General features: G+C 35.2%; 1 protein-coding gene, 1 long non-coding RNA gene and 4 other non-coding genes across 7 annotated transcripts; 2 read left to right on the plus strand and 4 right to left on the minus strand.

Annotated features, from left to right (window-relative positions):
• The first annotated feature begins 1226 nt into the window (after positions 1-1226).
• On the plus strand, positions 1227-1334 carry LOC112798531 (small nucleolar RNA R71). The gene has a single exon (XR_003200140.1). It is a non-coding gene; the product is annotated as a small nucleolar RNA R71 (small nucleolar RNA).
• Positions 1335-27825: 26491 nt separating this feature from the next.
• Positions 27826-29545, plus strand: LOC112796880 (L-type lectin-domain containing receptor kinase VIII.2). The gene has a single exon (XM_025839540.3). It carries the CDS (start codon positions 28205-28207, stop codon positions 29258-29260), a length of 1056 nt encoding a protein of 351 aa, XP_025695325.1. The 5' UTR covers positions 27826-28204; the 3' UTR covers positions 29261-29545.
• A 2014-nt stretch (positions 29546-31559) lies between these two features.
• LOC112796881 (uncharacterized) lies at positions 31560-33364 on the minus strand. Of its 2 annotated transcripts, none has more exons than XR_003199452.2 (2): positions 32295-33364; positions 31560-32174 (listed from the first exon to the last, which is right to left on the minus strand). It is a non-coding gene; the product is annotated as an uncharacterized lncRNA (long non-coding RNA). The 2 variants fall into 2 exon arrangements; XR_011881196.1 differs by having other exon boundaries at positions 32945-33362.
• LOC112799100 (small nucleolar RNA snoR109) lies at positions 32009-32115 on the minus strand. The gene has a single exon (XR_003200685.1). It is a non-coding gene; the product is annotated as a small nucleolar RNA snoR109 (small nucleolar RNA).
• LOC112799104 (small nucleolar RNA snoR27) lies at positions 32764-32853 on the minus strand. Its single transcript, XR_003200689.1, has one exon. It is a non-coding gene; the product is annotated as a small nucleolar RNA snoR27 (small nucleolar RNA).
• Positions 32939-33029, minus strand: LOC112799103 (small nucleolar RNA snoR26). The gene has a single exon (XR_003200688.1). It is a non-coding gene; the product is annotated as a small nucleolar RNA snoR26 (small nucleolar RNA).
• Positions 33365-72089: the final 38725 nt, after the last annotated feature.

Genomic DNA, 72089 nt, shown 5'->3' on the forward strand with positions numbered 1-72089 from the left:
AGTTTCTCTATTATAGAGAGTGGCATAAGATTTATACCAGACCCCAGGTCACACAGAGCCTTCTCAAAGGTCATGGTGCCTATGGTACAGGGTATTAAGAATTTAGCAGGATCCTGTTTCTTTTAAGGTAAAGTTTGCTGAACCCATGTATTTAGTTCAGTAATGAGCAAGGGAGGTTCATCTTCCCAAGTCTCATTACCAAACAACTTGGCATTCAGCTTCATGATGGCTCCTAGATATTGAGCAACTTGCTCTTCAGTTACATCTTCATCTTTTTCAGAGGAAGAATAGTTCTCAGAGCTCATGAATGGCAGAAGAAGGTTTAATGGAATCTCTATGGTCTCTATATGAGCCTCAGATTCCTTTAGGTCCTCAATAGGGAACTTTTTCTTGTCTGGGAAACGTCCCATGAGGTCTTCCCCATTGGGATTCACGTCCTCCCCTTCCTCTTTGGATTTGGCCATTTTTATTATATCAATAGCCTTGCATTCTCTCTTTGGATTCTCTTCTGTATTGCTTTGAAGAGTACTAGGAGAAGTTTCAGTAATGTTCTTACTCAGCTGGCCCACTTGTGCCTCCAAATTTTGAATGGAGGATATTGTTTCACTCATGAAACTTAAAGTGGCCTTAGATAGATCAGAGACTATGTTTGCTAAGCTAGAGGAGCTCTACTCAGAATGCTCTGTATGTTGCTGAGAAGATGATGGAAAAGGGTTGTTATTGCTAAGCCTGTTTCTTCCACCATTATTAAAGCCTTGTTGAGGCTTTTGTTGATCCTTCCATGAGAACTTTGGATGATTTCTCTATGAAGAATTATAGGTGTTCCCATAGGATTCACCCATGTAATTCACCTCTGTCATTGCAGGGTTCTCAGGATCATAAGCTTCTTCTTCAAAAGATGCCTCTTTAGTACTGTTGGACGCATTTTGCCATCCATTCAGACTTTGAGAAATCATGTTGACATGCTGAGTCAACATTTTGTTATGAGCCAATATGGCATTCAGAGCATCAATTTCAAAAACTTCCTTCCTCTGAGGCGTCCCATTACTCATAGAATTCCTCTCAGAAGTGTACATGAATTGGTTATTTGCAACCATGTTAATGAGTTCTTGTGCTTCTGAAGGCGTTTTCTTTAGGTGAATGGATCCACCTGCAGAATGGTCCAGTGACATCTTAGAGAACTCAGATAGACCATAATAGAATATATCTAAAATGGTCCACTCTGAAAGCATGTCAGAAGGACACCTTTTGGTCATCTGCTTGTATCTTTCCCAAGCTTCATAGAGGTATTCACCATCTTTTTGTTTGAAGGTCTAAACATTAACTCTAAGCTTGCTCAGCTTTTGAGGAGGAAAGAACTTAGCCAAGAAGGCCGTGACCAGCTTATCCCAAGAGTCCAGGCTATCTTTAGGTTGTGAGTCCAACCATGTTCTAACTCTGTCTCTTACAGCAAAAGGGAAAAGTATGAGCCTGTAGACTTCAGGATCTACTCCATTAGTCTTAACAGTCTCACAGATCTGCAAGAACTCAGTTAAAAACTGATAGGGATCTTCTGATGGAAGTCCATGAAATTTGCAGTTCTGTTGCATTAGAGCAACTAGTTGAGGTTTCAGCTCAAAATTGTTTGCTCCAATGGCAGGGATTGAGATGCTTCTTCCATCAAATTTGGAAGTAGGTGTAGTATAATCACCAAGCATCCTCCTTGCATTATTATTTTCGGCTGCCATCTCCTCTTCCTTTTCGAAAATTTCTGTAAGGTTGTCTCTGGATTGTTGTAATTTAGCTTCTCTTAGTTTCCTCTTCAGAGTCCTTTCAGGTTCAAGATCTGCTTCAACAAGAATATTCTTGTCCTTGCTCCTGCTCATATGAAAAAGAAGGGAACAGAAAATAATAATAGGGATCCTCTTTACCACAGTAGAGAGATTCATTTATGTTAGTGGAAGAAAAAAAGAATAGAAGAAGGAAAAGAAGAAAATTCGAACTCAGAGAGGAAGAGGGGGTTCAAATTTTAAGATGAAGAGAAGTGTTAGTAAATGAATAAATAAATAGAACGAGATGAGAGAGAAGAGTTTTCGAAAATTAACTAAAATAAAAGGAAAGTATTAAAGTTAAAATTCAAAAATTAAGAAAAGGAATAAAATAAAAATTAAAATTTGAAACAATTAGTTAATTAAAAGAATTTTGAAAAAGGGAGAGGAATTTTCGAAAATTAGAGAGATAAAATTAGTTAGGTGATTTTGAAAAAGATAAGAAACAAACAAAAAGTCAATTAGTTAGTTGAAAAAGATTTTGAAAATCAATTTTGAAAAGATAAGAAGTTAGAAAAGATTTTTGAAATCAATTTTGAAAAAGATATGATTTGAAAAATATCTTTTGAAAAGATATTTTGGAAAAGATTTGATTTTTAAAATTAAAATTGATTACTTGACTAACAAGAAACTAAAAGATATGACTCTAGAATTTAAAGATTGAACCTTTCTTAACAAGAAATTTTGAAATAAAGATAAGAAAAAGATTTTGAAAATAAATTTTAAAAATTTTTGAAAAAAAATGAAAAAGATTTGATTTTTGAAAAAGATTTTGAAAAGATAAGAATTTTTAAAATTGAAAATTTGACTTGACTTATAAGAAATAGCTAAGTTTTAAATATTTTTGACTAAGTCAACTCAAATTTTCGAAAATTATGAGCAAAATAAGGAAAAGATATTTTTTATTTTTGAATTTTTATTGAGGAGAGAGAAAAACACAAAAATGACTCACAACATGAAAATTATGAATCAAAACACATGATGCATGCAAGAACACTATGAATGTCAAGATGAACACCAAGAACACTTTGAAGATCATGATGAACATCAAGACTTATTTTTGAAAAATTTTCAAGAAAAGAAAAACATGCAAGACACCAAACTTAGAAATTTTTAATGCTTAGACACTATGAATGCAAAAATGCATTTGAAAAACAACAAAAGACACAAAACAAGAAAATATGAAGATCAAACAAGAAGACTTATCAAGAACAACTTGAAGATCATGATGAACACCATGCATGAATTTTTCGAAAAAATTGCAAAAGTTTTAAAAACATGCAATTGACACCAAACTTAAAAATTGACACTAGACTCAAACAAAAAATACAAAATATTTTTTATAATTTTTTTTGAATTTTTTGAAAATAATTTTTAGAAAAACAAAAACAAATAAAAAAAATTTTTGAAAGATTTTTGAAAAATTTTTGAAAAGAAAATTACATAATCTGAGCAACAAGATGAACCGTCAGTTGTCCAAACTCGAACAATCCCCGGCAACGGCGCCAAAAACTTGGTGCACGAAATTGTGATCATCAACAATGGCGCCAAAAACTTGGTAGTGCTCTCAAACGTGAATCACACTTTGTCACAACTCCGCACAACTAACCAGCAAGTGCACTGGGTCGTCCAAGTAATACCTTACGTGAGTAAGGGTCGATCCCACAGAGATTATTGGTATGAAGCAAGCTATAATGAAAACAATAATAATTAAAGCATAAAATAAAGATAGAGATACTTATGTAATTCATTGATGAGACTTTCAGATAAGTGTATGGGGATGCTTGTCCCTTCCGAATCTCTACTTTCCTACTGCTTTCATCCAATCCTTCATACTCCTTTCCATGGCAAGCTGTATGTAGGGCATCACCGTTGTCAATGGCTACTTTCCATCCTCTCAGTGAAAATGGTCCAAATGCTCTTGTCACAGCACGACTAATCATCTGTCGGTTCTCGATCATGTCGAAATAGAATCCATTGATTCTTTTGCGTCTGTCACTACGCCCAACAATCGCGAGTTTGAAGCTCGTCACAGTCATTCAATCCTTGAATCCTACTCGAAATACCACAGACAAGGTTTAGACTTCCCGGATTCTCAAGAATGGCCGCCAAAGGGTTCTAGCTTATACCACGAAGATCCTGATTAAGGAACCCAAGAGATACACGCTCGTTCTAAGGTAGAACGGAAGTGGTTGTCAGTCACACGTTCATAGATGAGAATGATGATGAGTGTCATAGATCATCACATTTATCATGTTGAAGTGTAGCGAATATCTTAAAATAAGAATAAGCATGAATTGAATAGAGAATAGTAGTAATTGCATTAATACTCGAGGTATAGCAGAGCTCCACACCTTAATCTATGGTGTGTAGAAACTCCACCGTTGAAAATACATAAGTGATGGTCCAGGCATGGCCGAATGGCCAGCCTCCACAAAAGACATATGAATTTGAAAATTAGGGAAAAGGACCACTAGTACAATAGTAAAAATAAGTCTTAGTGCAGAAATCCACTTTTGGGGCCCACTTTGGTGTGTGCTTGGGCTGACCTTGAGCTTTACACATGCAAAGGCTTCTCTTGGAGTTAAACGCCAAGTTGTAACGTGTTTTTGGCATTTAACTCTGGTTTGTGACGTGTTTTTGGCATTTTACTCCAGAATGCAGCATGGAATTGGCGTTGAACACCAGTTTGCATCATCTAAACTCAAACAAAGTATAGACTATTATATATTGCTGAAAAGCTCTGGATGTTTAATTTCTAACACCGTTGAGAGCGCGCCATTTGAAGTTTTGTAGCTCCAGAAAATCTATTTCGAGTGCAGGGAGGTCAGAATCCCACAGCATCAGCAGTCCTTTGTCAGCCTGAATCAGATTTTTGCTCAGGTCCCTCAATTTCAGCCAGAAAATACCTGAAATCATAGAAAAACACACAAACTCAAAGTAAAGTCCAGAAATGTGAATTTTGCATAAAAACTAATAAAAACATCCCTAAAAGTAGCTAGATCCTACTAAAAACTACCTAAAAATAATGCCAAAAAACGTATAAATTATCCGCTCATCACACAGCTACCGCATGGCTAATCATCTATCAGTTCTCACTCGTGTCGAAATAGGATCTCTCTATCCATTTGCACACTATCACTGCGCCCAACAGTTGTGAGTTTGAAGCTCATCACAGTCATCCCGTCCCAGATCCTACTCGGAATACCACAAACAAGGTTTAGACTTTTCGGATCTCAGGAATGCTGGCAATTATTTCTAGCCTATACCACTGGTGCACGAAATTGCAATCACACTTTTGCAATCCGCACAACTAACCAGCAAGTGCACTGGGTCGTCTAAGTAATACCTTACGTGAGTAAGGGTCGAATCCCACGGAGATTGTTGGCTTGAAGCAAGCTATGGTTATCTTATTAATCTTAGTCAGGATACCAATTATAGTTATCAATTGACTTGCAAATAAACAAGAGAGCACGGATTAAATAATACTTATTATACAGTAATGGAGAATATGTTGGAGTTTTGGAGATGTTTTGTCTTCTGAATTCCTGCAACATAATGCTTTCTCACTTTCAAACATGCAAGGCTCCTTCCATGGCAAGCTGTATGTAGGGCATCACCGTTGTCAATGCCTACTTCCCATCCTCTCAGTGAAAATGGTCCAAATACTCTGTCACAGCACGGCTAATCATCTGTCGGTTCTCGATCGTGTAAGAATAGGATCCATTGATCCTTTTGCGTCTGTCACTACGCCCAACACTCCCGAGTTTGAAGCTCGTCACAGTCATCCAATCCCTGAATCCTACTCGGAATACCACAGACAAGGTTTAGACTTTCTGGATTCTCAAGGATGCTGCCAATGGATTCTAGCTTATACCACGATGATTCTGATTAAGGAATCTAAGAGATACTCATTCAATCTAATGTAGAACAGAGGTGTTTGTCAGGCACACGTTCATGGGTTGAGAATGGTGATGAGTGTCACGGATCATAACATCCATCACAGTTAAGTACGAATCAGCATCTTAGATAGAAACAAGCGTGTTTGAATGAAAAGCAGAAATCATTGCATTAATTCATCGAGAAGCTGCAGAGCTCCTCACCCCCAACAATGGAGTTTAGAGACTCATGCCGTCAGAGAATATGAAATTCAGATCTAAAAATGTTATGAGATACAAAATAAGTCTCTAAAAGTTGTTTAAATACTAAATTGGTAACCTAGATTTACAGAAAATGAGTAAACTAAGATAGATGGTGCAGAAATCCATTTCTGGGCCCCACTTGGTGTGTGCTGGGGCTGAGATTTGAGCTTCTCACGTTCCTGGGCTATTTCTGGAGTTAAACGCCAGGTTGTAACCTATTTCTGGTGGTTAACTCCAACTTGCAACCTGTTTCTGGCGCTGAACGCCAGAATGCAACATGGAACTGGCGTTAAACGCCAGTTTACGTCATTTATCTTCGCGCAAAGTATGGACTATTATATATTGCTGGAAAGCCCTGGATGTATACTTTCCAACCCAATTGAGAGGGCGCCAATTGGACTCCTGTATCTCCAAAAAATCCAATCCAAGTGAAGGGAGGTCAGAATCCAACATCATCAGCAGTCCCTTTTCAGCCTGAGTTAGATTTTTGCTCAACTCCCTTAATTTCAGTCAGAAAATACCTGAAATCACAAAAAAACACACAAACTCATAGTAAAGTCTAGAAATATGATTTTTGCCTAAAAACTAATAAAAATATACTAAAAACTAACAAAAACATACTAAAAACTACAAGAAATTACCCCCAAAAAGCGTATAAAATAACCGCTCATCACAACACCAAACTTAAACTGTTGCTTGTCCTCAAGCAACTAGATAAATAAAATAGGATAAAAAGAAATCAAGAAGCAATAGTATCTCAGAGTTTTAAGTGAAGCTCAGATTCTAACTAGATGAGCGGGACTATTAGCTTTTTGCTTCTGAACAGTTTTGGCATCTCAATTTATCCTTTGAAATTCAGAATGATTAGCATCCATAGGAACTCAGAATTCAGATAGTATTATTGATTCTCCTAGTTAAGTATGTTGATTCTTGAACACAACTACTTTTATGAGTCTTGGCCATGGCCCTAAGCACTTTGTTTTCCAGTATTACTACCGGAAACATAAATGCCACAAACACATAAATAGGTGAACCTTTTCAGATTGTGACTTAGCCTTGCTAAAGTCCCCAATTAGAGGTGTCCAGAGTTCTTAAGCGCACTCTTTTGCTTTGGATCACGACTTTAACCACTCAGTCTCAAGCTTTTCACTTGGACCTGCATGCTACAAGCACATGGTTAAGGACAGCTTGATTTAGCCGCTTAGGCCTGGATTTATTTCCTTGGGCCCTCCTATCCATTGATGCTCAAAGTCTTGGATCCTTTTCACCCTTGACTTTTGGTTTAAAGGGCTATTGACTTTTTCTACCTCTTTTGCTTTTTTTTTTCACTGCTTTTTCTTGCTTCAAGAATCAATTTCATGGTTTTTCAGATCAGCAATAATATTTCTCTTGTTCATCATTCTTTCATGAGCCAACAATTTTAACATTCATAAAATTCAATTTCAAAAGATATGCACTGTTCAAGCATTCATTCAGAAGACAAAAAATATTGCCACCACATATAAATAATTAGAATTGTCCTTATTAAGAACTCGAAAAATTATTGCCTCTTTATTCTAAAAATTCTACTATTTTATTCATGTTTGATGATGATGAGAAAAATAAATTATAGCATACTTGGAGATAAAATTAAAATAGATATACTACTTACTACTCATATATAACTTCTAAGGTAAATTCCTATAAGAATAACTATCACAGAGTTAAAGCTAAGATTAGGACTCAACAACCTTTATTTTGGGAAATAGATGTTCCTCTAGTCTGTGGGGTGCTTGGTCCTTCAAGAGATAGCTTTTGACGCTTCAGTTCCTTCAAGTCACGCCTTTGCTCTTCTTGTTCCCCAAGCAGTTTGCAAAGCATGCTATTTTGATTATTCTGTTCTTCCTTTATTTGGTCCATAGCTTCTTGCAACTTGGCAACAGATGCTTCAAGATGCTTCTAGTATTCAATTTGAGGGATCTCCGGGAGGAATTCCTGTGCTCTCCTCTTGATGGGGTCGTCCTACACTTGTTGTCTTTCCATTGATATTTTGGTGATTGGTCGCTCAACTGAGATATACTCAGTTACTCCCATCTTTACCCCAGCATCTTTACATAGCATAGAGATTAAGCTTGGATAAGCCAATTTGGCATCTTTGGAGTTCTTGTTTGCAATTATGTAAAGTTCACACGAAATCAGCTGATGAACTTCCACTTCTCTTCCCAACATAATGCAATGGATCATCATTGGTCTTTTAATGGTGACTTCAAAGCGGTTGCTAGTGGGCAGTATAGAATGCCCAATAAAGTCCAGCCAGCCTCTGGTGACTGGTTTGAAATCTTCTCTCTTGAGTTAATTTAGGACGTCCTTGGTGCTGGTTGCCCACTTGGTTCCAGGGAGGCATATGTCCTCTAAAATCTTGTCCAAGCCCTTATTTGTTCTCATCATTTTCCTATTAAAGGAGTCTGGGTCATCTTTCAGCTAAGGTAGCTTAAAGATCTCCCTGATTTTGTCAGGGTGGATGTGAACAATCTTTCCTCTGACCAAGGTCCGATAGTCATAGGGGGCAGTTCCAGATATTCTCTGCCTATCTGTTTGCCACAGATTATAGTAGAATTCCTGAACCATGTTTCTTCCCACCTTTATTTCAGGATTAGCTAGGATTTCCTAGCTCCTGTTTCGAATTTGCTCTTGGATCTCCGGATATTCATCTTCTTTCAGATCGAATTTGACTTCCGGGATCACTGATCTTAGACCCATTATTTTATAGTAATGGTCTAAATGTTCTTTGGTTAAGAACTTCCCTTGATTCCAAAGTAATTTTGGAATATTCTCTTTCTTGCCTCTTGGAGTGGTTTGCTTTCCATTAGGAGCCATGATCTTAGTGAGTATGGCTTAGTGATCACGGATAAACACACCAAACTTAGAGGGTTGCTTGTCCTCAAGCAAAAGAAAGGAAAGGAGAGGGATAGAAGCAGAGCTAATTTTGAATGGTGGATAAGAGGAGGGAGGCCGAATGTGGATTTAAAGGGAGGGGGTGGGTTTCGAAAATTTTGAAAAAAAAAAGATAAGATAGAAGATATGATTTGTAAAAGATAAGTATGATAGGAAGAAGATATAATTTAAAATTAAAAAGTTATTAAAGATATTTGAAAAAGATAAATCTGAATTTTGAGAAGAAAATATGATGAGTTTGAAAAGATTTGAAAAGAATTTAAAAAGATTTGAAAAGAAGTTGAAAAAATATTTTGTGTTTATGAATTAAGATACATTTGATATCTTTGAAAAGTGATTTTAGAAATTAAGATTAAAAATTTTTGGAATTGAAGTTTGAAAGATGGGAGTTTGTAACATGTTTATGCAAGAAATCATGAATTGAAACGTGAAAATGGAAAAAAATTGAGTTGAAAACGAATTCACCTCCTCCCCACAATCCTGGCGTTAAATGCCCAAACGCTGCATGTTTTGGGCGTTTAACGCCCATCTATAGCTTCTCCTGGGCGTTTAACGCCCAGCTGTTGCTTCTGGCTGGCATTAAATGCCAGGAATTCCTTTGTCATTGGGCGTTTTTTTGAACGCCCAGGACGCTGTAAATCTGGCATTCAACGCCCAGAAGGTGCTTCTTTATGGCGTTTAACGCCCAGAAGATGCTTCTTTCTGGCATAACGCCCAGATGGCTATCTCTACTGGTGTTGAATGCCTAGTAGATGCTTCTTTTGGGCGTTCAACGCCCAAAATAGCTCTTACTGGCTTTTTCGCACCAGTGAGCTTCCTTTTTGCTATTTTATCCTTTGAATCCTTCTGTAACTCTGTGAACTCAAGCAATTGCTATTTTACCTTGAAGATAATTGACATAAACCTGTAAAAATCAATTAATTAACAATTAAGCTTTGTTAATGGCTGGGTTGCCTCCCAGCAAGTGCTTCTTTATTGTATTTAGCTGGACTATTACTGAGCTTTAATCAAGTCTCAGTTATGAGCATTCTTGCTCAAAATTGCTTTCAAGATAATGTTTGACTCTCTTTCTATTAACAATGAACTTTTTGTTAGAATCATTATCCTGAAGCTCCAGGTATCCATATGGTGACACACTTGTAATCACATATGGACCTCTCCATCGGGATTTCAATTTCCCGGGAAATAATCTAAGCCTAGAATTAAACAGCAGAACTTTCTGCCCTGGCTCAAAGACTCTGGATGAAAACTTCTTATCATGCCATCTTTTTGCTTTCTCTTTGTAAATTTTTGCGTTTTCGAAAGCATTGAGTCTGAATTCCCCTAGTTCATTTAACTGGAGCAATCATTTTTCTCCAGCTAACTTGGCATCAAGGTTTAGGAATCTGGTTGCCCAATAGACCTTATGCTCCAGTTCCACTGGCAAGTGACAGGCTTTTCCATACACAAGCTGGTATGAAGAAGTTCCTATAGGAGTCTTGAATGTTGTTCTGTATGCCCACAGAGCATCATCCAAGCTTCTTGCCCAATCCGCACAACTAACTAGCAAGTGCACTGGGTCGTCCAAGTAATAACTTACGTGAGTAAGGGTCGAATCCCACGGAGATTGTTGGCTTGAAGCAAGCTATGGTTATCTTATTAATCTTAGTCAGGATACCAATTATAGTTATCAATTGACTTGAAAATAAACAAGAGAGCATGGATTAAATAATACTTATTATGCAGTAATGGAGAATATGTTGGAGTTTTGGAGATGTTTTGTCTTCTGAATTCCTGCAACATAATGCTTTCTCACTTTCAAACATGCAAGGTTCCTTCCATGGTAAGCTGTATGTAGGGCATCACCGTTGTCAATGGCTACTTCCCATCCTCTCAGTGAAAATGGTCCAAATGCTCTGTCACAGCACGGCTAATCATCTGTCGGTTCTCGATCGTGTCGGAATAGGATCCATTGATCCTTTTGCGTCTATCACTACGCCCAACACTCACGAGTTTGAAGCTCGTCACGGTAAACCAATCCCTGAATCCTACTCAGAATACCACAGACAAGGTTTAGACTTTCCGGATTCTCAAGGATGCTGCCAATGGATTTTAGCTTATACTACGAAGATTCTTATTAAGGAATCTAAGAGATATTCATTCAATCTAATGTAGAACGGAAGTGTTTGTCAGGCACACATTCATGGGTTCAGAATGGTGATGAGTGTCACGGATCATCACATCCATCACAGTTAAGTACGAATCAGCATCTTAGATAGAAACAAGCGTGTTTGAATAGAAAGCAGAAATCATTGCATTAATTCATCGAGACGCTGCAGAGCCCCTCATCCCCAACAATAGAGTTTATAGACTCATGCCGTCATAGAATACAAAATTCAGATCTAAAAATGTCATGAGACACAAAATAAGTCTCTAAAAGTTGTTTAAATACAAAACTGGTAACTTAGGTTTACAGAAAATGAGTAAACTAAGATAGATGGTGCAGAAATCCACTTTTGGGGCCCACTTGGTGTGTGCTGGGGCTGCGATTTGAGCTTCTCATGTGCTTGGGCTGTTTCTGGAGTTAAACGCCAGGTTGTAACCTGTTTCTGGCATTTAACTCCAACTTGCAACCTGTTTCTGGCGCTGAACGCCAGAATGCAACATGGAACTGTCGCTAAATGCCAGTTTATGTCGTTTATCTTTGTGAAAGGTATGAACTATTATATATTGCTGGAAAGCCCTGGATGTCTACTTTCCAACCCAATTGAGAGCGCACCAATTGAATTTCTATAGCTCCAAAAAATCTATTCCGAGTGCAGGGAGGTCAGAATCCAACAACATCAGCAGTCCTTTTTCAGCCTGAGTCAAATTTTTGCTCAGCTCCCTTAATTTCAGCCAGAAAATACCTGTAATCACAGAAAAACACACAAACTCATAGTAAAGTCCAGAAATATGATTTTTGTCTAAAAACTAATAAAAATATACTGAAAACTAACTAAAACATACTAAAAACTACATGAAATTACCCCCCAAAAAGCGTATAAAATATCCGCTCATCAACCACGAAGGTTCTAACCACGTGGACTCGGTCCGTGGATTAGAGACCCAAGAGAGTATACTCCAGCTGTCGTCCAATGAATATGTTGAACATCATGTAGACCGCTTGTGGTTGTCAGGCACGCGGATCTTGGCTAAGCGAGTAACGAAGATAGTGGGTGATTGTCACGGGTCACCCCTTTATTCTGACTTAGCTGAATTAAGTACGAGAGTATATCTTGGAGAATAAGTAGGTGTGAATTGAAAGAAAAACAATAGTACTTGCATTAATTCATGAAGAACAGCAGAGCTCCTCACCTTAATCTGTGAGGTGTAGAAACTCTACCGTTGGAAAATACATAAGAGAAGAAGGTCTAGGCATGGCCGAATGGCCAGCCTCCCAAAAGTGATCAAAATAAAACTCCGACCTCTTTTACAATAGTAAAAAATGCTATTTATACTAAACTAGTTACTAGGGTTTACAGAAATTAAGTAACTAAGTGCAGATAGTGCAAAAATCCACTTCCGGGGCCCACTTGGTATGTGCTTGGGCTGAGCATTGAAGCTTTCACGTGCATAGGCCATTTTTGGAGTTAAACGCCAGGTTGGGTGCCAGTTTGGGCATTTAACTCCAGTCTGGTGCCAGTTCTGGTGTTTTACGCCAAAAAGGGGTCTCTGGTGGGGGTTTAGACGCCAGTTTGGGCCATCAAATCTCGGGCAAAGTATGGACTATTATACATTTCTGGAAAGCCCAAGATGTCTACTTTTCCAACATAATTGAGAGTGTGCCAATTGGGCTTCTGTAGCTCCAGAAAATCCACTTCGAGTGCAGGAGGGTCAGAATCCAACAGCATCTACAGTCCTTTCTCAGTCTCTGAATCAAATTTTTTCTCAGGTCCCACAATTTCAACCAGAAAATACCTGAAATCACAGAAAAACACACAAACTCATAGCAAAGTCCAAAAATGTGGTTTTTGCATAAAAACTAATAAAAGTATACTAAAAAGTAACTAAAATATACTAAAAACTATGTAAAAACAATGCCAAAAAGCATATAAATTATCCGCTCATCAAGAAATAAGGCTTTCTATCCTAGTCATTAATGATCATACAAAAATTATCAAGAGCTTATCCTATTTATTCATCTCCAACAATGGAAGAAGGTACAATGTTATCTTCACACGAGAGAAAGTCAAATAAGACTAGTTAATCTCAATCCAAAAGTCCTAATCAACTTACTAATTGAATTATCAAGAGATTAGAGTCAGTGGAAACAATATTAACTAACAACTCTAGATCACCAACATGAGTTGGGTCTTAACGACTCAAGATTGCCCAATTTCTCTTTCCAAGTCAAGAATGCTCAAAAATCTACTCTAACATCCAACCAAGCATTTTGTCAAACACTTGAAAGGCATAAAACGAAAGCATAGTAAATTGCAAGAAATATAAAATCTAACAACTACCCAATGCAAGGAATCAACAATAACTCAATTCAACAATAAAAGAACATAAAACATAAATTTCATTAAAGGAAAACCAAATCTAACAAGAGTAGTTCATCAACATAAAAAGAGGCATAAAAGAGAAATTAACAAGAAAACTAAGAAGAACAAAGATGTAATAACAAGAAATTAAAAAGAAAACAAGATGGAAGCAAGAATTAAACCCTAGATCTAAGATGCAATTAACCTAAAACCCTAATTCTAGAAAGAAGAGGGAGCTTCTCTCTCTAGAAAACTAACTTACATGATGCTAACCTAATCTAATTGCTCCCCCCTTGTCCAATCTTCAATTATGAATGAAATAGTCTCTGCAATCAGTTGGATTTGGGCCTAGGAAGCTCAGAAATTGCCCCTAACGTTTTCACTTTAATGAGGTTATGTGCCTGCTGTGACACGTGCGCGTCGTTGGCCAAAATTCCTCCTCACGCATACGCGTGGCTTGCAAATCTCTTATCACGCGTACGTGTGAGTAACGCGTGCGCGTGGCTCTGAGCACTCAAAATTCTTGTTTTTCCATGAATTCTCCACCTTGCATGCTTTTCTCTTCACTTCTTCCATCTAATACTTGCCTTATAAATCTGAAATCACTCAACAAACATATCAAGGCATCGAATGGAACTAAAGGTGAATTAAAATTGGCTATTTTAAGGCCTAAAAAGTATGATTTTACACTTAAGCACAAATTTAGGGAGAATTACAAAACCATACTATTTCATTGAATAAATGTGAAAAAAATTGATAAAACACACCAAATTAAGTACAAGATAAACCACAAAATTGAGGTTTATCAAGCTTCCTCCAAGTTCCAATATCCACAATTTCAAGCTCCAATTATTTATTCACAACCTAATACACATTCATAACACATATATACCCAATTTATACCCAATGCATAAATTCAGTAAATTAAATAGGATTTATGATATCCTCACCTTACCCAAGCTTCATATAAGCAAGAGTGAACATTTTTCTCAAGCTAATTGGATCCTAAAACATTAAAGAGCAAAGAAATTCAGTACCTCCACATAATTTTTGAAAATTGGGGGAAGGAGTGGCTGAGAACAATAAAGTGAGTTACCCATAAAATTGTTCCAGTATAAACGTAGAGCTCGACGCGGTGGTCGCGTCACCGCAAACGGTGCGACGATCGGAGCTCAAATTGAAAAGTTACGGCGTTTTGAAATTATCGTAAGGGTTTCGTACCCTTCTCCTCCATTGCTGCATTGAACGCTGTTTCTGCTGCATTTGGAGGAGAAAATGCGCTTTGGATCATTTAAAGTTTGGTCCGGTTGGGCCCACGGGCCCGGTTTGGGTCTGGTTCAATCGGTTCTGTTCGTTCGGCCTAATCTTGGGCCGAATTTTTTGAAATTAGTGTCAAAATTCTCGTTTCGATGAGCTCTATCCTAATTTAATATAATATTCATATCTCTAATTTTTTTATTAAAAGTTAATTTATTGACTAATTATTTACTAATTTAACAAAGTTTACAACAACTCCACATAAAATCAATTAAGTCACAAGAATCTCAATTATAATGAGAAAATCACTAACTTTGTTCAAAGGAATGATATAGAAAAATAACTGAAGATGCTCATACATCATGTACTAGCAAAGAATAATAGAAAGATGCATACCGTTGACCACTAACTGAGATATATGGTGCTTCAGTGCCCTCATCATTGTCTACCATAGGTGATGCTCCAACAAACACCTTCATTTGTGATATAATCAAGCTCTAAGAAGCATAGAAAGTAAAATCTAAGAAACACTAATACTAGAGAATTCATAAAGAAAATAGAAATATTTATTATATAAATAACTTACAACAAATTTATTAAATTTTTTTCTTTCATCGAACAAACATGATTTATATTGTGGGTCAAGCACCTGAAACCTTTTGTATTGAACATCCACAATCCATAGTCACAGTGGCCTATATAGCAAATTGGGGCAAATAGCACACTATTTTAGTTAAAATGACACCAAATGAAATAAATATTTAAGAAGTTTTAGAAATAAAAACTTAAAAATGGATAGGATGCTAGCAATTTCTTATCTAGAAAAGGTAGGTACTCCTTAAATTCATTGATGTTAAAGGCCTTCTTAATTTTTTTTATATCAATGTAGTTATGGTTATGCCTCATCATGTTATTCTACAATATGGAAAGAGCACCAAAATTAGCAAAATTAGCACACAACATATATCCAAAATGCACCAAAATTAAGGATAAAACTTTAATGGTAGTAGAGCTTACCATTAAATCCGATCGAATGCAGTATAACAGATCTTCAAATCTTTTATATTTTTTGTTGTTGAAAATTTGACACATTGTGGAGGCTACCTATGAAAACAAAAGACCCAAATTTTTTACATATACGGCACAAGAACTCATAAGAAAAACCCTTAATGTTATAGCACAAGAACTTACCATATTATCTATATATTCTTTGGGTTTTAAAGACATGAAATGAAATCTAGCTGCATGCCATTGAGATTTATGGTTCAGCACAAAAGTGTTTTCCCACTTATTGTTCGTCCTATCTTTGTTATTCTTAGTATGTGTGGCCCAATGATAGCACTTTTTTCTTGAGCTCTTCTATTATTTTCTTTTCCTTTACCAAAGTGTTGAACTTATTATGGAAGCTCAGACTTGGCTTTATATCTTCTAGTTTTTGTTGTGGATTCGTCTCCTTAGCATCGTCCAATGCTATTGTAACCCTAGAAAACATCACCTTAACCAAAATTTTCATCTCTTCAACTAACAATTGGCTCTCTTGGGTTCCAGTTTTTGGTGATTTTTTCATGTTGGGTGGTGGCTCAACCTCTTGGGTAATGTAGGTTCAGTACTTGATCGACTTATGCCAAGGTCAAATAATGGTGCAGAAAAGTCAATATCCAATGCAGTGTTAGCAACCGTCAATAATTCAGTTTTCAGATCTTGAACTTGTGGAGGACTACAGGGTAACACAGAAACATATTAAATATAGCACCAAAATTCATTATGACATAGCATCAAAATTATTAAAAAATAAATTTAAGTAGAACTTAAACATTAAGAGGTTTTTTTGCTGACATTTCTTTGGGACAGATTCCCCAGGAGCTTGTTATTGAGGTTGTGGAGGACTAGCGGTAGAGATTTTTACTTGTACTCGCTTTTATTGATGATAATTTGGAGGAACAACTGCTTAAAGTAGCACTCTAACGATAGAAAACAATAAAGAACTTAATATTCAGTAAACATTTAGGCATTTAGGTGCGATTCTAAACATATTTCAGTGTTAATCATTAACTCAATAACATTAAATGAAATATTCATATACATTAGAATAATAAAAATTAAATTAGAAAACTAACATATTCAGGGGTTCACTTTAGCTTTGTTTTCGAACCACAACCATATGTTCTTCTAAATAGACTTCTTTTTCAGTAGTAGGGGCATTTTCTTCTTCAATAGAAATAGCTTCCTCCATACTCTCTTTTTACACCTTCAACATGAACAACATAGAAATTATCAACACAGTAACTCAAATATTGAATAAGAACACAAATTTAGTTACATGAGAACTTACAAGGCTGCAGGCTATAAACTCCTTTTTTCCTTTTTTTCATGCTTTTTTTCTTGAAAAAAAATCTTACAAGAGTTTTTTGTGGTTTTTTCTAAGAAAAAAATATGAAATTATAAATATCAACTAAGATATTCTTATTAAATGCATAGTAACTTCATATTTAAAAAAGAAATAAATGGTAAGAGAAATTACATGGGATTACTTGGTGCATTTATAGACCCCTGAACGCTTCATTGTGTTTGAAACTTGGAATTATTTTCACTCGACAAATTGACAAATGATATTTTAAGGACAAAATAAACATTCAAATAAGATTAGAGAAATTACATCAATTTTTAGAAAATTTTAGCAAAGAAAGAAAAAAACAATATAAGATATTAAATCTTACGTTTCTAAAGAATCATGACGAACTTCTATTGAGCCTTGGCCACTTTTTAGTTCTTACGCTTAACAACCATTATTTTTTCTGTGTTGTTGTCTTTCTTTTTAAAACATCTTTTTTTTCTTGTAACCTAGAAAAGTACAAAAACATTAGGCAAATAAACATAATAAACATTAACATATGACACTGAAAAATAATACCTACTACTCTTATGCAGACTTATCATTTTTTTCTTCATCCTTCTATCTAATTGTCTTTTTTTTATTTGATTTCACCTGGATTTCTTCTCTTATGACAATACATAAAAAAATTTTGATTAAAAAATAGAATATATTTTTAAATAAATAGATAGTTTCTTAATCTTACTTCTTATAAGAATCAATATTTAATTTTAAAGATGAGTCCACTATAACAGGTTTCTTGTTTTTGGCTTCCATTCTGGAAAAGCACAAAAACATCAGGCAAATAAATATAGTAACATTTACATATGACTCCGAAAAGTAACATTTACTCTTCTGCAAGCTTATCATGTTTTTTCTTCATCCTTCTTTCCAATTGTTTTCTTTTCTTTGGTTTTTCCCGTATTTTTTGTCTTTTAACAATATATAGAAAAAAGTTTAATAAAAAATAGAATATATTTTTAAATAAATAGATAGTTCTTCAATCTTACTTATAGTTAGAATCAGTCTCTCTTTCTGAAGATGAATACAATATGACAAAAAAAATTTTCTTTTTCTCTTCTTTTTGCCTTTTTTTCTTGTTTTTCTTCTCTCAACTCTAATCTTTTTACCATGTCCTAAAATAGAAAATTATTAAATTAGCATATTCATTTTAATGAAATGACACCGAAACTTAAAAAAAATTTCTTTTACCATTTTATCTTTTTGCCCCACGTTCAATCCTCTTAACCAGTCTCTCTCTTGTCTAATGTGCCACCAACGATAATTCAGGTGTTATATCTATTGGTGTATCAATAAATTTGAATTCATAAAAGTATAGAATCATTAGTGAAAAAAGACACCCATCAACTGTGTATATGTTCTTATTCTTGTGTCTTTTGATTCCAATGAGGAAGTTGAGCACATAAATAGCTGGATTCCATTCGCATATAGTGTCAACATGGAGAATTTCTGACATGTGAACCGGAGAAACTTTGCTTATTATTGTTGACAATAAGAAGCACTTCTGGATGAATAGAATGGATATTCTCTTGAATTTCAATTGATTTTCGTTTTCATTCACACTCATTTGCAGCAAAGACTATGTCAAAAACAACAAAAAAGAACCTTTGAAGCTTTCAACAATCTACTTTTGCTCTTTATTGATGTCTTTATAGATAATTTTTTCAAAAATAATCTCATACAAGAGTACCGAAATAAGTTAATAACACCAAAGTAATGTAAAAATAATATCGAAATTTGATTGATAGAATAGATTACAAAAGAGAATTTTTACCAGTTGCATTAAACCAAGGACATTCTTTATCTTGGCAATGGTGATCTTGATTTCTCCATACCGTGTGTCCAGGGAGCCTTTATATAAATCAAAGAAATTAGCTAGTTCTTTCAAAAGCGTGCGTGTCACATTTAAGCCTGGGATATGTCTTGAAGCACCAAATCCCAGTTCATTCACAAGAACTTTATTTTCTTCACTCATTTTGCTGAATATGTTAGATATTGTTCTTGTCGATCACCACAAATCGTGAGTTTTCTGTAAATAATTAAAAATTATGTTATATAATATATTTATATAACAAAAATAGAGTTATTTTAACATATATATGCTTACATCATATGCTCGTGCCTTCTTCTTTAAGATTCTCTTCTCAGCAACTTTCTTCACTGTCATTTTGGCAGTAAAGAATAAAAAAATTGGTTAATACATCCAAAATGTATCGAAATTACTTAATAATGACGATACACAAATTCAATTCAAAACAAGCACACAAACAAGATTCAATCATTCACAAAAATACATGCATGTAAATTTTAAATCTAGAAAAGTCATCAATATGGCTTAGATGATACTAGAAGTACTACAACTATCTTTCATGAACTAAATATATCAAATCCAAGTCAATGAGACCAAGTGCACCTTATTTAAATCTAGAATGTACCAAAATTACTTAATAATAATGACACACAAACTCAATTCAAAAAAAGTATACAAACAATATTCAATCATCCACAAAAATACATGCAAGTAAATTTCAAATGTAGAAAAACCATCAATATGACTTAAACTACACCAGAATCACTACAATTATCTTGCATGAACTAATTACACCAAATCCAAGTCAATAAGACCAAATACATTTTATTTAAATCCAAAATGCACTGAATTACTTAATGATGACGACACACAAACTCAGTTCAAAACAAACACACAAACTAGAATCAATCATCCACAAAAACACATGCATGTAACTTTTAAATCTAAAAAAGTCATCAATATAAGTTAGATGACACTGACCTAGCATAGTTATCATAAAATCAACACTATAAAGAGAATTATTATTCGTAATTTCTACTTTATCACGAAAACACAAACTGAATCTACTAAATACACAGAAATATGAGTATCTAGTGTTTTGCGCAAGAGAAATAGAAAGGAAAAGAAAAAACAAAACAGAAATCGACGACTTAGGTTTTGATTACCTTCAATACTATTACGGTGTTTTTTGTTGAAGATTTGAACCTAGCACTGAGAGTGTCTCTGACTTTTCACAGAGATTTTTTAGAGAATTGTGGTTTTAAGTTTTTGTGTTGAAGTTATGATGAGTTTAGAAATCATTTTTCATATAAGAGAGCGCAGTATGATAAACATTAGTGAGGAGTTGGTACATGTGTAACACGATCTTACTAGTAAAATTGGTTTTTGTTAGATTTAAACCAATTTAATTAGACTTAATTACCAAAAATACTTAAACGTATAATATAACTATTGAATTAAAGAGTCCCGCTAGGGAGCCAACAACGTATTTGTACAATGGCTACAATGGGCTGAGGTGTTAGGTCCAATATGAATTAAACATGAGGATTAACTCTTTTTATCCTAATTAACTTAAATGCCTGCTCAGTTTTATTTTAATCCTTATTTTCAAATTTTTTCCAATTCCCCTATTTTGAACGGAATCCACAGTACCATCCAAAATCCCTCATTGTCACAGCTGAACATCCCATCCCCAGCCACTGCATGAACTACAAACTGCGTCTCTACTGCACAGGACTTCACGGGCCAACCTCCCTCGCAACTGTTCTCCTTTTATTGCAGCAATTGCTTCGCACTGTGATAGCCGCGCATCCCCGACTAAGTTGCCGCCTGACACGGGGTCTCCATCGCGCGCCACCACCCTCGCTTGAAGCAACCCGTGACCTGCATCACTCACTGTCGATCGCGCTCGCTATTCTGCGTCAGCCAGCCTGGGTCCTCCTCCTTTGTGACCATTGGATGGTCGACGCTCTCTTTGGACAGTTGTTATCCATCGACAAGTACCTATTTCCTTAATTGGTTATTTTTTTTGCAGGGATTTTGTATTTTATTTTATTTTCCTGTTTAGCAATTTATCTTAGTATTTGAGTACTATTGTATTTATATTGTTGAGGTGTTGGATTTATCACAGTAAAAACCTCACCTGCTGCATGATTATTGTGTCAAAATTTGTGGAATAAAAATGTTATGTGGATGGTTGCTTTTTTATTTAATTTTTGCGCGAGAAGAATTGCAAAAGCTTGGTACAAATATTTCTATTTTTATTTTCCCTCGTTGTATGGAATATTGTTGATATCTAGTTGATACTATGTAGATGGTTACTTTAGCAAGTTATTGAACGGTTGTTTTCCATCAACAAGCACCTATTTTCTTAACTGGTTATTTTTTTTGCAGGGCTTTAGTTTTTTATTTTTTTTTTCTGTTTAGCAATTTATCTTACTATTTGAGTACTACAGTATTTATATTGTATTTATATTGCTGAGTTGTTGGATTTATCACAGTCAAAACCTCACTTGCTGCATGATTATTGTGTTGGAAACTTGGTTCAAATATGTCTGTTTATTTCTATCTCGCTGTGTGGACTATTGTTGATATCTAATTGACATTTTGTAGATGGTTACTTTAGCATGTTATTAGATGGTTGTTTTCCATCGACAAGCACCTATTTCCCTAACTGGTTATTATTTTTTTTAGGGGTTTTGTTTTTTATGTTCTCTTTCTGTTTAGCAATTAATATTAGTATTTGAGTACTATTGTATATTCCCTGAGTGAGTTGAACATTCGGTGTGTTTTAATTGTACTTATTTAAATCCAATCCAATCAAATAAATATCCACTTAAAAATCAAAATAATTATCCGCATACCTAGTAAAATGAATATCTGATATATTTTAATTTAAAAATATGATTTGGAATTGACCATTTCACTAGTGATCAATGATCATGTGCTCCAGTTAGCCAACAATAGCAAGATAACTATTTTGTGACAAAAGTAACTTATTCTTTTTGTTTAATGCATTTTATTATTCTATTATTTCTTTGGATTCTAAAGGGTAAAAATTAATTACTTAACCCTTCATTTTCTCATTATCGTTACCTTTCAAGCATTAATGACACGAATATATTATACTTTAAAAGGGGTTATAACTATCTGAATGATGCAAATGCATGAACCACATATATAGATGCAGGTTAATTTAGAAAAATATTAAAATCAAAGGTGAGTTCAGTCTTATTTAATCTTTGTCACAATTTAATTTACACCACTATCTATAAAATTTATATATATTGAGAATGATAAAATTTTCTAGTAACTCTTTCTAACGACTAAAAGATTAATTTAATTTTAATACATTGTCAGTGTAAATTAGTTTTATGCATGTATCTAATCATTGTTACTACTATTTTACTTTGATTGCGTGAATAATTATCTAAAAAAATAGATGTAATTGGTCAATTAGGTAAAACGTTTTACACAATTAGTACATTAAAATTAATTAATACAAAAAATCATACATCCACCTAAAAATAAAAATAACCATTCATATACCTATTAAACTAAACAACCAGTATAATTTAATTATATCTACTTGAATCTAATACTATCAACCAAACATCTACTTAACAATGAAAATAACCATTTGTATACCTAGTAAAATGAACATCTAACATAATTTAATTGTATTTACTTGAATTTAATCCAACCAACTAAAAACTTAATAATTATATTCCAAATCTCTAACATTCTTCAAATTTGTCACATGGCACAATCTCACATTTTGGATATGCTTTCAATGCTGCGTCCTCACTATATGCTCCTGGAAGATCCTGTATCAAGCAATTAACAGGTTAACAAATTTAATGTTGTCGTGAATATTTTACTTGAAAATAAGCTATATTATACCTGATAGGCCACTCGCACCTTTAATCCATCTCTTAGAGAAAAAAGAAACATTAATTACTGTTAATAGTCTTGCAATAAAGAAAGTCATATAACTATGTTGAAAGTAAAAGTAAGACATGAAAGAAGATTTTACTAATATGATAAAAATATTAGTTGCATCCATTATACTATGAAGTTATGTTTACATGTACATACATATGCATGTAACCATGAGTGCATGCTTTAAAGTGTTTCTTAACGGATGTACAATATTATAATTAAAAGCATCAAATTTAAGCTTAATTACTCTACTGTAGAAAACAAGATCAAAGTTATACTTAACTATTTATTATATATCATATGAAAAATATTTATTCTTCATACCATTATTGCTGAGTCAACATGTTAGATTGTCAGCATAAATCCTCTATTACTCACCAAAATGACACTAGATGAAATGATCATGGTTAACCATTAAAAAACTTTGGGATTCTATGACACACTTAATTTATCCTTTTTGTACCTAATGTTCAATCACAAATGTCAGACTTTGCATCAAAACACCATGTGTTTAAAGGGAAGAGAGCATCAAAAATAAAAATGCAGTTGAGAGAGATGCCTTTGGGGCACAAAGTAAACTGAAAAGTTCATAATATGGCATGTCATCTTTTATCCAATTACCCCTCTATCTACCATACCTCTTAACCTCACTACAAATTTTAAGAAAGAATAATTCAATAGCATATGAATATCATTCAACTGCGAGAAGCATAGTAGGAAATTACAATAAGCTCTTCAAGAAATACCAAATTCATTAATAGAAACAAGAGACATTACAACAATTATGTGCAACTGTGCATCCAACATAAATTGGGGTTTCAAGTATATTGCAATAAAATATTGGAGCCTAATTTGTGATTATAATAAACATAAAATAGAAAATTTTTCTCAATGCTAGTATCATGTGGTTAATAAGCAAGACAATTCTATGAGAAACAATTAACTCTTTCAAGCCATTACCCCAAATAAAGACATAGCAGCCAATAATCACAATTTGATTACTCAATGGTGGCAGAACAAAAGAATTCTATTAAAAGACAGAAAAACAAACTTGATAAAGAGGGAGACAAAAAGTTAAAAACTTGAAACTCACTAGGAAGGAGGTTTATATCCTTGTGATAGGCCTTAGAGTCTTTGTAGTGAGAAGCATCAGCAGCAAGAGATGAGTCAATCAAGAAGACATGGTGGACGTTGACCGGGGACAAAGAGAAGCGTCGCGATCAGACAGAGAAAATGGTAGCATTGGATTCGTTGATAGCAGACCACAGACGACGCAAAGAAGACGCATCGTTCAGAGATGAGTATGGTGCGATACAGGGCCACGCGGCGTGCGGTTGTCCGGCGGCCAGGTTGTGGCGGTCTCCTGCATCAATGGCGGTGGCTGTCGCGGTCTACAATGAGAACGGGGGTAGCGTGGTGACGGCGCGAAGAAACAGAACGTATAGTTGTTAGGAGTAGAGTAAAGCGGCACAGCATTAGAGGTTTGGGAGAGAGGATTTAAGGTTTGAGTGAAAAGTCAGAACAGATTTTTTTTGGATTTTTTATTTTTAAAAAATTTAAAATTTAAAATTAATTAACTTAATTTGATATTAATTTCAATTTGACCCTTATTATATACATTGTAAACTAAAGTCATTGACTACTCGTACTTTTCTTAAATTAAAAGATGTTATTATATGCGTAGATATTGCAACAATATAATTTTGTACATTTAGCTGTACTTTACAAGTAATGTTAAAATTTAATAACTACCATAGGCACTATAATCATAAGAATTATGGAAGTCTTCGTATATTATAGGAAAAATAAGGAGAGCTAACATGTTCAGTTAATAATTCGTCAATATTTTTTCTTTTAAAGTTTTCTTTTTCTCTTGTTAATGTTTTGTTTATTTCTTATTTTATTGATTGATCAAAATAATTATTTTTCATAGTATAATCATATCTAATTTTTTTGGATAATTTACCTTAATAAAATTATTAGAATCTAAAATTACAGAAATATCTTCATTAGAATTTTATTACACGTGTATTCTATTTGAATCTATGTAAGGAGTAAGTTAAACTTGATTTGCACATATGCACGTAAATTGAAGCACACAAATTTGATTTATATTCGAAAGCTCAAATCTATATGTTTTATCTAACTTATGTTTTTATAGCAATTATATATTTGTAGTGTATATTTTTTGCATTTATTAAAAAATTCTTTATCGATAATTATATAATTGTCGCTAAAAAAGTATAAAATGGTTAATGTCTAATGTTAATAAATATATTTGCAATTGCTTTTATTATTACTAAAAATAAAATAAATAATCGTTAAAAAGTAATTTTTCTAACCTTGAAAGCTTAAATAACTAAACATTCTTAAGATATGAAGTTTATATTTTAATAAATTTGTTTTAAATGTACAATAATAGCCTATTTTTTTTCTTAATATAATATTTTCCTATACAAACTTAAATATGAAAGAGAAGTTTCATTCGATTCAGTACTCATTTTAAATGCTGAAAAGATACCATACATAACATACATCCTCACATATATCATGTGAAACTATTTAAAACCACTAGTCTGAAAACATCATCAATTCACCCAAAGCACCATTCCCATGTGTTTATAGTCTCAGAAAACTGAAATACCATCAAACATAATACTTGATTAATTAAACATTAGCGCATACTACAAACAGAATAAAGAGAACAAAAACGTTGAATATCGCAAATTTATTGTACAAGAACTATAAGACGTTATGTGTCCTTGGTCCTTGCTGTACATCTTTTTTTTTCCCCCTTAAGTAGGAAACTATTATTTTTGCCCCTAATAAAAGATTCGTTTCCAAGATATCAAGGAGCTAGTTGTTTTTAAAAATGAACTCAATTTGACAAAATGTGTCATTTCTATAAGTGGTCAATTCGTGATTATCATCATTTTTTTTCTTTTTGGGATAACATTTAGATGGTTATTTAGAAATGTTAATTAATACTCAAATTTGTTCCTCAAAGATATAACTAATTCGTTCTTAAATTTGATTCTAAAAAAATTTGTAAATCATATTAATCTTTGAAATATAATTATAAGTCAAATCACTTATTTCATCAGATAGATTATGACATGTCACATGATGATTCAGTAGAACTAAAAAAATAAAGAACTACTAATAAAATGTACAACTCAATATAAAGTTTCTTATTTGTTGAGCTACAATTTTTCTATGATAATCGAATATAGTATGAAAGTGCTTTAACTAGAACACTTGATATCTAACACTTTGAATAACATCAAATGAAAAAAAATTGATATTCCACCTTTCTGATGTGCTTAATTCATAAGCTCATGTTCACTAGAATAAAATTTATAAGCTCGCTCAAAGATTGCAACTACTAAATATGCATTATAAGAGGATCATTGCATTCAAAAAATACACAACTACAGTTGTATCTGATAGTTGCATTCGAATAAACAACAGACGTTTGCTAGCAATTTGAGTGTGTGAGAAACGAAATATGATTACATTATAGTGTTTGGAGATCTGATATTTATAAGGATGTCTTTTTTTTCCATAACTAATACTTAAGGTTGCGAAGTAATGATAGACTACACGTATTTCGCTATCTTAGTTACAAAGTAGGATATACTCAATTTCTAATGTATTTTGCTGACTTGTTAGCGAAATATTATCGATTTTGAATTGAGCCTATTTTGCAATTTTTATTACAAAATTGGAGTAATTTGTTTTAGTGCATTTTGCATACTAGCCCAAATACCCTCACAATATAATACATATATAAAACTGAAAATGTTTTCTACTTTATCGAAGTTAATAAATAATTTTTTATTTAAATAAAAAAAGCTTCAACCAAATTGGTCTAGAAATTTAGACAAAGAAATAAATCATGATTAAATAAAAAATGTAATAATTATATTACTCCAACTAAATTGAAGCTTTAGCTTAATATAAATAAACAATCGATTTAGTAAAGTTTTTATTTTTTGAAAGTAGTCCATCAAAACTAGTTTTTGAAATATAATTTTTTTTATAAATTTTAATATTTATGTTTTGTAAATCAAACAAAAATGACTTGCTATAAATATATAAAAAACGATTATGTTTGAGAAAATAATTTTTAAATTATAAATAAAAAGACCATAATTGATATAAATATAAGGATAAATTTAGATATTTATTAATACATTATACATGAGATTATATTAAAACTTTTTATTTTGATAAATACAAACTAACTTTAAAAAAGACATTTTTAAATATTTCAAAAAGTACTTTTAAATTTTAAAAACTTCAAATAAAAGCACATTTTTTTTAATTTTTCAAATACAAAATAAATTGATTATATTTTTGAAAACTACGCATACTTCTTCAAAACATTTAACCAAATCAATTCTAACTTCAGGTCTCATTAAAAAGAAGGAAAAATTATATGTTACAATAAAATATTTAATGATAGAGCATGTTTAATTATTTTTTTTTAAATTATGTGTATAACTGACTTTCACTAACAATATTGGGTATGCATTTTAAATTTGTTACATGGAAATATAATGCACTAGTGATTTAATAATAATAATAATAATAATAATAATTTGTCAAGTTCTAATTAAAATATTTTATTTTCATGTCTTTCCAATAATAATTTTTATAAATTATATATAATATTTTAGGAAAAATTCATGCACTAAACTTTTTCTTATATTCTCATTGTATATATTAGAAATAGAAATAGATATCTCTATGTAGCATTTTGTTAGTTATTTATTCTTGATTGTATAGAATACATAATTTCTTAACATTATAAGTAAAAGTAACTGCTTATGAATAATTGTAGGGTGTAGTGAACATTGACAAGGAAAGGGTGGAAAAGGCAACAAATTGCAAAGAAGAAAACAAAAGATATATGATAATAATAAAATAAAAATCTTTATTATATTCCACTGTTCAGCAACCACAAAGGGAAAGTGTGGTGAAGCACGAAGTTGCAGAAAAAAGCAGTTTAAAAATTTTCTTGTTTGTTCACGGTATTATTAAAGATTAATTTATCGTAAATCATAGCTCTATCTAAAATTTTATTATTAATTAATAAATTACTACATGTCTTATTATTTATTTAAATAGATAAGTGAGATAACACTTGATGAACCAAATTGGTTAACGCAAATTGATTTACTATTTCAGTTAAAAACCTTTTATTTAACTTTCACAACCTCCAAACCCCACAACTTGAACTTCTCCCAATAATATTCTTTACTTTCTCTTCTCTTCTTCACTCCACAAACCCTAGAAAGTAGAAACTGAAAAGGAAAAGAAAAATTCACCTTTTTTTTATGCAAATGGGATTAACTCACCAACACTAGAGAGCCACACACTGCAAGATTCAGCTCAAACCCATTTCAATTATGGCCTCATTTTCCACTTCTCACTGCATCATTGCCTTCACATTCCTCAACTTGTTCCTCAAAATCCAAGCTTTGAACCCAGTTCCATCTTTTTCGTTCACAGACTTGGGAAAAGATCCAATTTTCAAGCAAAGTGTAGCACTTTATGGTAATGCAAGGGTTGTCAATGGCGAGTCTGAGGTTATGCTCTCTGGGTCTGGCAAAGTGATGAGAAAGAACCCCATCAAGCTTGTTGATGCTGCATCAAAGGGTTTGGTCTCATTTTCAACCTACTTTGCTTTTTCAATTTCCTTCAATGAGGGTGGGGATGGCTTGGCTTTTGTTATGGTTCCAAGTGGTTCTGAAGGTGAGTTTTTTGGTAATAACTCATCAGGGTTCTCTCTTGGATTGAAAGGAAAAAGCGGATTTGATGTTGTTGGTATTGAGTTTAGTATTGCAAATAGGGGTTCTGCTAGTTTTAATGTGGCCATTAAGGTTGGTGATTCAGTTCCTGCTAAAAAAAGCAATGTTTCTTCTGTTGTAAGAAGTGGTGAAAAAATGCATGCTTGGATTGATTATGTTGCAAGTTCTAGGAGATTAGAAGTTAGATTGAATCAATTTGGTCATTCAAGGCCATATGATCCAATTATATGGCATTCAATTGATTTCCCAAGTGTTTGGGAGTCCAAAGAAATGTTTGTGGGATTTAGTCCAGTGAAAAAGCATGATAATATTAATAGCTCTCAAGCATGCTTTCTCTATTCGTGGAGCTTTGTTTTGAGGATTTTCCCGCATTGGATGCACTCCGAGCCGGTTGATCCGAAGGTCCTTGCTACCAAGGAAACTGAGGCTCCAGTGGTGAAACCAAAGAGTGACTGCCTTTTGAGAATTCTTGCTGCTATGATATTCGGTGCCGGATGTGGAGCTTTGACAGCATTTGTTGTGCTTTATGTGTGGACCATCTTCGGCAATAGACGTCCGGTGATGCCGGAGGAGTATGTTATGCAGCCAATGGATTTCGAGTACAAGAAAGTCGACGTTGTTGTAGATAAACCCATCAAAGGTGCTAAGGAGTAGATCTGCTGGAGGGAGCTAATTGTGCCATTCACAGTTGTGTTGTAAATCAATGTTGCTTGTATTCAGGTTTTGTTTTGTTGTAATCTTCTGGTAAAGAACTGGTTAGTTTACTTTTTCCTACGTTATTGTCTTTTGTTAAGATAATTGAGATCCAGATCCAACTCTGCATCCAATATTACATAGCTTACCCCTTTTTTGTTTATCAATATATTGTGTAATGTTGCTGATAGAGATTTATTATATATATGGTTATCACTAATAACCACAATCAATCTACTTATTCAATGTTGATTGGCCCATAGTACATTAGTACCAATGTGGATTTATATTTATTTGCTTAGGGATGCAAATATAATAAAATTATGATACATGGATGAGTGGCTTCTACACAACACTATCTCCTTTGATTTGTTGAATCCTTTATGTTGATGTTATGTTGTTTTCCATTTACTAACACAGAGTAAATTAACTCAAGCATTGGTTGCCATAAAAAGGTGCAACTTTGAATGGAGTATTGATGTTAAGCATGGTCTGATCTGAAATTGTATTTTTTATCTTCGCCCCCGAAAACTTGAGATATTCATATTTAGATAGTCTTGTCTGTAACTTGATTTCTGGTTTCTGAAATAACGTAGCCTTTCTGTACTCTTTCCTTCACCAATCTTAGTAATGCAACTATCTTCTGAGAGTACGAGAATTTCGATTTGTTTGTGCACTTCATAGTGCCTATTGCTAACATCTAGCACACTTGAAATTAAGTTTTTTTTTGGTTTATGAGACCGCATGAAAAATCAAACATTTTAGTTGCTTGTCTTTTTGTTTTAGTAAATTCCTTTAAAGCTTCCTGCAAACCATTTACTCTGTATACTTGCTTGCGGAAGAGAATTTGAATCTGCTTGACTGCTTGTGATAAACCTTTTTTGGATATAAGTTTTATATCTTCCAAAAGCAAGTAAACTTGTTTCCCTCAAGGTGGGGGTTAAGTACTAGAATCGATAGTTAGTTTTATATTATCTGGTTTGGTTACTTACTATAGTTTTTTATTTGAATGCAATTGTAGGAATATTTTTAGTTGGCTGCTTCCTTTTGGCATGTTTTTATCATATTGACTAATTACAGAACACAGTAACCTAACCTTGTCCTGAACCTTACACAGTTTAAATTATGGGTACTGAAATAGTTCAAATGGCTGCATCTAGGACAAACTTGGATTAGTTAAATAGTAAGCAATACCACTTTCCAGTGCTTTCAAGTTGAGTAGTAGGAAATAGGAATGATAATTATTTATAAAAAAAAAAAAAAAAAAACAAGAAAGTGTTAGGAGAGGTGAAGTGACAACAATTTAACGGCCTATCTTTGATAATAAGTAGTAAGCACACTTGCATAGTTTATTTATGTTTTGACTTGAGTTTTGAAGTTAGTTTCTTGTTCCTCGGTCAGCTTCGGTCGTAGCACATCATCACATGGGTTTGGTATTTTCTTACCAAGTTGTGGCTTTATCATAATTCATAAGTGTGTACTATATGTCCTGCCTTTATCAATTAATATGTTAACCATGTGGCATTGCTGGCTATGCTCGTAGAGAAGGTGGTGGCTAAGCGATTTTGATGACTTCATATGCCATTTTTAGCTCATCTATTCATTGCTTTTACAGAGAATTTATTCATTGACAGCAAATTACGGATTGAACCAAATTGGTTATTAGTTTACATAAACATTCAACTGTCTAACAAACCATGCCTTCATAATGAAATAATAGTACTATAAAATATCTAAGGAATTAGTTTCTTGGGGAAGAAGAATCAAGACATTTAAATTCATGGTCCATACTTGCTGCCAAAGAGATGATATCGGATGGATATAGATGCTTATTTGCAAAAGATCTTGTCTATTGAAAACTCGCCACAAATAAACTAACTAATTTGGGTTGGTCGAATAATCAATTTACTCATCCACTTTATTAGACCTTGTCCTATCAAGCGGCCTATCAAGCTGAACAATGCCAAGGGAAACCCAAAAAAAATTCCCCACAAAAATTAAGTGATCAACATTTCTCCGTTGTATTTACATTGCATTTGAAATAATACTAGCCAAAATAGAACACCCAACAAATGCATTGAACCCTGACCTCAACACCAGATCCGTCCAAACATATTTTTCATTTCAAACAAAAAACAATTAAAAAAAAATCAAATTTACATCAATTACAATTGTATTTAGCTGACAAATATCAAAAGCTTTGTCTTTTCTCAAAACAAAAATCAGAGAAAACAAGAATCAAATCTTGCATCGCATCAAATTAAAATAAATAGGAATTCATTTTCTTGAATCAAATAAAGCAGAGCAATTTTAATAATTACTACATTTTAGAGTTAAAAGTCGGGTATAACAAAACATTATCAACAATATTTAGAGAAACGAATGGGACTCTTAATTTTGGGAGGCATTATCACTCTAAGGCTACAAAAAGAAGACTAACCATTATCATCCTGTTCAATTGATCATCAGCAAACACCAACCACGTTTTCTTTATTTATTTCTCATAAACTATATTTTCTAATTAATTTATGAATAACAGATGTAACAACTCTTTCTATAAGACTTTACTAATAACTGAAATCTACAAAGCAAAAATATGTAAATACTAGCAGGGCTGGAATTGAGGTGAAGTGCAGGTAACCGAGCCTGGTAGTCGTAGAGGTAACTTAAAAAACTACCTGAACCACCCCATAGCCATCCCTATGGAATGAGTGTGAGAAGCTCGGTAAGCAGATTTGTCGACGAGACCCAAAAATGGATCTAACAACAACCGGCCAGTAAACTTCCCTAACCGAATTTCAATTTGGCTACAGCCGGTATGGCACATTCAAGATGAAGAGTACTGAAAATTCACCCTTCCCTTGGTACATGTAGCCTACATGCATTTTTGAACAAAACTGAAATTAGATAAACTCATTGATATTAAAGAATGCAAATTATGTTCTAGAAAGTATCGTTGTAATTTTTTTTTTTGTCATTCTAGACAATATTTAACCTTAGTTGGCACGGATGGCAGCACCTTAAAGAATCACTGAATTGTAGTAAGTCAGATTACAGTTATCTTCAGTTCCTTGGAAAAGAATTGCAAATACATTACACAGTTTCTAACTGCCACTGTTGATCTCATATCTTAATCCAAATATATCAAACACTAAAGACAATGAGGACATAATACAAATACAGAAACTAGCAATAAAAACATAGTTCCTATCAGTATCCGTTTGAGGCCTAAAGAATAACAGTTCTATCAGCGAAATAGATTCAAATCAAAGATATAAAATAGAGGTTCGAAAATTAAATTAAAATCTAAAAAATCAGAGTATCACACACAAACATGTCATTTGACATAACTTTCACTACCAATCATCAAACATTCAAACATCCATTTACCAAAGCATTTATGGCAACGATTTTTAACAGCGAAAGGTAGTTACGTGATTAGGAATGAACAGGGGTAAATAATCGATGGATCTCAGCATGTTATGTTATCTTCAATTCCTGTAGGAAGTTTCAGATAGATAACGCAGTTTAAAAAATAACATCACCGATCCAGAAAATCCAACCACCCAATTCCTTTAGCGAATAAATCACAACGATAAATTTTTCCGATAATGAAAATGAGATATTGATTTATAAACAGAGCACCTCAGAAATAATTCCCCATAAGCTTCTTCACGGGTAATCAAAGTGCAAGGATAACAATTTTGAATTTGCTCATCACTGATGCTCGTATATAAAACTAAGAATCAGAAGTAAACATAAACGGTAAAACTTTGAGGATAGCTTAAATCTGAAACAGGGAACTATAGACTTGGATCTCATTCTTCGAATTCCTAATGAATGCTATGCGCATCGGTGCTTATGAGGTATAAGATGTTGGTTTAACTGTTAAAATATTGGGTTTAGGCTTTAGGGTTTTCTAAAATTTATAGAACTCCGGGGAACCCTAGAGGGTGTTTGGTCCAGCTGATATTGTATTCCTCTCCAGAATTCCCAAACGAATGAACGGTTCGTGTTTTTTTTTTTTTCTTTTTTGTCATTTTATTTTTTAGTGTATGTATGTGTATTTTTCTTTTCGATCGGGCAAAGGTATAGGCAAAAAAAAAGTTTGCTATGATTTAATGGGAGGTAAAATCACAAAGATGAGAATCGTTAGTGTTTTTTAAAATATGAAAATAATAGAACTTGTCTCTGAATTGTAAATTTTAATTTAAAATTTTAAAAAGTAAATTTAGAGACCATAAATTATTGGTCACGGATTTCTTACTCCATATTTCATATAGGAGTATCATTAACCCACCCAAAAATAATTATGAATTGAACCCCATTTTTTATTTTAAAAAAAAGTAATAATTAAAAATTGACCCCATGTTTATTAATTTTTACACGTTTTTTTCCTTTTATTTTTATCTCAGATTCAAAGTGAGCCATTTGATCTGGTAGGATTTTGCCCTTCTTTCAACCACTATTGCAATTGTCTCTTCCTCTTTCTCTGCCGTCTCTTTTGTCCACTCATCTTTGCCGCGCAACCAGCTTCCCGGCCGCCGCGCAACCCTCTGTTCTATTAGGTGTCATTTTCACCGTATCTCTTGTATATGATATATTTGATTGCTTCTTTCCAAACTCAGATTCTATTTACTTTATTTTGTTTTATTGCTTTTTCTATGGCAATTTTTTTGTGAATTTGAATGGAGTTTAATTTCAATTTGTGCTTCATATATGTTAGAGGAAACTTTGTTTCAATTGTTTATCAGTGATTCCATTTTTCTTCTATTTTTCTGGTTCATAAGTGTTGTTTCTTCTTATAATGGAACTATAATTTTATATTAAAACAATTCTGAGTTATCACTCCAAGTGTATTGGTGTTATGAAAATGCATGTATGAGAAGGACCATGGAATTGTCCAGAATGCAAGATTAACATGATTGGGCCAACAGTTGCAAAGGAAACACCACATTCCACTTGGATCTTGTACTATGAAGTTGAATGCAACAACTGAGATGATGCCAGTAACATAGCCCAGCTTCACTGATATTCACCCTTTTGCACCAACTGAACAGGCTCAAGGTTATCAGGTAGCTAGTTAGATGTTTAAATTGTTCTTTTTAGATTCTTATAAATGATCTTTGGCCTGAAAATATGGGAGAGAAGAGATTTTTTTTAATTTTATTTTCTGTGTCTAAACAATAAAATTTGGTGTCAGAAAATGTGCAACAATTTGGGTGACTTGCTGTATACCATCACTGTGTTTGACTCATTCTCTTTGCAACCAAATGCTGGAGCTGCAGAAGAATATGCTGGGCTGATGGTTATTCAAGCATATCATTTGGTATTGGCTCATTTTAAATATGTCCGCTTAACTTTTATGGAAAATATTTGCTATTGGAAAGGATTTTTTATCAATTTATGAGTTAATTTATGACTCTTCTGATTTACTTACATTCTAAAGCAGTATTTGACATATATTATTTAACATTGTATTTGATCATTTCATCCAATAGTTGATAACCTTCAGTTGTGCCATTGTCTCTTGCTATATATTTATAAGAGGTTGTGCGGAAGATTTTAGGGCTTTCTTCTGCTATTGTTAAGAAATCTTTGTAAGAATAGCGTAGGAAGTAGAATTTAACAAAAACCACAGTTTCCTTTGATGTTGTACACTCTGATGTTACATTATACACTGCTTGATCGATGCACTTTTGGCATTTCTCTGGCATTATATCGGCATTGCACTGGAAGAGGCCATAGACGCTGCTATTACCAGAAGAAACGACCTTGGTAATGTGGGATCGGGCAGAGTTAGTGGCATTGGAAGAAAGCCAAGATAAAAGAGTTTTGAGGTTGGTATGGTTGGTGCTGTTTAACTCAAAGGTGCTGTTTCCTGTGCAGTTAGAGATGTGGAAAATTGGTATCTGGTGTAGTTGTAGAAGAAGAACAAAACCATGTGATGGAGAGTAGCAGCAGAAACTGGAATAACAAAAACGAATTTTTTGTTCATAACGAAAAGCAATTAAGGAGCTCATATTATAGTGTAACTAGCAAGTGGAGTGCTATCTAACCTTTATTTTGATGATCACGCTCTCCAAATGCACATTCTTTATTATTTTAGCCAACCTTTGTTGATTTCTTTTAGAAAGGGACTCTTTATATATTTGAAAAAATCCATTTGAGCATTCATTAAGTCGTCCCTTGCTACTTATATTATTATATTTAGAGTAAGTAATAACTTCAAATATGGTGTGTAAATGGCTAAAGAGAGTTAAATAGATAGGTGTGTTATGTATGGAATATATGATAAAGGTGGAGTGTTAGAGTATTTTATTAATCAGTCATGTTATATAGGTCCAAGTTGAACATCTAATTAGATCGATTTAAATTATCAGAGGATATTTTGTATATATTCTATCAAAAAAATAGACAATCAAACCTATTTTTTGATTCAATAGAAGTCCAAAGAGGTGATTAGAGTCTAAAATAATGATAGATATGTAAAAAGCAAATCCGATTATGCTTATTCCTAATCTTAAATGAAACGGAACAACGCAGATTAGAGTCTAAAATAATGATAGATATGTAAAAAGCGAATCCGATTATGCTTATTCTTAATCTTAAATGAAACGGAACAACGCAGCCCACAGGATCTATTATATATAAACATAACTCTATTTAGATACGCTCAAATGACTGTCTTCTATATTGTCTAAATTTTACAAATATAATTAAAAAAAATTTTATCCCTACTTTTTAAGCAAAAATCATAAGCACTATAAAATTTTCCAAAGATAATTAAATAGTAAAGTGTCTATATTTCTTTAAAAAACTTATCATGTCATTTATCTGGATAAGGTAATAAAGCAAAAGGAACAATTAAACATGTTTTACTTTATGCTACTTCGTTTCATTGTCAGTGATTACTTAATAAGTAACATGCCATATTTTTTTTAACATAATTTAGCTGGCTTGTGGTCCGGATCTGGAATTATAAAAGAATATAGAAAGAAAAGAATGCAGCTGGAGTCATATTTAATTAGTGGGAGGTTGAAAATACCAAGAGCTATCTTTGCATAACATAGGTTACACACGTCTCCATAAAATGGATATTTTTGCTGCTATAAATCTAATAGCATTAAACCTGCTTTAGTGGAATTGATTCGTATTATTGAATTGCTTTCATACAGGTATAATAGATTTCATCAAGAGCTTTCTTCAACATAGCAGAGATCCTGCCCTTCAACCTTAGACTTCATTATTCCAGTTCAATGAATAGAATTTCTTTCTACATAACTAAGCGTCAAATCATAAATTTCAGAATATTTTACAAAGTATGGTTTGTTTAGTAATATGTCTCAACATATAGAAAACTTTTACATTATAATATTACTTTAACTATCAACCTTTCTATAAAATATCTCAGAAATCACGTTACACCAACAGCAAAACAGTGATAAACAAACTGCAAACCTAACAGATAGAAAATGAGCTGCATACTGGTAAAAGAAGTTCACAAAACTTTGCTATCTCCGGCTTCAGTAGAAGTATTAAGCACCTCTATTGTTTCCTTATATATTCAGCATCACTACCTTGAGATTTTCCTGCCATTGGATAAAGCAAATAGATAGGGTCAGAAATGCATTAATGAGGAATAATTACAGTATAGGCAAAAGTCACATTGAGAATGATACCCCTTTTCCCAACAAAAAAAAGACACCCCGCTGCAAAACATCCTGCATTACACAAGATCTGGGGAAGGACTGCACCCCAAAGGGTGTAATGTAGGCAGCCTAATCTGATATAAGCATCAGTGGTTGGCTGATTCTAAAGCTTGAGTTCACGTGAAAACAACTTAACCGTTGTTCTAAAACTCCCTTAAAATTTTCTTTAAAAAAAAATAAAATGAAAAACGCTTCACCTCGAAATAGTAAGGCAAGGTGGGTGCCACTTGAACCATAGGTGGCCAGAGACAAAAATAAGAGAAAGGGGTGGAGAGAAGGAGAAGGAGAAGGAATTCAAGCAACTTAACACAACCAGTTGAACTATAATAGAATCAAAAGCTATCATAGAAACCTCAAGCTACAATACTGACGCTATTTTGTCACCCTCATTAAACTATGAAGGTCAACGTTACTGATAGCTTTACTCCATCAACTCCAGGAGAAAGCTGATCAACGTTACTGACGAATTTCCTTTATCGCTTTGCACATCTGATAAAGAGATTCGCCTAAAATTCCAGCTCAATGGCACTCAGACACAAGAAAAATTCAACTACCCAAGAACTATGTACACAGGCTACACATTTTCTTTTCACATACCACTATATCATCATTAATTTTAGTTCACCTAAAAGATTAATTTTATTTGCAAATTATCTTATGTATGATATCAAATGTGTTGTGAAGGGTCATCCCCTACAAGCAATACAATCTGTACATATAACTCAAGTTTAGGTTGTTTCTTATCAAAATCATACAAAGTAAATAAATATTCAGTTACATTGTAGTCTATTTTTCATACCATGTGACACAATATTAAATAAATGCAGCTAAACTTTAAGATCAATCATTTATTAGATAATAAAAAATTTTAAGATCTATCATTTTTGTTTCTAATTTCTTCATTTTGGTAACTAACATTCACACCGCCCAAACAACATGTACAATAGCAAGAACAAAACTTTTTGCTAAAAATTGAATCAGCTACGCATAAACAATGTCTAAAGACAACCATTTAATTTAGACTTTCTTTATGGTTTTATCTATAATTTTTATTTTTCTACGATTACCTGTCTGGATGCCCTTCATCTGATCTACTGTTCCTCTTAAAGATTCTACAAATCTTCTCATATAATCTAATCATTTAATTCTACCATCTTTCCGAAATAAATGGAACTCCAACTTTCTCTCTAATGCATTCATTGCCAGTCATATCATTCTCTGAATTAACATTCATCACAATTCTACAGTTATGGCTTAATAAGGTCTTTGGTCCTATATTTTCCTATATACATTCATTTTAGCCTATCATATTTTCATGACACCAATACACCTGGGGTGATGACTCAGAATTGTTTTAATATATAAGAAGAAACAACACTTATGAACCAGAAAAATAGAAGAAAAATAGAATCATTGATAAATAATTGAAACAAAGTTTCCTCTAACATATATCAAGCACAAATTGAAAGTAAACTTCATTCAAATTCACAAAAAAATTGCCATGGAAAAAGCAATAAAACAAAATAAAGTAAATAGAATCTGAGTTTGGAAAGAAGCAATCAAATATATCATATACAAGAGATACGGTGAAGATGGCACCTAATAGAACAGCGGGTTGCGCAGCGGCAGGGGAAGCTGGTTGCGCGGCGAAGATGACGAACGAGAGAGACGGCAGAGGGAGAGGAAGAGACAATCGCAATAGTGGTTGAAAGAAGGGCAAAACCCTACCAGAACAAATGGCTCACTTTGAATCTCAGATCAAAATAAAAGAGAAAAAACGTGTAAAAAAAATTAATAAACATGGATCAATTTTTAATTATTACTTTTTTTAAAAATAAAAAATGGGGTTCAATTCATAATTATTTTTAGATGGGTTAATGATACTCCCATATGAAATATGGAGTAAGGAATCTGCGGCCTAAATTATTTATTTTAATTATAAATTTTTGAATACTGAATTCACATTTTTTATTTTTAATATTGAATTAATAATGGTATTTTTTTAAATTGTGATCTACTGTGGTATTTTTTTAAAATGTTAGATGATTTAATGTACAGTGTACAAATCGCACCGTCTGATTTTTAAGAGATACAAAAATTGGACCGTCCGATTTTTAGGTACACAAATCGGACCGTCCGATTTCTGTACTCGGACCATCCGATTTGTGTTAAAAAATTAAAAAAATTTGGAGTACACAAATTGGTGGTCCGATTTGTGTATTCCAAATTTTTTTAATTTTTTCAACACAAATTGGTAAATCGGTGGATCCGATTTGTGTACCTCCATAATTTTAAAAAACACTAAAAATCACCACATTAAAATATAACACTCATTCTACTACCATATCAAAATTTTTTAGCCGTAAATTCACGCTTCAAAAATTATCTTTTTTATTTTTAAAATTTTTAAATATACAATATATCATAATTCTCATATTTCAATAAATAATAATATTATATTTTTTTTAATCACAAATCTCAAAACTATATGATAATTAAAAAGTATAAGGGTATATATAAACAAGTTTCGATAATCGAACGGGTTAATAAATTAGTCGAATAACTAGTTTAATAAATTGATAGTCCAACTGAAATTAAATTATAATTGAATTAGTTTAATTAAATATAAATAAAATTATTAAAAATTTAACATATAATATTTAAATTTAATATTTTTAAATTAATAAAATTTAAAATTTTATAATTTTACGTAATAATTTATTTATAATTTATCGTTAGAAATTTATAAACAAATTTAAATATCAAAATTTATAACTCCTAAAAATAAAAATGAACATAAATAATAAACACAAAATATTCTATCACCAAAAGTAATAACAATAAGGCTGCTTTTATTTACAAGCACAAGACGCAGAGACAAAAACACAGAGATATAAAATTATGTTTGGTAGATGAAATATGGACACAGATATTATGTCCAGAGATATTGAATTAATGTATTTTATATTTTTCTTGACATAAAGACACTGACAAGAGATAAATTTATCTTTTTATTTTTTATTTTTTATTTTTTTATTTTTTTATTATTCGTATTAATTTTTTATAATTATATTTTTTATCTAAAGCTTTTGTATGAAAAAAAATCAATTATCAATCAGACTTTCATAATTTATTTTTTTATATTGAATTTATCACTAAACAAAATACAAAAACATTAATTTTTATATTTTTATTATTTATATTTTGTTCTTCTGTCTTATCTTATTCTTATAACCAAACACAGTCTAATAAACAAGTTTTCATATAAATAAAAAATACTACCCATCACAAATCATAATCATTATTAATTATCAAAATATCTTCATCATTATTAAAAATTTCTAATTAAAACAACAGTGACAATTGGTGAGTTGATTTGGGGCTGACTTTAAAAATAAATTTGCTGGTTTGTAGGCCTGAAATTTAAGAGCCTCAACAGATTTATCTAATCACAATAAAATTAAATTAAATTTTCATGTATCATTTGTGAAGTCTCAAATCTCAACTTATATGTAATACTCTCTAAAAATATATACTTGAAAATAAAATTCAAAGGCTACTAGTAGTGTTTTTCTTTGTCAGGAAGGAATACTAGTGTTATGTAATGCCATAAGTCTATAGCTTTGAGCTAACCTCTTTTTAGCTGTTCCTATGTTATACTTCTCTTAAAAAGCCACTGAATATGGAGATCTTGCTCTTGAAATGATGAGATGGGCCTAACTAAATTTATAGCTAATATGATGTAAAAAGCAAGAAATGATGAGATGGGCCTAACTAAATTTATGGCTAATTTAATGTAAAAAAATAAGATTATCAAACTATTTTAGTGATTAGTTTATTAGTCTAATTGATTTAACTATTAGTTTAATCAAAAAAATTATTTTATAATAAATAAATATAAATAAATTATTAAAATATAATTATAGTATAATATAAATTTTAAATATCATTTAAATTTAAAATATTATATTAATTAAAGTCTTATAATTTTATTAAAGTACAAACTCAAAAATCAAATAATAAAAAAATATCTAAATACGAAAAGGCTATTACTACCATTACTATTTTAACGAAAATCAACATTAATATCATCTAACAAAATAAAAGATACACATTTTATCAATATGTTAAAATTAATATTCCAATAAATAATTAAAAATAAATATTTATAATTAATTTTAATAGATTTAACTATTGTTTTTTAAAAAATTATTTTATTAAATATTTTTTGTTTCATAATAATAATAAATATGAAAAATTATATTAGAATACATTACTTTACTATTTTACTCATGTAATGTCTTTGTGGGTTCTACTAGTTTTTTTTTTTTGGATTTGGCTATTTTACTTATATTGTACTTTTGGAATTTTAGATACTACAACAACAATAAAGCCTTGTCCCACTAGGTAGGGTCGGCTACATGAATCAAATGACGTCATTGTACTCTGTCATGTATCATGTCTACAGAGAGATTGTTTACATGTAGATCTCGTTTGACTACCTCATGGATGGTCTTCTTAGGTCTTCTTCTGCCTTCCGCCCCTTGTCCATCTTCCATCTCATCCACGCTCCTGACTGGGTGTTCTATCGGTCTTCTTCTCACATGTCCAAACCACCTGAGACGCGATTCAACCATCTTTTCTACAATGGGTGCTACTCCAACTCTCTCCCTTATATCTTCGTTCCTTATTTTATCCAATCGTGTATGACCACTCATCCATCTCAACGTCTTCATCTTTGCCACACTCAACTTATGTTCGTGCTCCCCTTTGGCCGCCCAACACTCCGTGCCATAAAGCATAGCCGATCTTATAGTGGTGCAATAGAATTTACCTTTAAGTTTTAAATGCACATTTTTGTCGCATATAAAACCAGATGCACTCTGCCATTTTGACCAACCTGCTTGGATCCTATGATTTACATCCTGTTCAATCTCTTCATTATCCTATATGATGCACCTAAGATACTTAAAACTTTTAACTTTTCGTAGAATGTTTTCTCCAATCTTCACCTCTATATTAGGGCTTTCCCTTCTCAGACTAAATTTACATTCCATATATTCCATCTTGCTACGGCTTATGCGCAGACCATCACTTCTAGAGCTTCTCTCCATAAGTCCAACTTCTTATTTAGGTCTTCCCTTGACTCTCCCATAAGGACGATATCATCGACAAAAAGCATGCACCATGGTATAGGCTCTTGGATGTGCTCTGTGAGTACTTCCAAGACTAATGTGAAAAGGTATGGACTTAAGGATGATCCCTGGTGTAATCCTATACCAATAAGAAATTCCTCTGTCACACCACCTTGAGTCTTCACACTAGTTGTGGCCCCATCATACATGTCTTTAATTGCATGAATATATGCAATCTTTACTCTCCTCTTTTCTAAAACCTTCCATAAGACCTCCCTTGGCACCCTATCATACGCTTTTTCCAAATCAATAAACACCATATGTAAATCCCTTTTATTACTACGATACCTCTCGATCATCCTTCTTAATAGGTATATCGCTTCAATGGTAGATCTGCCTAGCATAAATCAAAATTGGTTCTCTGTTACTTGTATCTCTTTTCTCAATCTCCGTTCTATCACCCTTTCCCATAACTTAATGGTATGACTCATGAGCTTGATCCCTCTATAGTTTCTGCAACTTTGTATATCCCCTTATTCTTGTAGATAGGTACCAAGGTGCTCTCTTTCTACTTATCAGGCATCTTCTTTGACCTTAAAATCTCATTAAAAAGCCTGGTTAACCAGTTGATACCTTTTTCTCCAAGGCCCTTCCAAACCTCAATCGGGATATTATCAGGTCCTACTGTCCTGCCATTTTTCATCTACTTTAGAGCTTCTTTTACCTCGAAATCTTGAATCCTTCGATAGTAGCAAAGTTTTGATCTTCTTTCCTTGTGCATAACCGACCAAGGTTCAGAAGAGTCTTCTATTCCTCATTAAATAACTCGTAGAAGTAGCTCTTCCACCTTTCATTAATCTTCTCCTCTTGAGCCAACACTTCTCCATCCTTATCCTTTATACACTTAACCTGATCCAGATCTCTCGTTCTTCTTTCAGGGCTCTTTGCGATTCTATATATACCCTTTTCTCCTTCTTTTGTGCCCAAAGACTGGTAGAGACCCTCATATGCTCATGTTCTTACTTCACTTACAACCACTTTTGTCTCTTTCTTAGTCGCCTTATATTTTTTCCAGTTATCTGCGTTGCGGTATAAAGACCACTCTTTAAAGCACTCCCTTTTTATTTTTATTTTTTCTTGTACACTCGTATTCCACCACCAAGACTCCTTGTCTCTTTGTCCTATTCCTTTAGATCCACCAAAGCTTTCTTTTGTTGTTCTTATGATAACTTCTGCCATCTCCCTCCACATCTCTTTCGCACTTCCATTTCCATCCCACTTTGCCTCTTCTCCTACCCGTCTTAGGAAGCTTCTTTGTTCCTTAGCTTTCATCCATCACCACCTCGTCCTTGGATTCTTCGTATGATGTCTTTTTCTCAACTTTTGCTCAATGCGAAAATCCATGACAAGCACCCTATGTTGTATTGTCAAACTCTCTCCCAGGATAATTTTACAATTAATGCAAAATTTCTAGTTGACACTCCTCAACAAGAAGAAGTCGATTTGAGAGCTTGTTATGCCACTCTTATAGGTTATAAGATGTTCATCTCTCTTTTTAAAACATGTATTTGCGATGAGAAGATCAAAGGTTGAGGAAAACTCCAAAAAAGTTTTACCCTCAGCATTGATCACCCCGAAACTATGGCCTCTGTGAATACTCCCATACCCAGTCACTTCTATCCCAACATGGTCATTTAAATCTCCTCCTAAGAAAATCTTATCTTCCGAAAGTATTTCTTGAACCAAACTCTCTAGATCCTCCCAAAACTTTATCTTGTATTGTTCGTCCGAACCCACTTGCGGTGCATAGGCGCTAATCACATGGAAAGCACCTCCCTCCACCACAAGTTTAATTTGATGGAGATGATCCGATCTCTCACCCTCTTGACATCCACTACGTCCTTCTTCCACTGCTTATCCACAATAATTCCAACCCCATTCCTATTCTTCACCATTCTTATATACCAAAGTTCGAAACCAAAAGTATCTAACTCCCTAGCCTTCGTACCAACCCATTTTGTTTCTTGTAGGAACATATTGTTAATCTTCCTCCTTGTCAAGGTGTTCACTACCTTCATGGACTTTCCTGTTAGAGTGCCTATGTTCCATGTCCCAAATCTCAACCTTCTGTCGCTCCGATCTTTACCTTTTACTTTGTGAACTAGCCTATTTACCCTCGTCCATTCATGAAAATGTGAGAACCCTTGCTCATTTAACACTACATCTAGGCACTGATGCAGCGGCTCTTGCTCATTTGACACCGTACTCGAGCCATACAGCGCGTTGCTTCCGGACAACGACCTAGTTTTAGCGCAATAATGTCTTTGATTCATGTCATGGGGATTCGACTATATTTTTATGTTGGTTGTTGAAGACCTAATGCAACACTCCTCCTTTATCCGGACTTGGGACCGACTATGTATCGCAAGTATAACATAGGCGGAGTTAGATTTTGGAATTTTAGATGATAAAACCAAAATATTTGTTATATGTAAGTGCAAAGTCAAGTGTTTGGAGTCTAACAAAAAAACAAATCAAGTGTTTTTATTATTTCCATCTAGTCTCTTTCAACCCAAAGATGAAAAAAATATGCTTATTGAGCCAATTTCAAGGCTAAATATCAAGCTATAGCTTTTGTATTATATTGTATTTTGTGTAAAATATATATGATTGAATTATATTCTATTTGGTTTGAAATAAAAATACAAACTAAAATGTTTGAAATTAATAAAATATTTTTATTAATTAAAAAAAATAAAAATCTTTAACCCTGCCACCCTTTCCTATTTCCTTCTTTGCGTGTGCTTAATAATGGATCCAGAAAATTTTATCAGTGGGAGAAAAATATATATAATATAATAATAATTATATAATTATACTATAGTATTATAAAATATGTTTGCTCCTCAAATTATTTAACTAACAAATTAAAATAATAAAGGTTTAATTATTCTGCAGGTCCCTATAGTTTCACCGAATTTTCAATTAGGTCCCTATACATTTTTTCTTTTCAATTGAGTCTCTATACGTTATTTTTTTTAATTTAGTCCCTACCGTCACAAATCTGTTTAAAATAACAGAATATTCTGTTAAAAAACCGAATATTCTTATAATTAGATTAAAATAATTAATTAAGATCTTTTCTATTTTTTTAAAATACCAATAGTACCCTTTGCATTTTGTCCCCAAATTAAAAAACCCTAATCTGCCCTAAGTTAGTTTCCTAAGATCCGAATTGAGTTTCTCCTCCGTCGCACTCTGCTGAAGTCTTATGTGGCGTCGTCCTTATCAGTCGCTGGGTGGTCATCGTCCGTCTGCATCGTCCACGAGTCCACGGTCTACGGGTGCTTTGCTTCGCTTGTCTGCCTTGCCCATTGCATCGCCTCGTCTCGCCTTGTCTCACCGCGCCTCGCCTCGAATCGCCACTATTCAACTGCGTCTTGCTTTCTGGATTGGCTCTGTAACAACGTGTGGCTGCTAAAAAATTATGGTAGCGATTAAAATGATAGCGATTAAAATGGGAATGAAGCAGCAGGAAGAGTATGATGGCGATGGTGTTGCTGCTGTTTCTTCCACACATAAAATGGTGTTTGCTTACTTTGTCACTGGTCATGGATTTGGCCACGCAACTCATGTTGCGGAGGTAACCTCTCATTTCTCATCCTTATTCTCATTCTCATTCTCATTCTCATTGTCATTCATGATTCATTATTTGGATATTGCATTGCACTTAAGTTTGAATTGCAATTTCAATTTCAATTGCATGTATATATGTAGGTGGTGAGGCATCTAATCATTGCTGGTCATGATGTTCATGTGGTCACTGCTGCTCCTAAATTTGTTTTCACCAACGAAGTGCATTCTCCTTGCTTATTCTTTTGCAAGGTGAGTTTAATTCATTTTAGCTTGATTCAGGCTTAGTTTGATAGTTGGATCCACTTCAAAATGCAATTGTTCATGATCTAGATTAGTTGAACTGTATCTAGATATGTTTGTTATGGAATGAAATGCATGCTAGGATCATAGCCTATGTGTTTATTTTTGTGAACAGAAAAAAAAGCACATGCTTTACTACGTGTAATGATAATTGTACTCACCTTGAATTAAACATTGGGTTGACACACACCTTCACCACCATTGGATTGGGTGTTGTCTCACTTCAAATCATGGTAATGGTTTTGTGAACTGGCTTGGTATTTGATGCAAAATGAGCACATCAGTCATTTACTCATTCAGTAAAAGGAGTAAAAGAATTACTATAGTTAGTCCATGCTATTTTAATTTGTTGTGTGTTGAAGGAGATTTATCATTTTCTAGATTTGTATTCTGATGAGCGGATAATTTTTACGCTTTTTGGTATTGTTTTTAGGTAGCTTTTAATAGCTTTTAGTTACTTTTTAGTATATTATTATTAGTTTTTATGCAAAAATCACATTTCTGCACTTTACTATGAGTTTGTGTGTTTTTCTATGATTTCAGGTATTTTCTGGCTGAAATTAAGGGACCTGAGCAAAAATCTGATTCAGATGCTGAAAAAAAGAACTGCTGATACTGTTGGATTCTGACCTCTCTGCACTCGAAGTAGATTTTTTGGAGCTACAGAAGCCCAATTGGCGCACTCTTAATTTCTTTGGGAAGTATACATCCAGGGCTTTCTAGCAATATATAATAGTTCATACTTTGCCCGAGACTTGATGACCCAAACTAGCGTCCAAACGCCACCCAGAGACCCTTTTCTGAAGTAAAACGCCAGAACTAGCACCAAAGCTGGAGTAAAATGCCAGAACTGGCACCCAAACTGGCGTTTAACTCTAGGAATAGCACAAGCACGTGAAATCTAGGAAGCTCAGCCCAAACACTCACCAAGTGGGCACCGGAAGTGGATTTTTGCACTCTTTGCATCAAGTTACTCATTCTTTGTAAACCTAGGTTACTAGTCTAGTATAAAAACTACTTTTAGAGATTCATTTTGTACCTCATGACATTTTTACATTCCTTATTGTACATTTGACAGCATGAGTCTCTAAACCCCATGGTTGGGGGTGAGGAGCTCTGCTGTGTCTCGATGAATTAATGCAATTACTACTGTTTTCTATTCAATCGCGCTTGCTTTTGTTCTAAGATATTCACTCGTACTTCAATGTAATGAATGTGATGATCCGTGACACTCATCACTATTCTCAACTTATGAACACATGCCTAACAACCACTTCCGTTCTACTTGCAACAGCTTGAGTGTGTATCTCTTGGACTCCTGATTCACGGGATTGATTGTCTCTCCTGACAACAGAGTATTCCATTCCGTGAGATATGAACCTTCGTGGTATAGGCTAAAATCAATTGGCGGCATTCCTGAGATCCGAAAAGTCTAAACCTTTTCTGTGGTATTCTGAGTAGCATCTAGGAAGGGATGACTGTGATGAGCTTCAAACTCGCGACTGTTGGGCGCAGTGATAGTGTGCAAAAAGATCAATGAATCTTATTCCAATACAAGTTAGAACCGACAGATGATTAGCCATGCGGGAAATCGTAGCGGACATGTTTTCACTGAGAGGACGGATGGTAGCCATTGACAACGGTGATCCACCAACATAAAGCTTGCCATAGAAGGAGCCATGCATGTCTGAAGAAGAAGGCAATAGGAAAGCAGAAACTCAGAGGGTAAAGCATCTCCAAAACCTCAACCTGTTCTCCATTACTGCATTACAAGTATTATTTATTTCGTGTTCTTTTACTTTTTACAAATAAAACTAAGAATTATTATTGATATCTTGACTAAGTGTACAAGATAACCATAGCTTCATTCAAGCCAACAATCTCTGTGGGATCGACCCTTACTCACGTAAGGTATTACTTGGACGACCCAATGCACTTGCTGGTTAGTTGTACGAGTTGTGAAAAGTGTGATTTACAATTTTGTGCACCAAGTTTTTGGTGCCGTTGCCGGGGATTGTTCGAGTTTGGACAACTGAGGGTTCATCTTGTTGCTTAGATTAGGAATAATTTATTTTTGTTGGTTTAGAGTCACTAAGTTTGAGTCTTTTATTTTTCTTTTTAAAAATCTTTCAAAAAACTTATTTTTCTTTATTAATCTTTAATTTTTCTTTGAGTTTAGTTTCATGTTTTAAGTTTGGTGTCAATTGCATGCTCTTTTTGTTCTTCATATTTTCGAGTTTTGTGTCTCTTGTTTGATCTTTAGTTTTTCTTGTTTTGCGTCTTTTCTTATTTTTCTTGTGCATTTTCGAATTATAAGTGTCCCAAGAATAAAAATTTTTTAGTTTGGTGTCCTTTGTATTTTTCTTTTCCTAAAAATTTTCAAAATTTGTTCTTGGTGTTCATCTTGATCTTCAAAGTGTTCTTGGTGTTCATCTTGACATTCAAAGTTTTCTTGTTTGTTTCCTTTGTTTTGATCTAAAAATTCTAAGTTTGGTGTCATTTTATTATTTTTCTCTTTCCTCATTCAATTCAAAAATAAAAAATATATTTTCCTTTAATTCCTCATAAAATTTCGAATCCCTTAGGTTGACTTGGTCAAAATTTTAAAATCATATCTTTTTCAAATAATATCTTTTTAAAAAAATTTCTAAAATCATATCTTTTTCAAAACCTCCTAACCACTTTCTCTCTCTATTTTTCGAAAATATTTTACAAAATTTTTCAAAATCTTTTTAATTAATTAATTATTTTAGTTTTTAATTTCCTTTTATTTTATTTTTTTCTAATTTTCGAACCACATTCAATTTCTCATTTATTTTAATTTTGGTATTTTAAAAAAAATAAATAAAAGAATAATTTTTTTACAATCCACATCATCTCCCTTTCTCCATCATGGACCTAAGTGGAAATGAACAGTCCAGAAAGACTCTGGGGTCATATACTAACCCCACTACTGCTTCATATGGAAGTAGTATCTGTATACCCTCCATCAGAGCCAGCAGTTTTGAGTTAAATCCTCAGCTCATTATCATGGTACAGCAAAATTGCTAGTATTCCGGTCTTCCACAAGAAGAACCTACAGAGTTTCTGGCACAGTTCTTACAAATTGCTGACACAGTACGTGATAAGGAAGTGGATCAGGATGTCTACAGATTATTGCTATTTCTATTTGCTGTAAAAGATCAAGCTAAGAGGTGGTTGAATAACCAACCCAAGGCCAGCATAAGAACATGGAAACAGTTGTCAAACAAATTTCTGAATCAATATTTTCCTCCAAAAAGGATGACACAATTAAGGCTAGACATCCAAGGCTTTAAACAAGAGGATAATGAATCTCTTTATGATGCTTGGGAGAGGTACAGAGAGATGCTAAGGAAATGCCCCTCTGAAATATTTTCAGAATGGGTGCAGTTAGACATCTTCTACTACGAGCTTATAGAAAAAGCCTAGACATCTTTAGTCCACTCAGCTGGTGGATCTATACACATGAGAAAGACAATTGAAGAAGCTCAAGAGCTCATTGATACAGTTGCCAGAAATCAGCATCTGTATTTAAATAGTGAATCTTCCATGAAAGAAGAAGCTAAAGCAGTATCCACTGAACTTAATCCTCCAGAACAGGTTGTTAAACTCAACCAGCAAATACTCCTCCTAACAAAACAGTTAGCAGAATTCAAAGAAATGTTACAAGATACTAAAAATGCTAACAAAAACATGGAGGCACAATTGGATCAGACAAGACAGCAGTTATCTAAACAAATAACAGAAGAGTGCCAAGCTGTTCAACTAACGAGTGGAAAGACTTGCAAAAAGCCAAGAAAGGAACACCTGACAGAGGATGACCAATTCACTATCCAAAATCCCTCTGAGGACAGTAAGAGCCCAGAGAGGAATGATTCTGGCATTCAAACACCAGAAAAGGGCAGTAACCTGGTGTTAAACGCCCATTCAGTTGCCAGTTCTGGCGTTCAAATGCCAAAAAAGGGGCAGCAACCTGGCGTTAAACGCCCATTCAGTTGCCAGTTCTGGCGTTGAAGAATACAAAGCTAAGATGCCTTATTCTCAGAAACTCCGCCAAGCGGAACAGGATAAACAATTTGCCCGCTTTGTAGACTATCTCAGGACTCTTGAAATAAAAATTCCATTTGCATAGGCACTTGAGCAAATATCCTCTTATGTTAAGTTCATGAAAGAAATCTTAAGTCATAAGAAGGATTGGAGAGAAACCAAAAAAGTTTTCTTCACTAAAGAATGCAGTGCAGTCATTCTGAAAAGCTTACCAGAGAAGCTTAAAGATCCTGGAAGCTTTATGATACCATGCACATTAGAGGGTGCTTGTACCAAGATAGCTCTATGTGATCTTGGAGGAAGTATCAACCTAATTCCTGCATCCACTATCAGAAAGCTTGGCTTGACTGAAGAAGTCAAACCAACTAGAATATGTCTCCAACTTGCTGATGGCTCCATTAAATTTCCATCAGGCATAATTGAGGACATGATTGTCAAGGTTGGGCCATTTGCCTTTCCCACTGACTTTGCAGTGCTAGAAATGGAGGAGCACAAGAGTGCAACTCTCATTCTAGGAAGACCTTTCCTAGCAACTGGACGAACTCTCATTGACGTCCAAAAAGGGGAGGTGACCTTTAGAGTCAATGAGGATGAGTTCAAGTTGAATGCTGTCAAAGTTATGCAGCATCCAGACACATCAAGTGACTGCATGAGCGTTGATATTATTGACTCCCTGGTGGAAGAGATCAATATGACTGAGAGTCTCGAATCAAAGTTAGAAGACATCTTTAAAGATGTTCAGCCTTATCTGGAGGAACCAGAGGAAACAGAAGAACCTCTGAAAACTCCTCAGGAAGAGGAGAATCTTCCTAAACCCGAGCTCAAACCACTAACACCATCCCTGAAATACGTATTTCTGGGAGAGAAAAATACTTTTCCAGTAATCATAAGCTCTGATTTAGAGCAACAAAAAGAGAAAGCACTAATTCAAGTGCTAAGGACGCACAAGATAGCTCTTGGGTGGTCCATAAGTGATCTTTAGGGCATTAGCCCAGCCAGATGCATGCACAAGATCCTATTGGAGGATGATGCTAAGCCAGTGGTTCAACCACAGAGGCGGCTGAATCTAGCCATGAAGGAGGTGGTGCAGAAAGAAGTTACTAAATTACTAGAGGCTGGGATTATTTATCTTATTTCTGATAGCCCCTGGGTGAGCCCTGTCCAAGTCGTCCCAAAGAAGAGAGGCATGACAGTGATTCATAATGAGAAGAATGAACTAGTTTCCCACAAGAACAGTTACAGGGTGGCGTATGTGTATTGACTACAGAAGACTCAATACAGCCACCAGAAAGGATCATTTTCCTTTACCATTCATAGACTAGATGCTAGAGAGATTAGCAGGTCATGATTACTACTGCTTTTTTGATGGCTACTCAGGTTATAACCAAATTGCAGTGGATCCCCAGGACCAAGAGAAAATGGCATTCACATGTCCATCTGGAGTATTTCCCTACAGAAGGATGCCTTTTGGTCTGTGCAATGCACCTGCAACGTTTCAGAGGTGTATGCTCTCTATTTTCTCTGATACGGTAGAAAAAATTTTTGGAAGTCTTCATGGATGACTTCTCAGTATTTGGAGACTTATTCAGCTCCTGTCTTAACCATCTAGCACTTGTTCTGAAAAGATGCCAAGAGACTAACCTGGTTTTAAACTGGGAGAAATGTCACTTCATGGTGACTGAAGGAATTGTCCTTGGGCACAAAATTTCAAACAAGGGAATAGAGCTGGATCAAGCTAAGGTAGAGGTAACTGAAAAATTACCACCACCGACCAATGTTAAGGCAATTAGAAGCTTTTTGGGACATGCAAGATTCTATAGGAGGTTTGATAAACCACTATTTTATGGTATATATTATGTTTAATTATGTGGTTTTATCATGATCCTTACCTACTTATTCATCAATTTAGCATGCATTTATATTTCCTTCCTGAAATTATTACATGGTTGAAAACTGCTTCCTAGAGACTTTTTAATTATGCATTTTAGTTCTCCTTTATCCCATTCGATACCGTGATCTGTGTGTTAAGTGTTTCAGGCTTTATAGGGCATGGATGAGTTAGAGATTAGGAAGGAAGCTAGCAAAAATGGAAGGAACACAAGAAATTGAGGAGGTAATCAGCGAGAAGTGACGCGGCCGCATGGCTCACGCGTTCGCGCGAAAGAGGAAAAATCGCAGTGACGCAGCCGCATGGCTCACGCGACCACACAGAATAGAAAAGCACAAGTGACGCGGAGGCGTGGACGACGCGAACGCGTGGAAGGGAAAAACGCGAATGACGCGTCCGCATGGATGACGCGATCGCGTGACGTGCGTGACCTGCAGAATCTGCAGATTCCGCTGGGGGCGATTTTAGGCCCTATTTTGACCCAGTTCTCGGCCCAGAACAGCAGACTAGAGCCAGAGAACATGCAGAAACCAGAGACAACATTCATTCTACACAGTTTTAGTTTTAGATCTAGTTTTTACTCCTCCTATAGGTTTTTCTCTCTACACATTGATAATCTTAGGATTTTATTTTTCTCTCACTTTTTGCATTGGGATACTGAGAAGAGTTATTACCTTATCAAGACTTCGTCATTCTAGTTCGTTTTCTTTACTTGGCTTTACTCTTCCATGTCCCTTGCTTTGTTAATTTTACCATTGGAATATTATTAGGATTTATTTAATACAATGATTACTTTTATTTTTATTTGATTATTTTGATTTTTATTTATAATGTCTTGCTTTAATTCCTTTTCATATGTCATGAATTTTACATTCACAATGAGCGAGTAGTTCCCTAACTTGATGGGGAGTTGATTGAAAGGAACCAATTGAGTTGGAAGACTTGAAAGAAAAATTGTAATTGGGTTATTGTTGGCTTGCCCTCTAGTCACCAACACCAATCCCTTTTAATTAGGTGGATTGCAACTTGTGAATGGGCATAGTATCCCAACTTGTTTAACTTTTCCTTTCCTAGTAAGAGATAACTAAAAGGGATAACTTTCAATTATCAATTAATCTAGAGAGTAATCCAACAATAGCGGAACTTCCAACTAATCAACTCCCAATCAAGGCCTTTATTTACATTATTCAAATTCTCCAATTTTATTTCCTGTTTACTCAACTCAAACCTTTTTGAAAACATCTGATTAATAAAATAGCACACTTTTCTGCGACTCATTGGGAGACGACCTGGGATTCATACTCCCAGTATTTTAAAATTTAAATTTCTGTGACACCTTTCTAAATTGATAAGTGGATTTCTGGTGAGTTAAGAACTATACTTGCAACGTATACATTTTAATAATTTTTAATTCACCAATTTCCGCCACATCAATTTTTGGCGCCGTTGCCGGGGAGTTGCAACAGTGTGTTAATTTATTGATTGGTATTTATTTTTATTGCAATTTTTTTCTTTTCATTCTATCACTATGAACTGTACGTTTCTTTTGTTAAATGACACGTTCGCTTCCTGATCCAAGCTTGCCAGCATTTGACCCTGAAATTGAAAGAACTCTTTCACATATAAGGCGAGCTAGGCGCAGGCGACTCCTCTTTGAGAACGAACCTGAACCGTCATTTAAGGAAGAAACAAACCCCCTTTCTACTGATCCAGTTCATTTACGTGCAGGTGACATGGCAGCGCCCAGAAGAGTCATCATCCAGGAGGAAGGAGCCCCTGATTTTACGCTCCAACCATTTTAGGCACACCACCCAACAGTAGCTGTAGATTTTGAAATAAAGTCTTCACTACTCAACTTGATGCCCAAATTTCATGGCTTACCTGCTCAAGAGCCTATCAAGCATCTTAGAGATTTCCAGACCGCTTGGTCTACTATTAAGCGTGATGGCACTGATGAAGTTTCTATTCTATTAAAAGCCTTCCCGTTTTCTCTGGAGGGAAAGGCAAGAGAGTGGTACTACACTCAACCCAGAGAAACTGTTTCCAACTGGGATACACTTAGGAGAGAATTTCTAAATAAATTCTTTCCAGCTGAAGTTGCTGATAAGCTAAGGAAGGACATGTCTATGATCGTTCAGGATGAATCTGAGACCCTCTATGAATACTTGGAATGCTTCAATACACTTCAAGATGCATGTCCCCATCATATGATTCACAAGATAGTTTTGCTCGGTTACTTTACACAGGGTCTGAGATCTCAAGATAGGACCATAGTGGAAGGTGCTTGTAATGGTTCTATGAAAAAGTACAAGACTACGGACGAAGCATGGCAATTGATCAGAGACCTAGCTGACTCTACTAGGAATCATAGGTAGAGACAAAGTTGGTCAAGAGCTGTTACGGAGGTATCCACTAATACAGAGACTAATGCTATAGCCCAGAGTCTATGTGAAATGTCTAACTTGCTGAAGCAGATGCAACTGAATCAACAATAACCTCAGCAAGTTCAGCCTTCTCCACCACAGCACAGCCAGTAGTTAGTTCCACAAAGAGTGTGCGGCATCTGTGCAGATTACAGTCACTATACCGATGAGTGTCCACAGATCCAACCAGAAGACAATACTGTAGCAGCCATTCACAACTTTCATGACCGCCCCAATCAAGGGTACAATCAAGGTGGCAACTATAACCAAGGATGGCAGGATAACTCTAACCAAGGTTGGAGAGACAATTCTAACCTGGGTTGGAGGGACAATTCTAACAGAGGAGGCAGAGATAACAATGGAAATCAGAGGTGGAATAACAATAACAATTTCAGGCAGCAGAATCATACTCAGTCCTACAGAGCACCTCATTTGAGACAACCTCAAGCATCTCAGCAGACCTCTCAGATCAGTTACCCCTCTTCATCTCCTAATGATGAATTACTACAAGCTATTGATCAGAGGCAACAGGCCATGAAAAACAACCTTACTTCTACTCTGAATGGCTTAAATTCTACTTTGCAAGCCCTTGTCTCACAGATTGGATCAATGAACAACTCCAACAACCAGTCCTCAAGCTCTGGTGGACTCCCCTCTCAACCATTACCCAACCCAAAGGGTGGTATTAATGCCATCACCCTAAGGTCTGGAACCACACTGCAGGAGAGAAATCAGGAGGAGCCAAGCTCACCAGAACACGCCTCAGTTGAAGAGGTACTAGAATTAGAAGATGTTGAAGAGGAAGAAGACATACAGGACATAACTGAGAAAGAAGAAGCTCAACCATAGGAGGAAGCACCAAAAGGCGCAGACGCTGCAGAAAACACCACTCCCATTCCATTTCCACAACTTGCAAGGAAGCCCAGGAAGCAGTTGGAACCTGACCCCAAAATGGTAGAAATCTTCAAAAAGGTTGAGGTAACTGTTCCCCTTTTTTATGTCATTCAACAGGTACCTAAATATGCAAAGTTTCTAAAAGATTTATGCATACATAAAGACAAAATTAATGAATTAGAAACTATTCCTTTAGGAAGTTCTATATCTGCTTTAATGGGAAATTTACCTGAAAAATGTAGTGATCCAGGTCCTTGTATAGTTAGTTGTACTATTGGTGGTGTAGTAATTTATGACTACATGTGTGATTTAGGAGCATGTGTTAGTATAATGCCCTTATCTGTATATGATGTTTTAAGACTCCCTCCCTTAAAAAGGTCGGCAGCTCATTTTGTGTTGGCAGATAAAAGCATTATTACAGTAGCTAGAGTTGCTGAAGATGTTTTGGTGAACATTAAAGGGCTCACATTTCCCACTGATTTCTATATCTTGGAGATGCCCAATAATGACTCAGATAAGCCATCATCAATCCTACTTGGCAGACCATTCCTAAAGACATCAAGATTCAAATTAGATGCTTTTTTAGGAACATATTCTTTTGAAATAGATGGCCGAATAGTAATCTTCAATTTGAATGGAGTCACGAACAACCCTCAGAAGATCATTCTATCTTCCAGTGTGATATCGTAGATGAAACTGTAGCTGAAGTTCACCAGGAAGAGCTGGAAGAAAAGTACACAGAACAAAGTCCAAGTGTGGGGACTCTATTAACTGACAATAAGGATACTTCGGCATTTTCACAAACTCCGGACAATCCAGAGCCTACCCATGACCAGAAGATAGAGTTAAAACCTCTCCCTCCATATCTCAAGTACGCTTATCTTGAAGATGAGCAGAAATTTCCAGTTATTATTGCATAGGACCTCACTCCTGAACAGGAAGAGCAGTTACTTAATGTGCTGAGGAAGCACAAGAAAGCAATTGGGTAGAGTTTGGCAGACATAGTAGGCATCAACCCTCAAGTATGTGAGCACAGAATATTCTTAGAGGAAGGAGCAAGACCTGTCCGCCAACCCCAAAGAAGACTGAATCCCACTATTTTGGAAGTTGTCAAAAAAGAAGTGACCAGACTATTGGAAGCAGGTATCATTTATCCCATTTCAGACAGTGAATGGGTTAGCCCAGTACAAGTGGTGCCCAAGAAGTCTGGAGTCACTACAGTGAAGGATGAGAATGGAGAGCTCATAGCAACCAGAGCACAGAACGCTTGGAGAGTCTGCATTGATTACAGGCGTCTCAACCAAGCTACTCGCAAGGATCACTACCCACTTCCATTCATTGATCAAATGCTGGATCGCCTGTCAGGTAAATCACATTATTGCTTTTTAGATGGTTACATAGGTTATTTCCAGATTCATATAGCTCCTGAGGATCAGGAAAAGACTACTTTTACATGTACTTTTGGGACTTATGCTTACAAGAGAATGCCCTTTGGCTTGTGCAATGCACCAGCTACTTTCCAGAGGTGCATGATGAGTCTTTTCTCTGATCTTATTGAGGACTGTATGGAGGTTTTTATGGATGATTTTAGTGTTTATGATGATTCTTTTAGCCTTTGCTTAGATGGATTATCTAGAGTATTAGATAGATGTGTCAGTACAAACCTTGTATTAAATTTCGAAAAATGTCACTTTATGGTAAAACAAGGGATTGTACTGGGACATGTTGTATCTAATACTGGCATTTCTGTAGACCCAGCAAAGGTGAATATTATTTCTAGTTTACCTTACCCCTCCTCTGTGAGGGAAGTCCGTTCGTTCCTTGGCCATGCAGGTTTTTACAGGAGATTTATTAAGCACTTCAGCAAGGTAGCACTTCCCATATCCAGATTACTGCAGAAGGATATTGAGTTCGAGTTCAGTGAGGATTGTAAGCAAGTATTTGATAAGCTGAAGACCAACCTAACTCAAGCTCCAATCGTGAGAGGACCAGACTGGAGCCAGCCGTTTGAAATCATGTGCGATGCTTCCAACCATGCAGTAGGAGCAGTGCTGGCTCAGCATGAAGGTAAGGATCCTTTTGTTATTGCTTATGTGTCTAAGACTTTAGACGCTGCCCAGTCCAATTATACTACTACTGAGAAAGAGCTTCTTGCTATTGTTTTTGCTCTGGATAAATTCTGAGCTTATTTACTTGGTACTAGAGTAGTAGTGTATTCGGACCATGCAGCTTTAAAGTATTTATTAGCTAAAAAGGAGTCCAAACCAAGGCTCATACGTTGGATACTGCTTTTACAAGAATTTGATTTAGAAATAAAGGATAGGAGTGGTAACTAGAATCTAGTGGCAGACCACTTGAGTCGCCTTGAGCACATTAAGGATGATTCTACTCCTATAGATGATAATTTCCCATTAGATAACCTGCAAGCAGTATCTGAAGTAGCCCCTTGGTACGCACCTGTAGCTAATTATCTAGTTAGCCGCACATTCCCTCCACACTTTTCTAAGCATCAAAGGGACAAGCTGAAAAGCGAGTCTAAATATTATATATGGGATGACCCATATTTGTGGAGATGTGGCGCTGATCAGGTAATTAGACGTTGTGTGCCTCAATCTGAAATCCAGTCCATTTTAGAGGCCTGTCACTCATCTGAGAGTGGAGGACATTTTGGCCCTCAAAGAACAGCTAGAAAGATCTTAGACTGTGGATTCTGGTGGCCTACTCTTTTTAGAGACACTGCTGAGTTTTGTAAATCTTGTCTTCCATGCCAAAAATTTGGTAATATATCTAGGAGGGATGAGATGCCTCAACAAATTATGCTTTTCTGTGAAATTTTTTATGTTTGGGGCATTGACTTCATGGGTCCGTTCCCAAATTCTAATGGTCATTTTTATATATTGTTAGCTGTGGATTATGTTTCCAAATGGGTGGAAGCAATTCCTACCCGCACTGATGATGCTAACACTATTGTTTCCTTTGTGAGAAACCATATTATTTGCCGCTTTGGATCACCACGAGCAATCGTGAGCGATCAAGGCACCCATTTTTGTAACAGGAGACTAATAGGATTAATGAAGAAGCATGGGATAATTCATAAGGTTGCAACAGCATACCATCCTCAAACCAATGGGCAAGCCGAGGTGTCGAACAGAGAGATAAAGCGTATCTTGCAGAAGATAGTCAAACCTCATAGAAAAGACTGGAGCACCAGGCTACAAGATGCACTATGGGCATACAGGACAGCATATAAAACTCCCATTGGGATGAGTCCTTTCCGCTTAGTTTATGGAAAAGCTTGTCATCTCCCAGTTGAAGTAGAGCACAGAGCCTTTTGGGCAGTCAAGGAATGCAACATGGGAATTGAGCAAGCTGGAGCTGAAAGGAAGCTGCAACTGCAAGAACTGGAGAGCCTTCGCCTAGAAGCTTATGAGAACTCAAGAATATACAAGGAGAAGATGAAGGCTGTACATGATCATCACATCAAGAGAAAAGAGTTCCAACCTAGGGATTTAGTCCTCCTTTACAAATCTCGACTGAGGCTCATGCCAGGAAAGTTGAGATCAAGATGGGAAAGTCCATACAGAGTAGAGAAGGCCGAACCATACGGAGTTTATCACCTCAGCCACCCTTTAATCTCTGAACTTATCAAAGTTAATGGACAACGTCTGAAGCTGTACCATGGCAAGAAGATACAGAAAAATAAGGAACTTGAGATCTTCCTCTTGGAAGACCCCCACATGCCAGAAAATTGAGCTAATGGAGCGTCCAACTTACGAACGTTAAAACAAAGTGCTAGGTGGGAGACAACCCACCATGGTATGATCGCTCTTTTCTTCCAATCTTTATTTTTTCCTAGTCAATAACTCTTCTCTTTATTAGTACCTTCATGCATCTGCATTCATATTTTTTTATAAAAATAAAAAAAGGGCCGCACGACGTGACCGCATCCGCGACGTGTCCGCGTCGCAAGGAGAAGTGAGAAAATAAAAAAATGAACAGAGAGTTTCGCTGGAGCATCGCTGGAGGCGTGCCAATGGCACAAATTGTCCCACGCGGCCGCGTCGCTGACGCGTCCGTGTCACATGGGATTCATGGCCTCCCACGCGACCACGTGCCCCACGCGGCCGCGTGCCCTGTTTTCCGACATCAAAAGGGGTGCACAACGAAATATTGTGCGAGAGTGGTGCTGGATTGGTGCTGGACGCACCATCCCTACCACGCGACCGCGTCGCTGACGCATCCGCGTCATCCCTTCTGAAGCCCACTCACGCGATCGCATGCCCCACGCGATCGCGTCACCCCAAATTTGGCAAATATATCAATTTGAACAGAGAGTTGTACAGGCACGAGGCTGCCCTCGCGCCAGAAGCACAATATGGGTCACGCGATCGCGTGGCCGACGCGACCACGTCAACTGAACTAAAGCACAATCACGCAAACGCGTGCTCCATGCGGCCGCATCACTTGCGCCGCACAGCTCCACCAAAACTGCCAGAATATCTTATCTTTCTCTCCTCCAAATCCTAATTTTTCTTTTTCCTCCTTTTTTCTTCCTCCTCCTTTTTCCCTTCTATCTCACCTTTCACTCTCTCTTTCTCTCACCTCCATTAACAAGGTTTTATTTTCTTCTTCCCCCCTTCCTTCTCTATCATTCTTCTTATTTTCTATGTTATTTTCTTTTCTTTTCTTTTTCTTTTTCTTTTTTGTATTTTCTTTCTTCTTCTTTCCTTTTTCCATGGTGCTAGAAAATTTATTTGAGTCATCATTCCTCATTATTTGCTTGTGGATTGTTGTAAATTGTTTGGCAATTATATCTTATTTTCATAAAAGGATTGCTTGCATGTTTACTTTAATGCTTTCTCTGACTTATTTACCATGCATGCTGTGTTTGTGAAAAAGCCCATATGGCATCATGCACTTTTCTACATTATCCTATTCTACTACTCAATACATGTTTTTCACAAATTTCCTTTAATATTTTATTAATTCAATTTAATTGCCAATACAAATATGTTAGTTTGTTACGACGTGATGCTTGATCTCTGCTACTTATGCCCTTGCCGGCATGCCAATAATCATCTTGCATCTACTTACCTTTTTATGCACCTATCCTATGTCCTTTAATGATCTTTTCACATGTTGTCATGACCATGTGTTTATTTCATTCATCTTTACCGTGCAATGTTTATTACTCACTCCATCTCCTTCCTTGCTTTAATTCTTTGGATCTAGCTTACTTTCTCTTCCCTTTTTCAGAATGTCCACCAAGAAAGGCAAAGAGAAAGCTACCCCTAAACCCACAGTAAGGAAAGGAACGAAGAGAGCATTAGTGGCAGAACCTTCTTTAACTGCAGTCAAGCCCTCAACAAAGAGAATTAAAAGGATTATCAATGTTGATGAAAAGGAACGAGCCTTCCCAGCCAAGGACACTGCACGATTCCCAAATCGCTACTGTGAGCAGATGTTTCCTATTCTGGCAGCTCGAAATTACAACAATGAACACCTTCTTATCCTTCCGCCTCCTATCGCTGAATTTGTTGAGCCACAAATTGTACAAAGACATTGGGGATTTTTACAGAGACAGCCACGACAGGTTAACCTTTCTTGGGTTGTTGAGTTCTACTCCAACTTCCACCTGCCGACTCTGCAGTCTGTCTATTTACGCCAGAAGCAAGTTCCCATTACAGAAGAAGCCATACAGCAAGCCTTAGATCTCCCACCTGCTCCAAAAGGATTGGACGCTTTTCAGAAAGCCACAACCAAGCGCCAGGCATACACTTTTGACTGGGACGCTGTTCTCAGAGTTATTGCTCGCCTTGGCAGCAAATGGATCTTCGGATACCATCGTTCCCGTCCTAAGGGAATCTCGGCTTCCGCACTTACCTTAGAGGCTCACGTATGGGAACAGATTATGTCCCATTACGTCTTTCCGAGTACTCATGAGTCCTCCTTCACCGCAGACATGGCCGTTCTACTATGGTGCATCCTCACAGACCAGCTTCTCAATTTACCACGACATATCCGGAATACTATGGAACATGTGTAGATCGTGGGCAACCTACCTTTCCCCGCATTGGTCTCTGATCTCATCTCAGCAACCGGAGTATCCTACAGAGCTGGAGACACCAAAGCCATTCTTCCACGGGATGATCAGTATGTCCCTAACGGGAGATATCTCAGGCCACAACTTGCCACTACCAGTCAGTCTACAGAGGATGCTGCAGCTCCTCCACCATCAACCAGTCCACTGCTGCATCAGATACTGAAGCGGTTGGACCAACATGAAAAGAAAGCAAATCTCCGAGAGCGCCGCAACCAACGCCGATTCAAACACCTCAGGGAGCTGCTTCGAGGAGATTGCAGAGACTCAGACACCCCAGACTCCACTTCCTTCACCAGCACAAGGAGCCATGACGGCCCCGACTGTGGAGACATTGCCACCAGCCCACCTTTGTTCCTGACAGATGGCCCCGAGGACGGTGCAAAGCCTTAAGTGTGGGGAGGTCGGTCAGTACCTGACTTCCAGAGGTAAATTCTCTTCCCTAGCACCAATAAATTAGGATATTTTAGTTAGATTTTCTTTTCTTAGAATAGGTTAGTTGCATGCATGCTCTACTTGATTGAAAAGACAATGAGTTTCTTCTAAAAAGATATCTTTGGAACAAAATTTCACTAATTTTAATCAAAACTTTTATGATAAATTTGCTTGAAGTTGTATTTAAAACATGATTTTTGAGCTAAAGAATACACAACCTGTGAAAATTTGAGCCTTTATGCATGCTTACATTATTTAACCATAATTATTTTATTCTTGTGTGTTTACTTCTCTATGATTGTAATCTATATTTTGTTTCATCCTATATGTCCAATAGTTATTATGTTTATATGCTTGCATATGATTGAGGCTATTATTTGTTTAAACTCACTTATCCAAATTAAGCCTACCCTTTTTAATTACCTTTGTTAACCACTTTGAGCCTTAAAATCCTATTTGTTCTATATTTTACCACATTACTAGCCTTAAGCGGAAAAACAATTTTATATCCCAAATTAAATATTTGGTTAGCTTAAGATAGAATTGTGTATGCTAGTTAAGTATGGAAATTTGTGGGAACAAAAGTTATTAAGGAAATATGTCATGATAATACAATGGGAATTTGGATACCTACTCATGTGAAGCCATAAGAATTAAAAATCTATGTGCATTGATAAGCTATGTTTATTTCTATATAAAAAAAAATTTCAATAAATAAATAAGGGGACAAAATCACCCCAAAGCTGAATTAAAAATTCAAAGATCAATGCACATATAATAAAATTGATACATGAGTATGGAATATAAAAGGGAATTCTGGGTAGCTAGGTATGAATTCTAAAGTTATATAAAATATATAGGTTGGGTTAAAGCTGGGTTAATTAAAGATTCAATTTATAAGCTCACTTAACCATATATATATATATATCCCTATCCTTACCTTGGCCCCATTACAACCTTAAAAAGACCTCATGATATTTGCATTGGCATATTAACTGTTGTTGATTGGTTAGGAGAAAAACAAAAGTTAGAGAGCATAATTAGAGAAGGATAGAGTGATTACCCTATACATTGGAGAGATTAGAGCACACATACATCATCAGTGAGGGTTCTATGCTTGAATTTTCATGTTCCCCGCTTTCATGAGCTATCTTCTTGCACTTTTATCTGTCTTGCTGTATAATGATAGAATTAGTGGAATTTGATTTGTAATCGTTTTGAAGAGCTTATTTACTTTTGATCAAGTGGGCAAAAATCATATAGTTGCATTCATATATATATAGGTTGCATTGCATTGCATGAGTTTCTACATGTTCATACTCATTTATCTTATCTCCTTCAATTAAGCATGAGGACATGCTAATGTTTAAGTGTGGGGAGGTTGATAAACCACTATTTTATGGTATATATTATGTTTAATTTTATGGTTTTATCATGATCCTTACCCACTTATTCATCAATTTAGCATGCATTTATATTTCCTTCCTGAAATTATTACATGGTTGAAAACTGCTTCCTAGAGACTTTTTAATTATGCATTTTAGTTCTCCTTTATCCCATTCGATGCCGTGATCTATGTGTTAAGTGTTTCAGGCTTTATAGGGCATGAATGAGTTAGAGATTAGGAAGGAAGCTAGCAAAAATGGAAGGAACACAAGAAATTGAGGAGGTAATCAGCGAGAAGTGACGCGACCGCATGGCTCACGCGTTTGCGCGAAAGAGGAAAAATCGCAGTGACGCAGCCGCATAGCTCACGCGATCGCGCGGAATGGAAAAGCACAAGTGACGCGGAGGCGTGGACGACGCGAACGTGTGGAAGGAAAAAACGCGAATGACGCGTCCGCATGGATGACGCGATCGCGTGACGTGCGCGACATGCAGAATCTGCAGATTCCGCTGGGGGCAATTTTGGGCCCTATTTTGACCCAGTTCTCGGCCCAGAACAGCAGACTAGAGCCAGAGAACATGCAGAAACCAGAGACAACATTCATTCTACACAGTTTTAGTTTTAGATCTAGTTTTTACTCCTCCTCTAGGTTTTTCTCTCTACACATTGATAATCTTAGGATTTTATTTTTCTATCACTTTTTGCATTGGGATACTGAGAAGAGTTATTACCTCATCAAGACTTCGTCATTCTAGTTCGTTTTCTTTACTTGGCTTTACTCTTCCATGTCCCTTGCTTTGTTAATTTTACCATTGGAATATTATTAGGATTTATTTAATACAAGGATTACTTTTATTTTTATTTGATTATTTTGATTTTTATTTATAATGTCTTGCTTTAATTCCTTTTCATATGTCATGAATTTTACATTCACAATGAGCGAGTAGTTCCCTAACTTGAGTGGGAGTTGATTGAAAGGAACCAATTGAGTTGGAAGACTTGAAAGAAAAATTGTAATTGGGTTATTGTTGGCTTGCCCTCTAGTCACCAACACCAATCCCTTTTAATTAGGTGGATTGCAACTTGTGAATGGGCATAGTATCCCAACTTGTTTAACTTTCCCTTACCTAGTAAGAGATAACTAAACGGGATAACCTTCAATTATCAATTAATCTAGAGAGTAATCCAACAATAGCGGAACTTCCAACTAATCAACTCCCAATCAAGGCCTTTATTTACATTATTCAAATTCTCCAATTTTATTTCCTGTTTACTCAACTCAAACCTTTTTGAAAACATCTGATTAATAAAATAGCACACTTTTCTGCGACTCGTTGGGAGATGACCTGGGATTCATACTTCCAGTATTTTAAAATTTAAATTTCTGTGACACCTTTCTAAATTGATAAGTGGATTTCTGGTGAGTTAAGAACTATACTTGCAACGTATACATTTTAATAATTTTTAATTCACCAATTTCCCCCACATCAAGGTTTATAAAGGATTTTTCAAAAATTGCAAAACCTCTGAGCAATCTGCTAGCTGCTGATACACCTTTTGTCTTTAACACAGAGTGCCTGCAGGCGTTTGAGACTCTGAAAGCTAAGCTAGTCACAGCATCAGTAATTTTTGTACCATATTGGAAATTACCATTTAAACTATTGTGTGATGCCAGTGACTATGCCATTGGTGCAGTATTGGAACAAAGGTATAACAAACTTTTGCACGTCATTTATTATGCTAGCCGTGTTTTGAATTACACACAAAAGAATTACACAACCACAGAAAAGGAGTTGCTTACAGTGGTTTATGCCATTGACAAGTTCAGATCTTATTTAGTAGGATCAAAAGTGATTTGTACATTGACCATGCTGCTCTTAAATATCTCCTCACAAAGCAGGATTCAAAACCCAGACTCATAAGATGGGTATTGCTTCTGCAAGAGTTTGATCTAGAAATAAGAGACAGAAAAGAGACAGAGAACCAAGTAGCTGATCACCTGTCCTGGATAGAACCAGTAGCAGGAGCGTCCCTCCCTCCTATTGAGATCTCTGAAACCTTTCTGGATACGCAACTCTTTGCCATTCAGGAAGTACCATGGTTTGCAGACATTGCAAACTATAAAACTATGATATTCATACCCAAAGAGTACAGTAAACAGCAATCAAAGAAATTGATTTCTGATGCAAAGTACTACTTGTGGGATGAACCATATCTCTTTAAAAGATGTGCAGATGGAATAATTCGCAGATGTGTATCCAGAGAAGAGGCGCAGAAGATCCTATCGCATTGCCATGGATCGCAATATGGAGGACATTTCGGAGGTGAGCAAACAGCCACTAAGGTCCTCCGATGTGGCTTCTACTGGCCTACTCTCTATAGAGACTCCCGAGAGTTTGTGTATAACTGTGACAGTTGCCAGAGAGCTAGTAATCTGCCTCACGGTTATGCCATGCCTTAACAAGGGATCTTAAAGACCGAATTGTTTGATGTATAGGGTATTGACTTCATGGGACCTTTCCCACCATCATACTCAAACACTTACATTCTGGTGGCAGTAGACTATGTATCCAAGTGGGTAGAGGCAATTGTAACACCCACTAATGATACTAAGACAGTGCTGAAGTTCCTTCAGAGACATATCTTCAGCAAATTTGGTGTTCCTAGAATACTAATCAGTGATGGAGGCACTCATTTCTATAGTAAACAGCTTGACTCTGCTTTGGTCCGATATGGAATTAACCACAAGGTGGCGACTCCGTATCATTCACAGACAAATGGGCAGGCTGAAGTCTAAAATAGAGAACTAAAACAAATCGTGGAACGGACTGTAAGTGCCCGTAGAAGGGATTGGACAAAAAGCTTGGATGATGTTCTGTGGGCATACAGAACAGCATTCAAGACTCCTATAGGGACCTCTCCATACCAGCTTATGTATGACAAGGCCTGCCATTTGCCAGTGGAATTGGAACACAAGGCCTACTGGGCAACCAGGTTCCTAAACCTTGATGCCAAGGTAGCTAGAGAAAAAGACTACTCCAGTTGAATGAGCTAGAGGAGTTCAGACTCGATGCTTTCGAAAATGCAAAAATTTACAAGGAGAAAGCAAAAAGGTGGCATGACAAGAAGCTGTCATCTAGAGTCTTTGAGCCAGGACAGAAGGTTCTGCTGTTTAACTCTAGGCTCAGATTGTTCCCTGGGAAATCGAAATCCCGGTGGAAGGGACCATATAAGATTACAAGTGTGTCACCATATGGGTATGTAGAGCTTCAGGATATTGACTATAACAAAAAGTTCATTGTTAATAGACAGAGAATCAAGCATTATCTTGAAGGCAATGTTGAGCAAGAATGCTCAAGACTGAGACTAGATTAAAGCTCAGTCCTGTCAAGCTATTGACATTAAAGAAGCACTTATTGGGAGGCGACCCAATTTTATTTATCTATGTCTATGTTTTCTTTAGGTTGATGATCATGTGGAGTCACAAAAACAGCTGCATAATTAAAGCGGAATCAAAAATAGCATCAAAAATAGCACACCCAGGAGGACAGGCCTACTGGCGTTTAAACGCCCGTAAGGATAGCAGAATGGGCGTTTAACACCCATCCTGGCAGCATTCTGGGTGTTAAATGCCAGAACTGGCAGGCAAACTGGCGTTTAACGCCAGAAATGGGTAGCAGACTGGCGTTTAATGCCAGATAAGGCACCCAGAGGGTATTTAGATGCTAGAAAGGTGCGGGGATGAAAATTCTTTGACACCTCAGGATCTGTGGGCCCCACAGGATCTCCACCTACCCCAAATCTCTCTCTCCTCTTCATACCCTTCCTCAAACACCTATCAAATCCTACCCTCTTTCCCATTATCTCTTCACCACTCACATCCATCCACTATTTTCCATAAAACCCACCCACTCACACAACTCCATCTGCTCCATCTCTTCTTCCTCTAATCTTTTCTTTCTTCTTTTGCTCGAAGACAAGTAAAGCTTTTAAGTTTAGTGTGGAAAAGCTCAGCTTTTTGTTTTCCATAATCATTAATAACACCTAAGGCCGGAGAAACCTCTAGGAAGAGGTAAGGGAAAGCAGTTGCTTCCAACTCCAAGTCATGGGAGATAGAGAAATTCATCTCAAAAGCCCATCACTAGAAAGAGGATGGAGCAAACAAGAGAGCCCATTCATGGACCTCACCAAGAGCAATCCATCATCCTCCATGAAATTAGAGAGGATCAAAAGGCCATGAGAAAGGAGCAACAAAGGTAAGGAAGAAACATAGAGGAGCTCAAACACTCCAAAGGATCTTCAAGAGGAAGAACTAGCCGCCATCACTAAGGTGGACCCATTCTTTAATCTCCTTGTTTATTTTATTTTCTATTTTTCGATTTTTATGCTTTATGTCTTGTCTATGTTTGTGTCTTTATTACATGATCATTAGTGTCTAGTATCTATGTCTTAAAGCTATGAATAATTCCATGAATTCTTCACCTTTCTTAAATGAAAAATGCTTTTAATTACAAAAGAACAAGAAGTGCTTAATTTCAAAATTTATCTTGAAAATTAGTTTAATTATTTTGATGTGGTGACAATACTTTTTGCTTTCTGAATGAATGCTTGAACAGTGCATATTTTTTATAGTGAAGTTTATGAATGTTAAAATTGTTGGCTCTTGAATGAATAATAAAAAAAGAAAAATGTTATTGATAATCTAAAAATCATAAAATTGATTCTTGAAGCAAGAAAAAGCAGTGAAAAACAAAGCTTGCGAAAAAAAAGAAAAAATGGCAAAAAAGAAAGAAAAAAAAAGAAAAAGCAAGCAATAAAAGCCAATAGCCCTTTAAACTAAAAGGCAAGGGTAAAAAGGATCCAAGGCTTTGAGCATTAATGGATAGGAGGGCCCAAAGGAATAAAATCCTAGCCTAAGCGGCTAAATCAAGCTGTCCCTAACCATGTGCTTGTGTCATGAAGGTCCAAGTGAAAAGCTTGAGACTGAGTGGTTAAAGTCATGATCCAAAGCAAAAGGAGTGTGCTTAAGAACTCTGGAAACCTCTAACTGGGGATTTTAGCAAAGCTGAGTCACAATCTGAAAAGGTTATCCAGTTATGTGTCTGTGGCATTTATGTATCCGGTGGTAATATTGGAAAACAAGATGCTTAGGGTCACGGCCAAGACTCATAAATTAACTATGTTCAAGAATCAACATACTGAACTAGGAGAATCAATAACACTATCTTAATTCAGAGTTCCTATAGATGCTAATCATTCTGTACTTCACATGATAAAGTGAGATGCCAAAACTGTTCAGAAGCAAAAAGCTACTAATCCCGCTCATCTAATTGGAGCTAAGCTTCATTGATATTTTGAAATTTATTATATATTCTCTTCTTTTTATTCTATTTTATTTTCAGTTGCTTGGGGACAAGCAACAATTTAAGTTTGGTGTTGTGATGAGCGGATAATTTATACGATTTTTGGCATTGTTTTTAGGTAGCTTTTAATAGGTTTTAGTTACTTTTTAGTATATTATTATTATTAGTTTTTATGCAAAAATCACATTTCTGGACTTTACTATGAGTTTGTGTGTTTTTTTTGTAATTTCAGGTATTTTCTGGCTGAAATTGAGGGACCTGAGCAAAAATCTGATTCAGAGGCTGAAAAAAAGGACTGCTGATGCTATTGGATTTTGACCTCCCTGCACTCAAAGTGGATTTTCTGGAGCTATAGAAATCCAATTGGCGCGCTCTTAATTGTGCTGGGAAGTAGACATCTTGGGCTTTCTAGCAATGTATAATAGTCCATACTTTGCCCGAGATTTGATGGCCCAAACTGGCATCCAAATACCACCCAAAGACTCTTTTCTGGAGTAAAACGCCAGAACTGGCACCAAAGCTGGAGTAAAACGCCAGAACTGGCACCCAAACTGGCGTTTAACTCTAGGAACAGCACAAGCACGTGAAAGCTAGGAAGCTCAGCCCAAACACTCACCAAGTGGGCCCCGGAAGTGGATTTCTGCACTCTTTGCATCTAGTTACTCATTCTCTGTAAACCTAGGTTACTAGTCTAGTATAAAAACTACTTTTAGAGATTTATTTTGTACCTCATGACATTTTTACATTTCTTATTGTACCTTTGATGGCATGAGTCTCTAAACCCCATGGTTAGGGATGAGGAGCTCTGTTGTGTCTCGATGAATTAATGCAATTACTATTGTTTTCTATTCAATCGCGCTTGCTTTTGTTCTAAGATATTCACTCGTACTTCAATGTGATGAATGTGATGATCCGTGACACTCATCACCATTCTCAACTTATGAACGCGTGCCTGACAACCACTTCCGTTCTACCTGCAATAGCTTGAGCGTGTATCTCTTGGGCTCCTGATTCACGGGGTTGATTGTCTCTCCTGACAACAGAGCATTCAATTCCGTGAGATCAAAACCTTCGTGGTATAGGCTAGAATCAATTGGCGGCATTCTTGAGATCCGAAAAGTCTAAACCTTGTCTGTGGTATTCCGAGTAGGATCTAGGAAGGGATGACTGTGATGAGCTTCAAACTCGCGACTGTTGGGCACAGTGATAGTGTGCAAAAAGATCAATGGATCTTATTCCAACACAAGTGAGAACCGACAGATGATTAGCCATGCGGGAAACTATAGCGGACATGTTTTCACTGAGAGGATGGATGGTAGCCATTGACAACGATGATCCACCAACATAAAGCTTGCCATAGAAAGAGCCAGGCGTGTCTGAAGAAGAACGCAGTAGGAAAGCAGAAACTCAGAGGGTAAAGCATCTCCAAAACCTCAACCTGTTCTCCATTACTGCATAACAAGTATTATTTATTTCATGTTATTTTACTTTTTACAAATAAAACTAAGAATTATTATTGATATCCTGACTAAGAGTACAAGATAACCATAGCTTGCTTCAAGTCGACAATCTCTGTGGGATCGACCCTTACTCACGTAAGATATTACTTGGACGACCCAGTGCACTTGCTGGTTAGTTGTACGAGTTGTAAAAAGTGTGATTTACAATTTTGTGCACCATATTCTTAGATCTGGACATTCATGTTATTCAAAAGCAGTGGTACTGATATTTTGAATCAAGGACAAGATACCAAATATGTAAAATTCTTGATTCTTGCATTGAGTTTAGTTCTGGAGTTTCATAAAGCAAAAGAAAGAGCTGTTGAATATGGTAATAAAGCCAGAACTGATGTAGCAAATGTCTTTTCTGGAATAGTTGATGGTTTTAATCTAATAGTTGATGGTCTTAGTTTATGTGAAAAATCGGTGACTATATTATTCCAAATTATACATCATGCGACAAAAACTAACTTGTATTGTTGCTTGTTTAGGATTCTTCTTTACAACATCAAGAGGTTTGAGCAGTTTTGAGCATCCACTTAATGAGGTGAAGCCTGTTCCAAGAGTTGACAGTTCTGTCCATTCAATGGACCAGCCACTCTTAAAATTAGAATGAAAAACATACCTTTTGAAAATATCTGTTTATGCTAGAGCAAGCAGCCTTTAGGGATTTCTTTCTGATAGTTCTTGTTACCATAAGGAAAATTCATTTTTTCAATATACTTGTTGTATATTTTTGAGTTTTTGTCAGTCAAATTGGTTCTCTTATTTGAGAAACTATATAGAACTCAGTTTTTGTAAACAATTTTAGTTATTATTCTATCAATGGTTCTTGTTACCATATGCCATATGCAAGTTCTTTCATTATGTTGGTCATAATAAATACTTGAGTGATGGAAATTAAATTTTATATTATACTTATTACTACTATTTATTTCATCTTATTCATTACTTTTTTTTGTATATATTCTTAAGATAAGGTATTTTGAAAGTCAAAAAAATAAAGAGAAGGTATTTTTGGTATAATTTGTATATAAATAAGAAAAAGAATGATAGTGATAAAATAAAAGGGATTATAGGAATATTTTTCATGTTGTATAATCATTAAATAGGGATTATAGGAATATCTTTCATTGAATATTTATAATTTTTTAAATTTTCAATTAGGTCCTTATACTTTTTTTCTTTTCAATTAGGTCCCTAGGGGTATACAAGTAATTTCACAATTTACTAACATTTTTTTAACGTTTAACATTAACAAGGACTAAATTGAAAAAAAAATGTATAGAGACCCAATTGAAAAGAAAAAAAATATAGGGACCTAATTAAAAATTCGGTGAAACTATAGGGATCTACAGAGTAATTAAACCAATAATAAAATAATAATTTAAATAATAAATAATTTAAAATTCCATTCTTTTGGGATTCATATTTTGAAAAGATTGAATAATCTTTTCATTGTCAATACAATCAAATGTCTCTCTTTCTATGTATGTCACTAAACAATCATTTAAAAATTCATCTCCCATACAATTGTGAAGCCGACTCTTTATGATGTTCATAGCAGAAAAAGTTCTTTCAACTGATGCAATTGCTACAGGCAAAACTAAAGCTAACTTCAAAGGAAGAAGCACTACTAATGGATAAACAATATTTTTCGAGTCTCAACCAATTTCTGAGAAAGAGCACCAGTCCCATTTAAGTTTGAGAATTGATCATCAGAACGCACATCTAGTATGAAGTTCTCAAGTTGACTATCAAGTGCGAAAAGTTAAGTAGAAGAAAATTCTAATGGATAGAATTGAGCTAACTGGATTAACTTCTCCTTATCAAACTGGTGCGCGAAATTGTGAACATTACTTTTTCACAACTCTCATAATCCCCGGTAATGGCTCCAAAAACGTGGTAGCTCAATACCATGGCATTACACAACTTCGCACAACTAACCAG

This window comes from Arachis hypogaea, chromosome 4 (assembly GCF_003086295.3).
Source record: "Arachis hypogaea cultivar Tifrunner chromosome 4, arahy.Tifrunner.gnm2.J5K5, whole genome shotgun sequence".
Lineage (NCBI taxonomy): Eukaryota > Viridiplantae > Streptophyta > Magnoliopsida > Fabales > Fabaceae > Arachis > Arachis hypogaea.

Bases quoted from the DNA above. Each gene is read 5' to 3' on its own strand.
- LOC112796880 (XM_025839540.3), top strand. From the start codon at position 28,205: ATGGCCTCATTTTCCACTTCTCACTGCATCATTGCCTTCACATTCCTC.